This window comes from Heptranchias perlo, chromosome 22, assembly GCF_035084215.1.
Source record: "Heptranchias perlo isolate sHepPer1 chromosome 22, sHepPer1.hap1, whole genome shotgun sequence".
NCBI lineage: Eukaryota > Metazoa > Chordata > Chondrichthyes > Hexanchiformes > Hexanchidae > Heptranchias > Heptranchias perlo.
Genome location: NC_090346.1, coordinates 39,852,481 through 39,924,569, shown reverse-complemented (window position 1 = coordinate 39,924,569; position 72,089 = coordinate 39,852,481). Strand labels below are relative to the sequence as shown.

Below are 72,089 nucleotides of genomic sequence, written 5' to 3'. Positions count from 1 at the left end.
CTCTGCACTCCTCCAATTCTGGCCTCTTACGCATCCCCGCTTTTCTTTGCTCCACCATTGGCGGCCATGCCTAGGCCCTAAGCTGTGGAATTCCCTCCATAAACCTCTCCGCCTCTCTCTCCTCCTTTAAGACACTCCTTAAAACCTACCTCACCTGTCCTAATATCTCCCTATGTGGCTTGGTGTCAAATTTTGTTTGGTAATCGCTCCTGTGAAGCACCTTGGGATGTTTTACTATGTTAAAGGCACTATATCAATGCAAGTTGTTGTTGTTGAGATATCTAAAGTGCTACTGCAAGATATCGATGGTGTGCTCAATAGTAATCAGTGATAGCATAGGCTTCTTTGTATCTGCACTCTTCCTCTGTCCAAGGCTGCTTCAAGGGTGTCATTAGCCAGGGCTGAAGTGACTTATTCTTCCTGTCTCCTTTCACCTTCAAATATGCCTGGCACAGATTATTATTGCAAAATAAAAGCATCATTGGCATGGATAAGTTAGCGCTGACCTGTGTGGTTGGTCATTGACTGGCTGCACCTTATGGAGTAAAACCCTTTTCTGTTCATGTAGGCCATTGTATTGTACCTAGGAGCCCAGAGGGCCACATGGATATAATCATTCAACCCTTATAATTTGGGAGAGTCAGCATTCTGGTGAAATTCAGCAAACATGACATGCTGCTGTTGCTATTCAGTGGGGAAAAGTGAACATGTTGACCTTTTCCCCACTAAAACATCACTCTCCTGCGACATCCTTGGACAGCATACTGGCTGATATAACTGATGTCCACTGAGCTAGCCTGGAAGGACTCCAGAAGCATAAATATTGAGGAACTTGGTCACCTTGACAGTAACTGGCAATATTGACCCTGTGCTCAAGGTTGGTTCCATATCTCCTTGAAGCAGGTGGCACACCTGCATAACTGCTTCCTTGCTAAACTTGAGCCTCTGGAGACAGCACTTATCGGTCCTTGCCAGGTAGATGTGCCAGGCATGTAGATACAATGGGTGTCATATTGGTTGGTGCACTCAAATACACCTCTGGTACCCACCTGACATTTATTGCAGCCTTCCCTACTCCTGCTGGTCCTTATCCACTAAATTAAGTGACGTAGGATTATTAAAACGAATCCAAATAGATGTGAATGGTCTGCATGAGAAACAGATTGACACCACCGTATTTAGTTTCTGATTCCTGACATACAAGAACCTGCTGAGCTCTAACGCCCATTTCATATGGGGATCAGATTAATACATTTACCATTGGAATGTATGAAGGCACCAATTTTGCAGGTTACCCTTTTAAGGTACCTATAATCTCCCAGTATGCATGTCAATTAATGCCAACAGCCTAAGCACACCGTATGCTGAAACGTCCTGCAGCAATTTTAGGACCGGTGCTCCGTGTGCAGGAATTGTGCAGAATTTCAGAACCCCTGAAATTGTTGGCCAGTATTGCACAATTACCACCATCAGATGCTTAATGCTAACAGCATATACCAGGCTATAGTCCCCATGATCAACAGCACAATTCACCTAAGTATTAATTGGCACATCAAGACCTTCATTCCCAGAGTGACACGTATGTGGCAATCTTGGTAGATGATGAAATGCTGCATGTTGATATTGATATGAATAAATGTTGGTGCGGTACTTATTTTCATTGAATGTCTTTAGTGGTTATACACTACTATTGACAAATGCACCATTTATGTCCAGTGGTGGCACTGTACAAATAGACTATCAGATTATAATTAAGAACAATTTGAGATAAAATTATATTTCAGGTTTTTGTTTCAAATTGGTTTTCCTGAAATTGATCTCTTCTGGGCTCAAGCAAAGAAAGAAAATATCAGGAGGTATGTTGAGCTTGTTCAAGATCATATATAATTCATTATTATATGGATTATAGCAGTATTAAAATAGTTGGTGCTAAATAGCAAGATTAATACATTTCTAGCTTCCGATTTACTATTGATTTTGAAGACTTGTGCTGTCTTTTTCCTTTGTCAAGATTATGAATGATTTTTTTCCCCACGCCACGCAGCATGTTAATGAACTGAGTTCTTTAGAGGTTGTTTTTGAAACCTCAAGATTTAAAAAACCTTTAATCCTTACCTCACTTCAGAGCAGCCCTAACTTTTTGCGGTGAGTTTAGTTTGTATCTACCGTGCAAATCCAGCAACTTCATGCTATTCAATGCATTGCAATGGTGAGGCAGACAGTGAGATGTTGTTTTCACGAAGCTAACAGGGGAGTGGCACAATTTGAACAGCAACTTTTGGATATTTGAGTTTAACCGCGCATCTGCCCCTCGCCTGAAGTTGCTGCACCATTTGCGCATAAATAATGGCGAGCATCATTGGCCTCACCGTTATTTTGACAGCAAAATCTGGGCCAATGTCATTGGTGGTCACTTTAATTTCTCGATGGATTTCTTTACACACAAGTTGATCAACAGCCGGAATAGGTTGCCAGCTAAAGTGGCTGAGGGCAGGACACTGGACTCATTTAAGAAACAACTAGACAATGTAATCAGAATTAGGGTTAGTGCTCTGCAAAAATGAGATCAACCTTTTTTACTTAACCTTATTTTAAGATCTTGTGAGGGAACCCAGCCCTTTCTAGCAAAAAGCAACCTTTGCTTCTTTGTTCTGTAAACTGATTACATTGCTACTTTAAAATGCTAATGACCACTTGAATGTAAATAACCCTATTTCTTATTCTGAATGGGATAAAGGAAATCCATGGTTCATATATTTGTTAATTAAATAAAGCTAGTAGTTGAGAATGCGTTTTAGCTTCAATAGGAAATTGTGTAATTATTTTGGTATAGGAAATTGCTTGTGTATTTGAATTGGAATATCGTCAAGCTTTGTTAATAGTATTTATGTACGGTAATCTTGTCAAAGCTTAACTGGAAACCTGACATCAAAGAGAAAGATGGCTTAAAAATCACGTTGTGGTTGCAGTTAGGAAATTCATCTGTGTCTCCACCTGAAAAAGTTGTGTGGGAAAAGTGTTGCCAATTAACCAAATGTTAAAAAAGGAGCTTCTGCAATCCGAATGTGCTTTTATGGATTTAGGCATTTGAAACAAAAAAAACCCCGATATGTTTGCCTAATCACTGTAGAGTCAGTCCCCTGGGACATCAATCCCATATGAGCATTGCGATTGACTTCTACAATTGCTTATTGTACTGTTGAGGACTTACCGAATTCTGCCACTGCTTCATGTTTATTATTTGTAAGTAAATACTCCGCTTTGAGTTTGATATTCTGCCAATTTCGACAGACTGTAGTTAATCCTGTAAGAAGATTACAACAAATAAATGTAATTGTTACAGAACTGTTGAAATTGTAATATTTCAGCTACGGATCGTGGGGTATAAGGTCTGCCTACGGGAAACACTGTGAAACCGCTAAAGAGAAAACTGTACTCTTTTTAAAAAAAAAACAGAAATTGTAAAACTTGAAAGGGAAAATTAATATTTAAAACTTTAGAAATCAATGGTAAATGGAAAGCTGGACACATGTTAATATTGCTTGGTTCCAACTATTTTAATGTTAGTATAACTGAATCAATGTGTTAATCTGACTTTCCCTACTTCACGTCTTTTAATTAACTTGTAAGCCCTAAACCTTTTAGCTGATATTCCTGCTGAACCTTAAGAATGAATCTCTATTGATAATGTGGCTAAGAAACTTTTTTTTTTATTCTTATATTAATGTATTAAATTGTTGTTGTCTCGAAAGGTAGTTTTTGGACAGACAACTCTGAAAATGAAGTTTCAGGGCTACAGTGTTTCAATGTGAATACAATAGGGCCGATTCTGTGATCATGCCAAAAAAATGGCCCATGCTCATGGATGCACATATGCTGGTTATGTAGAAGGTCAGCCATACCAGATTCTGTTGGGTTGGCTCCTTTAAATAATTTGCTTGAGCTCCCTGCATGACTTTTACATGTGCAGGGGCATTGAGTCATCTGGGATGCAGGAACTCTGAATACAGGCTATTCTTAAAGGGCTGCTACACTTGAAGGGGTCCAGCACTGTTTTTTGTGGAGACTGACGGTTGCATAAAAAAGATAGCTGGAGGAGCTGAAAGAACTGGCCCCTGTGTTGAGGAGAGCCTGGAGGTCCTACTGAAGGAGGTGCTGCTCAGGAAAGTGGCCATTTTTGGAGGTCAATCCTCAAGCATGGCAAGGTGGTGGACAGAGTGAATGCAGTATCCAGGTACATAGGTCATAGGAGAAAATGCACACAAATTTTCAGGACTGAGGAGTACAAAGGTAGGCATCCATAAATACTACCTACTGAAAGCAAAGGAATCCCTGTGCTATGCTTGCACCAAGCACTCAGCCTACAGCATGTTGCCACACCAGCTATGCAACCTGAAAAGCACTGGCCCCAAACCTCAAATCTAACACCCCCTCATTATCACATCAGTGAAGGTGCAGCTCTAACTTGGTGGTAGATGGAGGCCGAGGCTTTCTTTCACTCACAGAACTGTTGCATATTTGTTCACCCACTCAATATAGTTATTAAACTATTGTATGCTTTATACTAATATTTTCATCTTTCTCCTCTTCTTTCTACTGTAGGACCATGGAGAGTAAGCAGGGCAGTAGGATTAGTTTTGGATTGCTCTATCAAAGACCGAGCACAGACATTGTGGGCCAAATGCTGTCCATGCTGTAAATTTGCATGGTTCCTCTGCAGCCAAGACTGCAGGCTCACTTTCCAGTCCTTTTGTCTGCATGAGTTCTTTTCTACTCAACTGACAAAGTTGTGCAACACATAGCAGATGCAGTTGACCGTTGAGATTTTCTGAGCTGTTGAGTAGAACTCCATCTGATCTGTCCAGGCATCGAAAGTGCTACTTTAGCGTACCGATCATATGTTCCACAAGTTTGGGTGGATCCCCACTGTATTTTTGTGGATTTGTGAGTGCTGTTAATAGCCAGGGCAGCCTTGATCCTCCAGCAGTCATCCATCCATCCTGCCTGTTCCCTCAAATAGTTGGCTCAAGATGAAAGCATTGTGGCTGCTGCAGGTGCATTTTGCTGACACCCGCATATTCTGTTGTGGTTCTCCAAGACCGCCTGGACATTGATCAAATGAAATCCTTTTTAATTCATATTTTCCTCAAGGTTGTCATTTGCTGCTCTAATAGCTACATGAATACCATCAACGAGGCCCTGCACTTTTGGGAACCCAGACACATGACAGAAGTTCTAGGCCCTCTCCAGTTATTCCCTCATTTCCACTGGAAAGTGACAAATGTGTTGTCCCTGGCAAAGAAAATTTTGGTGACCTACTTGATGCAATGGTGTATGGATATCTGACCAACATGGCAAATATCAGTAGTGAATTCAAATGGGTTAGTAGCATAAAAGCTCAACGCAGGGTTGACTCTGACTACAACAGGGCTCTCCCTGTGCTGGATGCAGTCTGCAGATCTTTCTGCAGTAGATAGCAGATGTCTCCTGCTGAATTATAGACTGTGAAAGCAGGGATTATCTACCATGCCCGAGTAGTTATGCTTGGGTTGTATTATATAAGTCCTGGGCCATCTGCTGGTGGGCACCAGACATGTGAGGTTCTAGTACACCTGCCTTTCCTCTTTCCAAAGGAATTCTTTTTCCTCTAAAGCAAAGATATCGACACGCCCAATGGAATGTCAATACTGAGCACTGTGCTTACAACTATGAAGGGCAACTAATGGCAGCAAGTATGCTGCTGTTGGAGATGTGCAGGAAAACAACAGCAAGCATTGTAAAAAAAAAATGCATTAGCTATAAGGCACAAAGTTTGTCAAGTGAAAAAACAGCAGTCAAAATTCAACACTCTCAAATATGTCAATCTGGCTTGAAGCAATGTAATTCTGGAGCAAAGACGTTACAGGTTTCCTAAGCCCGTGTACAGAACAGCATAGGGAATTTGTCATGGGACCAATTATAATGCATTTGAATATTTTTGCAGGCACTAATGAGGCCAGCATAGTAGTGCAACATCCAAAAACATAAAAATCTTGCCTCTGGAGAATCAGTTTAGTGGCGAGCATGCTAGGATCTACCCACCCAGTTGCACTCCTCCTATGCTGCTAGCAAGAGTCTGCTCCCCAAGCACAACATCAGGGAATTGGTCCTAATATCTGATCTTAGTTTTTATTGAAAGCAAGATTGAAAGTAATAGAATTGTAGTGTCAGACATGATCGTTATGTGATAATGTTGCTGTGTTGGCTAACACATTAACGCACAGTTGTATGTGACCATTAACATGGTAAAGTATCTTGCAAGATACTCCCTGTTTAAAACAGCTACCAATGAAGTAGAAGAACATTCAGCCGCTCTAGCCATTCCGCTGATAGATCTTGCAGCAGCGCATAGACTGAACTTGACCCAAACCTGAGAATAGGAACCTCTCTTAGGAAATTACAGCAGATTTAATGCCTTTCCTGAAGCTGCCAAAAATGCCCTGGGTTCCCTGCTACAAACCAATAGCTTTATATACTAATTATTTAATAAAAGATACACCATATACTTAGAATTGAATAGTACACAGAGGCAGCAAAGAAACTCACAAAGGTATGATCTTTTTAACTGCTTTGGAGGCTATGCTGCTGCCTCCGACTGCAGCTGTCATTTTATGGCTTGTCTCTATACCCATGCTGATTTACTATTAGAAACAGTAGCAGACTGTCCAGCTCACATCAAATGTGGGTTTTCTACTAATAGCTTGCCACTATACATTGATGCCTCTAATCTATTCTTCCATTAATTTATTAGTGAGGACAATGCAATATGCCCTGGAGATCATAATGGTAAACATTTCATTACAATTTCAATCTTCAAAATAATAAAGTCATGACTTATTTCTCTCTGTTGCAAATCAATGCCAGCCCACTCACATGTGCCATCTGACAGCTGGCTCAACAGCTGCATAGCCAGGAGCCTGGCAGCAGACTGCCTGACTGCCCTCTCCTCTGACTGCATTTGAAATTATGCATTCAAAGAATAGTGTTCCAGCCAATTATTGTTTGGGAGAGAATTCCACACCAAGAAGTTTTTCCACCAGTATCCTCCGGGCCTTTTGGATTGATGCAGGATGTTCAGGTGCACTGCACCAGTTCCAACTATCTTCCTGGTATTATCATTGAGGTCAGGCTTAAGTAGTGCCAACACTTGGTGCTGCTCTAATCATAATCTTGACTAGGGAAGAGAAATAACAGTCCTCTACAAGATTCTTACTAGAGTAGTATTGGCTATCAATGACAAAGCTTCGTAATATAAGTTCTGCACCCTATTTTGACCAGGCTCAAGTAGGGAGTAAGGCTTGGTTGCTGACTGGCTCTCAATTGCAAAATTTGTCCAGCCAGTTGCACTTAAAGGAACTAAATTTGCCACTGGCAAGCAACAATGATTGGTAGAAGCAATACGGGTAGAACTGCCTATTTCAGTGAGAAAGCCTTGGATGTCCTGCTCTGGGAGATGCAGCAATGGAGAGTAGCTCTGTTTGGGACAGTGGGACACCCTTGTGAAGGCCATTGCTGATGCTGCCTCGAAGGAGGTGCTTGTGCAGATCAACAGCCTTCCACAAGTCAAGTGGACTTGGGAACAAATGTAGAAGTTTTCTGGCATCTGCAGAAGTGCCAAGGTAAGTGAACTTTACACAAATGCAGCGTTTCCTTCCTGGGAAAAGTACTACCCAGGATTTGGGGTACACTTCCCCTCAGGGATGCAGGGTGAGGACAGCATGGTTGCTTTCCTAGAGCACTTTTGCATTCATATACAAGATGGAGGACACCCTAAGACCTTGCAAGTTTACTTGCAAGTTGTCTTTCAACACAGTACTGTAACCTCAAACACAAGGCTTGAAAAAGTGCTGTCCCCCAGAGGTAGGTGCTGTGGCTTGGAATGTGTTCCTGTAATACCCTTCACTCTGTTCTGCTTATCGGCCAAGTTTGCACATAATCACTGGGAGAGGACCCAGACTGATAGGTTTCTGCAATCATCAAGCTCCGCACAAGGCTCTTGCTCTGTTGCCGAGGGAAACTGTGGCGTGCACTGGGGAAACTGAGTTTATAGACATGGTTCCACCACCCAGCAGATATTCTCCTTGCTTCACATTGTTCCCAAACGTCCCATCCTCCTCCTACCCTCAGCCTATGCTTGCTAAGAAGTTATTTCATAGACCAAGCCTCTTATGTTCTTACCTATGTTTGTAGGCATTTTCTTGAGGATGCATCGTAACTGGCGTCCGTTTCTTTCCCTGTAGGTTCTTTGCAAGATGAAGGCCAAGGAAAGAGTGGCACCCCCATCACTCAGACAGCTCCACAATTTGTGTTAAGAAATCCTCTTGCACTCAACACCAGCCCAGCTATTAACACACCAGAACAGTAGTTAGTGATATCGAGGAAGAGGCACTGGGTGAAGTAATATTCAAAAGTGAGGATCAAGGGGAAGAAGCAGATGAGACTTTGTGTCAGGCTGCCAGTCCGCACAGTGTCTCCATGGCATGGAAAAGACATTGGTATCCTGCTGAGCCGCCTTTCAGATGCAAGTTGAAGAGCACAACGAAATAGGTTCCAGCTTGGTGTCCATCATGAGCATTATTTAGCACTTGTCCAAGACTGTGCAGCAGAGCATATTGGACATCACTGCAGTGTTGTGAGAGGGGGTTGTTGACATGCAGAGCACCCATGGTATAAATGGCTTCTTCAGAGTCATTTGCAGAGATTCCCAAAGCACAGAGGCATCAAGACTTTGATAAAGTCCCACATAAGAGGTTAGTGTGCAAAATTAAAGCACATGGGATTGGGGGTAATATACTGGCATGGATTGAAAATTGGTTAACAGACAGGAAACAGAGAGTAGGAATAAATGTTTTTTTTTTGGGGTGGCAGGCAGTGGCTAGTGGGGTACCACAGGGATCAGTGCTTGGGCCTCAGTTATTCACAATATATATCAATGATTTGGATGAGGGAACCAAATGTAATATTTCCAAGTTTGCTGATGACACAAAACTGTCAGATGACACAAAACTGGGATCGTGAGTTGTGAGGAGGATGCAAAGAGGCTTCAAGGCGATTTAGACAAGTTGAGTGAGTGGGCAAATACATGGCAGATGCAGTATAAAGTGGATAAAAGGAAAAACAGAAAGGCAGAGTATTATTTAAATGGTAATAGATTGGGAAATGTTGATGTACAAAAGGACCTGGGTGTCCTTGTACACCAGTCACTGAAAGCAAACATGCAGGTGCAGCAAGCAGTTAGGAAGGCAAATGGTATGTTGGCCTTCATTGCAAGAGGATTTGAGTACAGGAGCAGGGATGTCTTACTGCAGTTATACAGGGCCTTGGTGAGACCACACCTGGAGTATTGTGTGAAGTTTTGGTCTCCTTACCTAAGAAAGGATATACTTGCCATAGAGAGAGTGCAGCAAAGGTTCACCATACTGATTCCTGGGATGGCAGGACTGTCATATGAGGAGACATTGGGTCGAATCCACCTGTATTCATTCGAGTTTAGAAGAATGAGGGGGGATCTCATTGAAACATATAAAATTCTGACAGGGCTAGACAGACTGGATGCAGGGAGGATGTTTCCTCTGGCTGGGGGGGTTCAGAACGAGGGGTCACAGCCTCAGGATATGGGGTAGGACATTTAGGACTGAGATGAGAAGAAATTTCTTCACTCAGAGGGTGGTGAACCTGTGGAATTCTCTGCCACAGAAGGCTGTGGCGGCCAAGTCACTGAATATATTTAAGAAGGAGCTAGACAGATTTCTAGACACAAAAGGCATCAAGGGGTATGGGGAGAGAGCGGGAATATGGTATTGAGATAGAGGATCAGCCATGATCATATTGAATGGCGGAGCAGGCTTGAAGGGCCAAATGGCCTACTCCTGCTCCTATTTTCTATGTTTAAGTACAGAGCAGCGTTCTCATGTCCACTGTCACTGCTGCCATTGAGATTTTGGGCACTCGATTCCACCAACTGTCTCTACTGGAATGGAACAATTTACAGATTGTTTGGAACTTTGGTGATGGTGGGCTTCACCCAGATTTTTGGTATAAATTCTGTCTTCATCCATGGAACCCCACACTTTGGTTGGTTTCATGTTGCCACTTGCATTTTAAAATTATCTTTCATGTTCCATTGATCTGGCCTTGGTACCTGTTTCAACAAACTGCTTAAAATGGCAGCATCAATTCACAAAATGGCATCTTGGCCAATGAAGCACCATTTTCCACTTGATTTTGTCTTATCAGGGTCTATCTATGTGATTACAGCCATCTGAGAAGCATGACTTTTCATCCCATCTACATGACTGGATTCAAATCCAGGTTATAGGAGTAAAAGGAGTGTTAGTACCTTTCTAGACCCTCTAAAATAGTGAAGTTCCTCCAAAAACTGACATTCAGATAATAAATGCTTTATACAAAGCCAAGCTATAAATCTATTGCTGTTAAATTCATTTTTGAAGCCAGTGCTACACCACAATTTTCTATGTGCCGTTTATAAAACTGCAGTTTAACACCACTAATGCTGAGCACATCTTTAAATAGTCACATTGATGTTCCTCATACAAGCTCTGTTGTGTGCAATCTGCCTTTCATTTACTTTTTTTTTAGGGCTTGACAGTGTAAGCCTACAGTACTTACTACTGATTGAAAATAGCTGACTGCTTCATCAGCCCTTTTTCTTCACTAGAAAGTACATTGGTACTAGGGTAGGCCAGTAAATCACATTCTGTGCATAAGTTTGAGTCCACATGTGCAAAACTCTCCCACACATCCCTCCATATAGGCGTTAGAGGGCAACTGCACACTACATGTTTTGCATCATTGTAATGGTGATGCACTGGTGTGGGTATTATGATTGCAGTGCAGATACTCAACTGTAAATCTTCTTCATGACGTCTGGTATTTTACCTGTAGTATCATTAGGTCTCTCAATGCACTGTTCTTCTTTCGTCCGTTAACATGTAGTCAGCAAACCCTGAGGATTTTACAATTTTTCCAGTTATCTGCATCTCAAATGTCTCTTCAGAAATAATTTTGTCTTTGATGTGCTTGCATTCTAATATTCTCAGAAACAGAATGAATAAAAGAACAGAGATTGTTATTAATGGTTCTGTAATATGACCTATCAATAACTTGATTCCAGGAAAGCAGAACTTTAATGAAGATCAATGCATCATACAAAATGAAAATGAGAATCCTAATCAACTGTTTGTCCAGCAATGTCATTAATACCATTAATATTAATGGAATATTAAATCCAATTTCATTCAAAGCTAGATGATTGCAGAGCTTTTGGATCTGCATGCTTGTCATGCATCAAATAATGTTGCTTTCTCATGAAGGTATTCATGCTCTGACATTCCTTGAGATTTACTTCATGAATTATATAATTTTATTAACCCTTTGCGGAACCACTGTACACAAAAGCACAATGCAAATCTTGTATTTTTTTTTAATTGTGGCGTGTATTAGAGTTGGGAAACCAATCATTTTTAAGGTCAAAAGCAAAATACTGCGGATGCTGGAAATCTGAAATAAAAACAGAAAATGCTGAAGAAGCTCAGTAAGTCAGGCAGCTTCTGTGGAGAAAGAGTGTTAACGTTTCAGGTCGAAGACCTTCTGTCATAACCGTCTAGAACAGAATAGTTCTGATGAAAGGTCTTCGACCTGAAACGTTAACTCTGTTTCTTTTTCCACAGATGCTGCCTGATTTGCTGAGCTTCTCCAGCATTTTCCATTTTTAAGGTCATGCTGAGTCACAATTCAACCCAAACAAAAAATCTCTCTATTGAGGATTGCTTGTGGAATGTCAACTTTGCTAAGTTATAGTAGGGAGATAACATTTTAGTCTTGCAGTCTGCAGAAGCACTGTGTTTATTTACCTCTATCACCCACCCAGAGTCAGCAGTTCCACAGAAAATTAAATGAAACATGGCATAAGATTATTGTCATTCAGTTAAATGCATAATTCCTTATGATCTTAGCCTAATATTCAATATTATTATGATACATGATGAAGAGATTCACGTTGGCACCATATCCAACTTGGAATGGACTAAGGAAGCAACGAAGTAACACTAGTAATAAAGGTTAATTGTATTGCTGGCACTACTGATTCCTTTGTTAATTATACAGGAGCATAAAATAACCGAGTTTGAGAGAAGCAAAAGAGATTGATTCAGTATCAGTGTTGAATGCTCAGATATTATGAATTCATGTGATAATTATGGTTGAGAATTTTTCCATTGAACAATGAGAAGCCTCCAGACCACACAGTACATTCAACATGGATGCTTTGACCACTGGCCTTCAGGCCTTGGGAGACTACAATGACAACTGGCTACTGAGATATCGGGGGGTACCCTCTCTCAAGGTCTGCAGCATTTAACTATAACCATCAGTTACATGAAGCCAGCATCTTATGAAGAGGACTATAGCATCGTTCATGCAGATTTTAGGTGAAAGTCCCATCAATTTTCCTGGCTGCACATTAGCTGCACTCGTTTTGGTTTCCTCCTTCATCTTTCCCAAGACTGTAGAACTACCCTCCTGGACCTCTTGCAGAAGCCAGAATATATTGCAAAATTAGGCAAGATACAGCAGACAGTAATCATTTTTGAAATTTTTTCAAGACTGTGCAGCAGTGTCCCATTTGATCTGTCCTGACAGCAGAACCTGTTTCCACATGAAAATTGTATGTTCCACCAGAATTCGGATGGAGGAATTAACTTAATTGTAATTCTTTATGCCCTCTGTTCAGGGGAAGGGGTTTCCTTGCTGATGTTCCTAGTCAGGCTCTAGAGGTTAGCCCTGGCCCCTGAGCAACCAGCCGTCCAGTCTGCCTGCTCCTCGAAAAAGTGCTAGACTGCTGAAAAATGAAGGCCGAAGTATTGCATGGTCATGTGCATTATCCTGTTCCTGTGGTCCAACACTACCTGTACATTGATGGAAATGAAAGCCTATTCATATATGTCATGCGGTTGTTGTTAGGGAACTTGAGAGTTACATATGTGCCATCTGCTTTCCATAGAGAAATTGATGAAAGTGTTTTTTTTCTGACAAACTAGGAATCTGTCACCCGCTTGATGCAGCGGTGGATCAAAGTCTGATCAATGTAGCTTGAAAGGATCTAGATACATAAAAATTCAATGATGTGGTGACCTTCACTGATTTTGTCTGCAGGTCAGCCCCTTGTAGATGACATCATTTTGTGACAACCGCCCAGTATATATAGTGTATACAGCAAAGGCAGGTCCCTTTACCAAATGGGTATGCCCAGGTTTAAACAGGGATGTGTCCCATTGGGCATCAGAAGTAAAGGTGGAACCATACCTGCCTTTCTTTTCTCTGCCTTTTCCTCCTCCTCCAAATCCATAACAGCCATTGGAAGACCGAAAGGAATGCCCATGCTGAGCAGTGTGGCTGCAGCTAAGGTTTGCAGCTGCCAACAGTAATAATACTATGGCTGCAGATCTGTAGAAAAGAAGTCCTGTAATGCAACAGCAAACAGCAGAAGGAAATAGTGCATAAACAATAATGCAGAAACTGTGGTAAGAAAAGTCAAACAATAAACCAAATTGCAATGTGATACAAATCGGTCAGTCACAGCATTAAGAATCCAGTTTTTCAAGTGAACAGCATAAAGGCTCAGAAGCACTTGCGTCATATGAGTGAGCAGCATTACAGGAGTAAAGAGGCCCGAAAACTCATGGATTTCAGCGAGGGACTGAGTTAAATTAGATTGACTAAAATGAGGCCAGTGCATGGTATTAACATGGCCTCTAAAAAAATTAAAATTTGGGGATTGTGAAATTCATCACACACCAATTTCAGCATTCAGGCATACTTGCCCAATTCTGCAGTGCGCAAATGTGCAATGCATGGGTGCACTTCCTGAGCACACTATCAGGGGATCAGCCCTGTTGTATGAAGATTAGTATACTTAATGTTTTTGTATGCAATTCCTTTGTTTGCTATTTCAATCAAACTGCTAGCCCACTAAAGGTAAACAGGTTGATGACACCATTAAAATAGTGGATAAAGAAATTTCATACAATGGTTCCGATGGTCTCCTGCTGGAGTTACAGTGGGAAACCGACAGAACACCCATGGAATGTCTGGGCTTTTATGCTTTCCACGCGTCATTTACTTCTAAGGCCAACAACAACTGCCAAGTGGTAAAAGTGTGGCTAAATGGACAGCTTTTTCAAAGAGCTGGCATAGGTGCAATGGATTGAACAGCCTACTTCTGTGCTGTTCAATGACTGTCTGGCTGCACATAATCGAGAATTCATGCCCACACTACCCACAATTTCTTATATGACCTGTCTAGTGCGAGGCCCCCCCCCACCATCCCATCAGTAGCATGTAATTGGAAAATAGACTCCAGAGTTAACTCTTACCTGCTGAACTTGGTTTGGTCGAGCATAGGAAATCTGTGGCTTGCCCCATGAAACTTTAGTACAATTTGTTGAATTCTTTCTGTTCCCAACAACCATTAGTATAGATTTCATGAGACATCTGTCCTTGCTACAATTGTCTGTGGTTGCACCTTGTTATGAAATCCTTTTAAAATACAAAAAAATGCATGTACTATACACAAATTTGAAAAATATCACCATTGCTACAATAAGATGTAGCAACAAAGGCAAATCTTTGCCATCTTCATTTCACACATGAAAGGTTAAATCCTCCATACTATTGACGCTAGTCTGAAAGGGCAAGGTTGTATATTCAGGACACAGAAATATTAAAACAAAATTCTGCACACCAACCAAATGAGTAGGCAGTGAGTCTTTCCTGTTGCCTGCCAAAATATTCTGTTCTTGACTGACAGTGGGTGTGTATGAGTCATGTGTGCTAATTCTCCAATATCTCCATTTTCACACACAATTCCAGTCCACGAGGGAGCTCACCAGGATGAAAACAGGTGGGGATTGCGATGGCTGATGTAAACCTGACCCAGACAACTGCACGATATGCGGCGTAAGACATAAGAATAACAAAGGCTGAGAAAGATCTGTGAATGTACAGAAATTACCCTTTATGGCTTTATAAGCTGGGATTCTGTTGATTACTAGAATTTAAAATTCATATGAAGTTTAAAGGGTCTGAAATGTCTGGGAGGTCCACTCCGCTGGGGGAAGTATGGTGAAGCAGAACTCCTGGCCACCTATGGAGCCTGGAGTAGACCTTGTCCAAAATTGCATGGACGACATCATTAACGTCCTTGGAACAGGCCACCAGCACCTGTAAGTGTGCATCAGTAGTGCCCACTCTGATGGATGTCTGAGCAACCGCCATCTCGGTACGACCTAGGAAGGGCCTCCCCAGACACAGAGTAGCCCAACTCTGCAACTCCCAAAAGGAGCTGTTTGGACATCTCTGGAATGCAATCAATCCCCTCTAGGATTGACTACCTGCTTCACCCTGCATTTTGGGGCCTTTACTAGTCCCAGAACAGAATTTATGTCTGCTCTCAGCAGGCAAAGGTTCCATTGGGCCTATCAAAGGGCGGACTGGGCAGAATTTCCACTTGAAAGCCAGGGAACTCCCTCAGGCATGTCCCCTTGAGGTGGAGCAGTGAATTTTTACCCAGTAACAATGTGCGTAATTCTGTCATTATTTTTGTGGATCCAGTTGATTTATTTTCAATGACACCAACAAACTTCTGTCCCTTCAGTAGTTGCTCTTCTCTCAAACCCTATTGTTGCAGACTGGAACACTGGCACAAAGACTGCCACAGAGAGAAAATAAGATTACTAATTCATTGTTATATTTGTTTTAACAGCATTGTAAAGAAAAGGTAAAGAAAATCTAATTTCTGAATTGTTGCAAGGTCGTAAAATGTCATGCTTCTTGCTCAGCAGGTAGTCTTGAACCACACAGACAAGGAAGGTCACAAGTTTGTTCCCCGGTTTGCGTTGAATTTTAGCTGATTTCAACTAGGGTTCCATTATGAAAATGACTGTTAGACTCAGTACCCTATACAAGGAAGAAGATAAATAAGCTAGGATTCCTACACATGATTGTAATAAACTGGATAGCCAGGTAATGGAGGATAGAATACTACAGCCTGGTATTCTGTTACTTCCAAGCCTTTATTCAGAGCTCCACATTACACCCACACCACACCCTAGGTCAGCTCTCTTATAAATGGATACAAGAGCATTCCCAATTGATACGCACCACCTGAATACAATTAACACTAATTGATATAAATCACATGGATACAATTAACAATGATCACCATCCAGTGACATTACTGGGAAGTGTACATGTGTAGTTGTTGATCAAGGACAGGGTCACTATCAGTTGTGATACCCTAAATGGTTGAATAGTCTGCCAACACTCATTGGGATATAAATTTGTCTCGGACGCAAAACAGGCAACAGCAAATCTGCAGCCCGTTTTGCACTCCGTCTTATTTTCTTTTCTACTGAAGTCAATTTATGGCCTGTTGCCTACTTCAGGTATGAGGACTGGTCACTTGAGTGAGGTACCAGAAGACTGCTGGTGTCCTGGAGTTGTTTCAAAAACTGTATGTACTACAGTAGATAGTATTTTTTGAGAAATGCTGACTTTATTTTTGTTGCAGAAACAGTTTACAATGACAGAAAAACAAAATCAAAGTAATTTCTTCTATTGCTACCTTTTGAAAACCCACGTTGTTATCCAGAATTGCGTTGTTTATGGTGACAAGAGTGGAATCATTTTCTTACTGTTGGCTACTATAAATGCCGCATAAATAAAGAATAACTTCGTAATGTCACTGAATAGCAATTCTACACAAAATATCTGTTCCCAGGCTGCCTTTGACTCACAATTTTAAGCAGAAAAGACCGCAGTAACCGAGGGACACAAGTAATTGTATAGGTAGTTTCCTTTGCAACATTTAGAATTACAATCAATTCTGAAGAACTTGGTTCCCTTTTAATTACTTACAATAATGTTAAAACAGTGTTATTAAACAATTCTATGTTATAATTGCACTGTTTCAGTTTTTAAAAACATCAAATAATTAGTTTATAGCAAACACTTAAAATTAAGCAATAGATTGTTCAATAAGCCTGTAAACATAGAACTATAACAAGTTTATAATTGTTTGCCATTAAGTAACATACAAAATCGACAGGCAGGAAAAGAACATAAGAAATAGGAGCAGGAGTAGGCCATACAGCCCCTCGAGCCTGCTCCGCCATTCAATCAGATCATGGCTGATCTTCAACCACAACTCCACTTTCTCGCCTGATCCCTATATCCCTTGATTCTCTTAGAGTCAAAAAAATCTATCGATCTCAAGTCTTGAATATACTGAACAACTGAGCATCCACAGGCCTCTGGGGTAGAGAATTCCAAAGATTCACCACCCTCTGAGTGAAGGAATTCCTCCTCATTACAGTCCTAAATGGCCGACCCCTCAACCTGACACTATGCCCCCCAGTTCTGGACTCTCCATCCAGGGGAAACAGCCTCTCGGCATCCACCCTGTGAAGCCCTCTAAGGATTTCATATGTTTCAATGAAATCCCCTCTCATTCTTCTAAACTCCAGAGAATATAGGCCCATTTTATTCAACCTCTCCTCATAGGAAAATCCTCTCATCCCAAGAATCAATCTAGTAAACCTTTGTTGCACCGCCTCTAAGGCAAGAATATCTTTCCTTAGGTAAGGAGACCAAAAATGTACACAATACTCCAGGTGTGGTCTCATCAAAGCCCTGTACAATTGCAGCAAGACTTCCTTGCTCTTGTACTCCAACCTCCTTGCAATAAAGGCCAACATACCATTTGCCTTTCAAATTGCTTGCTGTACCTGCATATTAATTTTGTGTTTCGTGGACAAGAACACCCAAATCTCTCTGACTACCAACATTTAATAGTTTCTCACCATTTAAAAACATTTACTTTTTCTATTTTTCCTACAAAGTGAATATCCTCACATTTCCCCACATTATACTCCATGTGCCACCTTCTTGCCCACTCAATGAACCTATCTATATCCCTTTGCAGACTCTTTGTATCCTCCTCACAGCTTACATTCCAACCTAGCTTTGTATCATCAGCAAACTTGGATACATTACACTCAGTCCCTTCATCTAAGACATTAATACAGATTGTAAATAGCTGAGGCCCAAGCACTGATCCTTGCGGCACCCCACTAGTTACAGCCTGCCAACCTGAAAATGACCCGTTTATTCCTACTCTCTGTTTTCTGTCCATTAACCAATCCTCTATCCATGCTAATATGTTACCCCCAATCCCATTAGCCCTTATCTTGTGTAACAACCTTTTGTGTGGCACCTTATCGAATGCCTTTTGAAAATGCAAATATAGTACATCCACTGGTTCCGCTTTATCTACCCTGCTAGTTACATCCTCAAAAAACTCTAATAGATTTGTCAAGCATGATTTCCCTTTCATAAAACCATGTTGACTCTGCCTAATCAGATTATGATTTTCTAAGTGCCCTATTACCTCTTCCTTAATAATGGATTCCAGCATTTTTCCGACAACTGATGTCAGGCTAACTGGCCTGTAGTTCCCTGTTTTCTTTCTCCCTCTTTTCTTGAATAGCGGTGTTACATTTCCAATCTACTGGGACCATTCGAGAATCGAGGGAATTCTGGAAGATCACAACCAATGCATTCATTATCTCTGCAGCCACCTCTTTTAGAACCCTAGGATGTAGGCTATCAGGACCATGGGATTTGTTGGCTTTTAGTCCCATTAATTGTTCCAGTACTTTTTCTTTACTAATATTAAATACTTTAAGTTCCTCACTGTCATTAGACCCATGATTCCCCACTATTTCTGGTATGTTTTTTGTGCCTTCTGTGAAGACAGATACAAAATATTTGTTTAACATCTCTGCCATTTCCTTATTCCCCATTATAATTTTTCCTGTCTCAGCCTCTAAGGCACCCACGTTTACTTTCGCTACTCTCTTCCTTTTTACATACTTGTAGAAGCTCTTACAATCCGTTTTTATATTGCTTGCCAGTTTACTCTTATATTCTATTTTCTCCCTCTATCAATTTTTTGGTCATCCTTTGCTGGTTTCTAAAACTCTCCCAATCCTCAGGCTTACTACTGTACTTGGCAACATTATGAGCCTCTTCTTTTAATCTAATACTATCATTAACTTCTTTAGTTAGCCACAAATGGATCACTTTTCCCCTGGAGTTTTTATTTCTCAATGGAATGTATGTTCTTGAGAATTATGAAATATTTCTTTAAATGTTTGCCATACCTACTGTCATACCTTTTAATCTAATTTCCCAATCTACCTTAGCCAATTCGTTCCTCATACCTATGTAATTGGCTTTATTTAAGTTTAAGACTCTAGTTTCAGACTTAAGTACGTCACTCTCAAACACAATGTGAAATTGTAGCATATTGTGATCACACTTCCCCAGAGGATCCCTTACTGTGAGATTACTAATTAACCCTGTCTCATTACACAAGGCAAGATCTAAAATAGCCTGTTCTCTGGTTGGTTCCATGACATATTGTTCTAGGAAACTGTCTCAAATGCATTCCATGAACTCATCCTCCAAACTACTTTTGCTAATTTGATTTGTCCAGTCTATATGAAGATTAAAGTCCCCCACGATTATTGTATTACCTGTGTTACAAGCTTCTATTATTTCTTAATTAATACTCTATCCAACAGAATAGTTACTGTTAGGGGGCCTTTAAACTCTTCCCACCAGTGTTTTCTGCCCCTTGTTATTTCTTATCTCCACCCATACTGATTCTACTTCCTGATCTTCCGAGCCAAGTTCCTTCCTCGCTACTGTCCTTATGTCATCCTTTATTATCAGGGCTACACCCCCTCCTTTTCCATTTTGTCTCCCTCTTCAAAACGTCAAGTACACTGGAATATTTAGTTCCCAACCTTGGTCACCTTGCAACCACGTCTTTGTAATGGCTATTAGATCAAACCCATTTATCTCTATTTATGCCATTAATTCGTCTATCGTGTTACGAATGCTTCGTGCATTCAGATAAAGTGCCTTTAATTTTAACTTTGTACCATTTTTCCCTAATTTGACCTTATTCGCTGATGCACTATTACCGGTAAACTCTCTCTCCCTTCCTGTCACACTCTGCTTATCTTTACCCAAATCGCTACACTGCTGTATTGCCTTGACTTTTCTCTTTAGATTTCTAAATTTCCCCTCACCCGAACCAACCCCCCTCAACTTTTTTAGTTTAAAGCCCTATCTACAGCCCCTGTTCGATTTGCCAGGACACTGGTCTCAGCCCGTCCAAAGGGAAAAGTTCCCTCTTTTCCCAATACTGGTGCCAATGCCCCATGAATTGAAACCTCTGCTTCCCACACCACTCTTTGAGGCACGCATTTAACTCTCTGATCTGTTTGACCCTATACCAATTTGCGCGTGGCTCAGGCAAGAGATTATTACCTTTGAGGTTCTGCTTATCAATTTAAACCTTAGCACCTCAAACTCCCTCAGCAGAACCAGCTGGTCCATCGAGCCTGCCCCACATACCTGCGATGCCTGGAGCATCACAAGTAGACACCCATACACAGCAGCTCTCAAACCCACCTGACCACCATCCATCATGTAATCTCCTGGGAGAGGCAAAAAAACAAGGGGAAAAAAAACCAAGACCAATCAGGGGAAAAAAAATCTGGGAAATTCCTCTCCGACCCACTTAGGTGATCTAAATTAGTCCAGGAGACCACAAAGACCATGCATATAGCCCCTGGTATTTTAACTTTTTTTTATAAGACATGATCTTTTTCCCAATCAGGAACTGGTACAGCGTCCTCTTGAAGGCACGCAGCGGGTTTGCACTCACCACCTGAGCCGGTAGCTTGTTCCATAGGCTTACTATCCTTTAGGAAAAGAACCGTCTAACATCTAATCAAGCCCTACCTTTACGTAGCTTGTACGCATTACCTCTGGTCTTCCCCAACTTATCTAGTTGAAATAGCTTCTCAAGGGGAACTCAATCAAGCCCTTTAACAACTTTGTATACCTTTATCAATTCACCCAAAGTCTACGCATTTCTAAAGGGAATAGACCCAGCCTATTAAGCCAGTCTGAATATCTGAAGTCTTTTAAGCAGGGGAACATCCTCATGGCTCTCCTTTGAACTTTTGCCAAAGCTTCAATATTACCCACCACGTAAGGGGACAAAACTGGATGTAGCATTTCAAATGCAGTCTAACCAGGGTCTTGCACAAGGACAGGATAGTGTATTTTGTTTTACATTGAATAGTTCTGTTTATGTAACCTAATACACTGTTTGCTTTAGTTACGGCTTCTCAGCATTGGTCATAAACCTTTGGAGAATTATGAACAATAACGCCAAGATCGCTTTCTCATTTGATTTTAATTCGGTACAATGTAAGGTGTGAGTACACTTTGCATTGATCCTGCCCAAGTGCATTACACTGCACTTAGCGAAGTTAAAGGCCACCTGCTAGAGTTTGGGCCATTCCGCCAGCACATTTAGATCCGCTTGCAGAAGTTCTTATTCCTGCGCAGCCCTGACATTCGCAAAAATTTTAGTGTTATCTGTGAACTTGCAGACCATTCCCCCAACATGTACGTCTAGGTCATTTGTGAAGATGGTAAAAAGCAACAACCCCAAGACTGATCCCTGTGGGACACCACAAGTAACCGGCCTCCAAGCAGATCCATAGCCATTAACCACAACTTTCTGCCTATGGGAATGTAACCATGAATGACTAGTTTTTAATAAACAGCAATTATGAATTTTATTTAAGTGTGTTTTATTACCTTTGGTTTCTCATGGAAATATCGTCTCTTTGATCTGAATAGTATATTATTCTGAAAAAGACAAATCTCGTGAGGTAATGAATAAATACAATGGAAATGTGTTAGCTTACCCATTCCTTCCAATCTTCATAAAATGATAGCACTTCACTTCGGGTGTCCATTATATAGGTGTATGGAATCAGCTATAAAAATTAACATCATTTTTATATATATATTAATATATATTATATATCAATATAATCGTCACAGGCATAGTATGTATCATACAGGAGGCGTGCAGCATTACATGGCTGCTGTATCTCTCCAAGATGCCAGATTTAATTAAAGCCGCCTCCTCCATTTCCCACACAGATTGTCGTGCTCTCAAACATCAGCTTCTCTGCTGTGGTTGATATTTAGCATATATTTACAGTAGTTGACACCGGAAGCTTGCAAGCTGTACAGCACTAGATGTGAGCGAATTGTTTCTATTCACCCAGTGTGTACCAAAATTTGTCTATAAATTGATTAGAGAAAAATTCATGACAGGTTAAAAATGTATCAGAGATTCAAAATGAAGTGAATTTTATTTTGCAGTAATTTAACAGCACCCAATCTGAGCATTTGCAACAGTTTCACACCATTGTTAATTAATCATAGAATTATAGAATAGTTACAGCACAGAAGGAAGCCATTCAGCCCATCGAGCCTACGCCGGCTCTCTGCAAGAGCAATCCAGCTGGTCAGACTCCCCTGCTCTTTCCCCGTAGCCCTGAGAAATTTTCTTCTTCAGGTACCTATCTAATTCCTTTCTGAAAGCCACAACTGAACCTGCTTCCACTATCCTTTCAGGCAGTGCATTCCAGATCCTGACAACTCGCATGAGGAAAAACTTTTTTACTCAGTCGCCTTTGGTTCTTTTGCCAATCACCTTGAACTTGTATCCTCTGGTCCGCAACCCTTCCGCCAGCAGGAACAGTTTTTCTTTACTTGGTCTAGACCCTTCATGATTTTGAACACCTCTATCAAATCTCCTCTCAATCTTCTCTGCTCCAGGGAGAACAATCCCAGCTTTTCCAGTCTATCCGCATAACCGAGGGACCTCATCCTTGGAACCATACCAGTAACTCTTTTCTGCACCCTCTCTAAGGCCTTCACATCCTTCCTAAAGTGCGGTGTCCAGAATTGGACACAATACTCCAATTGTGGCCGATCCTGTGTTTTATAAAGGTTCATCATAACATCCTTGCTTTTGTACTCTATGCCTCTATTTATAAAGCCCAAGATCCTGAATACTTAACCGTTTTCTCAACCTGCCTCGCCACCTTCAACGATTTGTGCACGTATACCCCAAGGTCTCTCTGTTCCTGCACCCCCTTTAGAGTTATATCCTTTAGTTAATACTGCCTCTCCTCATTCTTCCTACCAAAATGTATCATCTCACACTTCTCAGTCTTAAATTTCATCTGCCCTGTGTCCACCCATTCCACAAGCCTGCCTATGCCCTTTTGAAGTCTATCACAATCCTCCTCACTGTTTACTACACTTCCAAGTTTTGTATCATCTGCAAATTTTGAAATTGTGCCCTGTATTTTTTTTATTCGTTCATGGGATGTGGGTGTCGCTGGCAAGGCCAGCATTTATTGCCCATCCCTAATTGCCCTTGAGAAGGTGGTGGTGAGCCACCTTCTTGAACCGCTGCAGTCCGTGTGGTGAAGGTTCTCCCACAGTGCTGGTAGGTAGGGAGTTCCAGGATTTTGACCCAGCAACGATGAAGGAACGGCGATATATTTCCAAGTCGGGATGGTGTGTGACTAGGAAGGGAATGTGCAGGTGGTGTTGTTCCCATGTGACTGCTGCCCTTGTCCTTCTAGGTGGTAGAGGTCGTGGGTTTGGGAGGTGCTGTCGAAGAAGCCTTGGCAAGTTGCTGCAGTGCATCCTGTCGATGGTACACACTGCAGCCACTGTGCGCCGGTGGTGGAGGGAGTGAATGTTTAGAGTGGTGGATGGGGTGCCAATTAAGCGGGCTGCTTTGTGCTGGATGGTGTCGAGCTTCTTGAGTGTTGTTGGAGCTGCACTCATCCAGGCAAGTGGAGAGTATTCCATCACACTCCTGACTTGTGCCTTGTAGAAGGTGGAAAGGCTTTAGGGAGTCAAGAAGTGAATCACTCGCCACAGAATACCCAGCCTCTGACCTGCTCTCGTAGCCACAATATTTATATGGCTGGTCCAGTTAAGTTTCTGGTCAATGGTGACCCCCAGGATGTTGATGGTGGGGGATTCGGCAATGGTAATGCCGTTGAATGTCAAGGGGAAGTGGTTAGATTCTCTCTTGTTGGAGATGGTCATTGCCTGGCATTTGTCTGGCGCAAATGTTACTTGCCACTTATCAGCCCAAGCCTGGATGTTGTCCAGGTCTTGCTGCATGCGGGCACAGACTGCTTCTTTATCTGAGGGGTTGCGAATGGAACTGAACACTGTGCAATCATCAGCAAACATCCCCATTTCTGACCTTATGATGGAGGGAAGGTCATTGATGAAGCAGCTGAAGATGGGCCTATGACACTGCCCTGAGGAATTCCTGCAGCAATGTCCTGGGGCTGAGATGATTGGCCTCCAACAACCACTACAACCTTCCTTTGTGCTAGGTATGACTCCAGCCACTGGAGAGTTTTCCCCCTGATTCCTATTGACTTAAATTTGACTAGGGCTCCTTGGTACCACACTCGGTCAAATGCTACCTTGATGTCAAGGGCAGTCACTCTCTCCTCACCTCTGGAATTCAGCTCTTTTGTCCATGTTTGGGCCAAGGCTGTAATGAGGTCTGGAGCCGAGTGGTCCTGGCAGAACCCAAACTGAGCATCGGTCAGCAGATTATTGGTGAGTAAGTGCCGCTTGATAGCACTGTCGACGACACCTTCCATCACTTTGCTGATGATTGAGAGTAGACTGGGGCAGTAACTGGCCGGATTAGATTTGTCCTGCTTTTTGTGGACAGGACATACCTGGGCAATTTTCCACATTGTTGGGTAGATGCCAGTGTTGTAGCTGTACTGGAACAGCTTGACTAGAGGCGCGGCTAGTTCTGGAGCATGTCTTCAGCACTACAGCCGGGATGTTGTCGGGGCCCATAACCTTTGTTGTATCCAGTGCACTCAGCCGTTTCTTGATATCATGTGGAGTGAATCAAATTGGCTGAAGACTGGCTTCTGCGATGGTGGGGATATCGGGAGGAGGCCGAGATGGATCATCCACTCGGCACTTCTGGCTGAAGATGGTTGCAAACGCTTCAGCCTTGTCTTTTGCACTCACGTGCTGGACTCTGCCATCATTGAGGATGGGGATGTTTAAAGAGCCTCCTCCTCCCGTTAGTTGTTTAATTGTCCACCACCATTCACGACTGGATGTGGCAGGACTGCAGAGCTTTGATCTGATCCGTTGGTTGTGGAATCGCTTAGCTCTGTCTTTAGCATGTTGCTTCCGCTGTTAGCATGCATGCAGCCCTGTGTTGTAGCTTCACCAGGCTGGCACCTTATTTTTAGGTATGCCTGGTGCCGCTCCTGGCATTCTCTTCTTCTACACTCCTCATTGAACCAGGGTTGATCCCCTGGCTTGTTGGTAATGGTAGTGAGGAATATGCCGGGCCACGAGGTTACAGATTGTGCTGGAATACAAATCTGCTGCTGCTGATGGCCCACAGTGCCTCATGGATGCCCAGTTTTGAGCTGCTAGATCTGTTCTGAATCTATGCCATTTAGCACGGTGGTAGCGCCACACAACACGTTGGATGGTGTCCTCAGTGTGAAGACGGGACTTCGTCTCCACAAGGACTGTGCGGTGGTCACTCCTACCAATACTGTCATGGACAGATGCATTTGCGACAGGTAGATTGGTGAGGACGAGGTCAAGTAGGTTTTTACTTCGTGTTTGTTCGCTCACCACCTGCCACAGGCCCAGTCTGGCAGCTATGTCCTTCAGGACTCGGCCAGCTCGGTCAGTGGTAGTGCTACTGAGCCACTCTTGATAATGGACTTTGAAGTCACCACCCAGAGTACATTCTGTGCCCTTGCTACCCTCAGTGCTTCCTCCAAGTGGTGTTTAACATGGAGGAGGACTGATTCATCAGCTGAGGGAGGGCGGTCGATGGTAATCAGCAGGAGGTTTCCTTGCCTATGTTTGACCTGATGCCATGAGATTTCATGGGGTCCAGAGTCAATGTTGAGGACACCAAGGGCTACTCCCTCCTGACTGTATATCACTGTACCGCCATCTCTGGTGGGTCTGTCCTGCCGGTGGGTTAGGACATACCCAGGGATGGTGCTGGGAGAGTCTGGGACGTTGGCTGAAAGGTATGATTTTGTGAGTATGGCTATGTTAAGCTGTTGCTTGACTAGTCTGTGGGACAGCTCTCCCAATTTTGGCACAAGTCCCCAGATGTTAGTAAGGAGGACTTTGCAGGGTCAACTGGGCTTGGTTTGCCTTTGTCGTGTCCGGTGCCTCGTGGTCCGATGCCGGGTGGTCCGTCCGGTTTTATTCTTATTACGACTTTTCGTAGCGAGATTTTGCAACTGAGTGGCTTGCTAGGCCATTTCAGAAGGCGATTAAGAATCAACCACATTGCTGTGGGTCTGGAGTCACAAATAGGCCAGATCGGGTAAGGACAGCAGGTTTCATTCCCTAAAGGACAATAGTGAACCAGATGGGTTTTTACAACAATCCGGTAGTTTCATGGCCACCATTATTGATACTAGTTTTTAATTCCAGATTTTTTTATTTAATTAATTGAATTTAAATTCCCTATATGGACTTGGTGACGTATCTATTTTAAGTGCAGCCAGCCTTTCTAGTACCTCCTCTTTATCAATTTTTATCCCATACTGTATCTCAACTACCTCCTCTTTTACTGTGGCGTTGGCTGTATCTTTTTCCTTGATAAAGACAGATCAAAGTACTCATTTAGTACCTCTGTTATGCCCTCTGCCTCCAAGCGTATATCCTCTTATTGGTCCCTAAATCAGCCCCACCCCTCCTCAAACTACCCGTTTACTATTTATATGCCTGTAGAAGACTTTTGGATTCCCTTTTATGTTAGCTGCCAGTCTATTCTCATACTCTCTCCTTGCCCCCCTTATTTCCTTTTTTACTTCCCCTCTGAACTTTCTATACTCAGCCTGGTTCTCACTTGTACTAACAACCCGTCATCTATCATACACCCATTTTTTCTGCTTCATCTTGCTCTTTATCACTTTCGTCACTTTTAGCTTTGGTTGTCTTATCTTTCCCCCTCGTGGGAATGTATCTAGACTGCACCCGAACCTTCTTTAAAGACCACCCATTATTCAGTTACAGTTTTGCCTGCCAATCTTTGAATCCAATTTACTCGGGCCAGATCAGTTCTCAGCCCACTGGAATTGGCCCTCCTCCAATTTTTACTCTAGATTGCTCTGTGTCCTCCTCCATAGTATCATAAGGTTTAGATTAGTTATGATCACTGTTCCCTAAATGTTCTCCCATTGACACTTGCTCCACTTGACCGACCTCATTCCCCAGAATCAGATCCAGCAATGCCTCCTTCCTCGTTTGGCCAGAAACATACTGATCAAGAAGGTTCTCCTGAACACACTTCATAAATTCTTCCCCTTCTTTGCCATTTACACTATTACTATCCCAATCTATATTAGGGTAGTCGAAGTCCCCCATTATCATTATTCTATGGTTCTTGCACCTCTCTGTAATTTCCCTGCAATTTGTTCCTCTATATCCTTCCCACTAGTTGGTGGCCTATAGAATACAACCAGTAGCGTAATGGCACCTCTATCGTTCCTTAACTCTAACCAAACTGATTCTGTCCTTGATCCCTCAAGGGCATCCTCTCTCTCCAGCACTGTAATATTCTCTTTAATCAATTCTGCCACCACCCCCCTCCTTTCTTTTCTTCCCTATCTTTCCTGAACATCTTGTATCCAGGGATATTTAGTACCCTTTTTTGAGCCAGAACTCCATTATTGCCACAACATCATATTCCCATGTGGCGATTTGCACCTGCAGCTCACCAACCTTATTTACCAAGCTTCATGTGTTTACAAACATGCACTGTAAGCCTATCTTAGACCTTCTCTTATTCTCCCTTAGTCTGACCCCAGTTAATACTGTACTATTTCTTACTCTAGTGCTATCTGTCTCTCCCAATCCTTTGTGTACTATGTTTCTCCTTTCTAATGCTGCATCCTCATGCTCATCCCCCTGCCAAATTAGTTTAAACCCTCCTCCACAGCACTAGTGAACTTCCCCGCAAGGACATTGGTCCCAGTTCTGTTGAGGTGCAGCCTGTCCGGCTTGTACAGGTCCCACCTCCCCCAGAACTGGTCCCAATGCCCCAGGAATCTAAAGCCCTCCCTCCTGCACCATCTCTCCAGCCACGCATTCATCTGCTCTATTCTCCTATTTCTATACGCACTAGCACGTGGCACTGGGAGTAATCCTTAGATTATTACCCTTGAGGGCCTGTTCTTTAATCTTTTTCCTAGCTCCCTAAAATCTGCCTGCAGGACCTCATCCCTCTTTCTACCTATGTCATTGGTACCGATGTGGACCACGACCTCTGGCTATTCACCCTTCTCCTTCAGAATGTTCTGCAGCCACTCAGTGACATCCTTGACCCTGGCACCAGGGAGGCAACATATCATCCTGGAGTCACGTCTGCGGCCGCAGAAGCGCCAGTCTGTTTCCCTATTGAATCCCCTATCACTATTGCTTTCCTGACCTTTCTCCTCCCCCCCTCTACAGTTGAACCATCCGTGGTGCCATGGACTTGGCTCTGGCTGTACTCCCCAGAGGAACCACTCTCCCTCACCGGTATTCTGGTTAGAGAGCGAGATGCATTCAGCAGCCTCCTGCACTACCTGCCTGGTCCTCCTCGTCTGCCTGGCGGTCACCCAGTCCCTCTCTGCCTGCACTCTCTTAAGCTGCGGGGTGACCAACTCTTGAAATGTGCTATCCACGAAACTCTCAGCCACGCGGATGCACTGGAGTGATGCCAGCTGTTGTTCAGCTCCGAAACCTGGAATTCGAGCTCCTCCAGCTGACGACACTTCCTGCGTATCTAGTTATCCAGGAGCCGGGAGGCGTCCTGGAGTTCCCACATGGCATGGGCCGTGCATTCGACGGATCTGAGCTGTCCTGCTATGCTTCTATTAATTAGATTACTAAGTAAACTTAGCAGAAATAAACTAAAGACTAAAAAAAACTCACCAGCTACTCACCAATCAGTTCTATCCCTTGTGCTGACATCACTTCAGGTTTTTCTCCTCACTCCCTGGGCCTTGCTTTTTACCTGCTCCGATGCTCCGCCCCCAGTCTCTCGCAGGTCCGCGCTCGCTCTGGACTCCGGGCTCCCGATTGAGGCCTAGTCCCTGGACCTTGCTTTTTACCTGCTCCGATGCTTCACCCGCTATTAATAGCACATATGGTATCATAATAGGTATAGCACAGGAGGCGGCCATTCGGCTCATTGTGACTGCGCTAGCTCTTTGAAAGAACTATCCATTTAGTCCTATTCTCCTGCTCTTTCCCCATAACCCTGTAAATTTTTCCTTTCAAGTATTTATCCAATTCCCTTTTGAAAGTTACTATTGAATCTGCTTCTGCCACCCTTTCAGACAGTGCATTCCAGATCATTACAACTCGATTCGAAAAAATGTTTTCTCATGTTGCCTCTGGCTCTTTTGCCGATCACCTTAAATATATGTGTCCTCTGGTTACTGACCCTTCTGCCACTGGAAACAGTTTCTCCTTATTTACTCTGTCAAAACCGTTCATGATTTTTAACACCTCTATCAAATCTCCCCTTAACCTTCTCTGTTCTAAAGGAGAACAACCCCAGCTTCTCCAGTCTCTCCACATAACTGAAGTCCCTCATCCCTGGCACCATTCTAGGTAAATCTCTTCTGTACCCTCTCTAAGGCCTTGACATCCTTCCTAAAGCGTGGTGCCCCAAATTGAACACAATACTCTTGCTGAGGCCTAACCAGTATTTTATAAAGGTTTAGCATAACTTTTTTGCTTTTGTACTCTATGCCTCTATTAATAAAGCCCAGGATCCCAAATGCCTTTTTAAACAGCCTTCTCAACTTGTCCTGCCACCTTCAAAGATTTGTGTACTTGCACCCCCAAGTGTCTCTGTTCCTGCACCCTCTTTAAAATTGTTCCATTTAGTTTATTCTTGCTACCAAAATGCATCATTCCACAGTTCTGAGTTAAAATTTCACCTGCCATGTGTCTGCCCATTTCACCAGTCTGTCTATGTCCTCCTCAAATCTGTTACTATCCTCCATATTGTTTACTACATTTCTGGGTTTTATGTCATCTGCAAACTTTGAAATTATACTCTCTATACCCAAGTCCAGGTCAATAATATATATCAAAAAGAGCAGAGGTCCTAATACTGACCCCTGGGGAACACCATGGTATACTTCCCTCCAGTGTGAAAAACAATTGTCCACCACTACTCCCTGTCCCCTAGCCAATTCTGTATCCACGCTGCCACTGTCCCTTTAATCCCATGGGCTTTAATTTTGCTAACAAGTCTATTATGTGGTACTTTGTCAAATGCCTTTTGAAAGTCCATATACATATCAACCACACTACCCATGTAAGGAATTTAGGGTCTTTCCCAGAGATTCATGGATCTGGATGATAGTTCAGGCAAGGAAAGCGACCTGACGCGGTAGTTTTGTGAATCAAAGTGCTTCTTTTATTTAGTAATTTAAAAAGAGCACATAGCAAGCATGAAGCAACTTAATTAATACAAGTATTACTCTACCCGATAATACAAGTGGGAGTTTGCAACGTTCCTTACTTAATAATTTAAAAGTGCACAAGCAGGCATGAAGCAAAGTGAGCAAGTAACAGATACAACCTTATGCATTGAAGCAGTCGTCTAGATCCAAAATTAGGGAGTTGATTACTGTGGTAACAGTTGTGTCAAAGTCCTTCTCATTAAGGTTTGTCTTTTCACCAAAGTTTAGAGACAAAGTGGTTTGGTCAAAGTCTCATTGGAGGAACTCATGCTACAGTCGTTAACTCTTGAAGCTTCTCCGATGTTGTCTGTCTGTTTTGACTGCTATGCTGTCTTATCTTTATATGCTTCTGAGCAAATAGGTGTGAACCAAGTTACGAGAAGGCCCAATTTGTCCATAGCATTAAGATGGATAGCTGGTTGGACCATATGAACCTCTTATATCACACCTCTACGCGAAGCCAGGTGTCCTATCAGTTCTTTGTCCATCGCAGTTGTTGATATCAAAAACCTTCTGGAAGCTTCTCCTTATCCGTTATTATTGAAAGTCGCAGCCTGTCTACAGTTTCTGTACTATATTGCTCCTGCAGTGTTAAACTGATGTTCAACTATCCAATTTAAATAGTTTGCACTTTGCTGTTTTGCAATTGTGCATTTACACTGTAATGTCCCGAGCACGTTAACCCTGGCTTTCAAATGTACTGTAAATGTACTATCCAAGTGAATGTCCAAATCACTAAAGGGACTGGTTAATCCTATATGTTGAATCATCCAGTAGCTCAGAAGAGTAAAATGGGGTTTGACCCAATGTCCAAAATCCTTAAACCCTCATCAACCCTCTCCCTTACTTCATCAAAGAACTCAATCAAGTTAGTCAAACACAATTTTCCTTTAACAAATCTGTGCTGACTTTCATTTATTAGCCCATACTTTTCCAAATGCCAATTAAATTGGTCCCGGATTATTGTCTCTAAATGTTTCTCCACCACCGACGTTATGCTGACTAGCATGTAATTGCTGGCTTTATCCCTCTCCCTTTTTTGAACAGGGGTTAACATTTGCAATTCTTCAGTCCTCCAACACCATCCCCATTTCTAAGGAGGATTGGAAGATTGTGGCCAGAGCCTCCACAATTTCCACCCTTACTTCACTCAGTAAGCTAGGATGCATCCCAACTGGACCGGGTGACCTTTTTATGTTACACAATGAAGCACTCATGACCTAGTTCTATATTTGCGCTCACAGTCTTACTGAAATATTTCTAATTAAGCCTCCGGCTGATGGTAAGGTTTACTATTATTGTCATTGAGTGCAATTTGTTTGTATCACTGTGCCGCACCACTGACTACAGGCATTGATTTTAGTTATTCCATCAGTGCAAACTGATGCTTCAGCACATCAAACATCCCCATGATGCCTTTTTGCCACATTTGGCCTATGCAGCCAAAAAATCCAGCAGTTTCCTGCCATCGGGATGGGGGGTTGCTCAGGTCCACCCCAGCCAAGCCATGTCCCCTTCAGCTGCAAGAGGGCCAAACTCAATGATTTGAAAACAAAAATCTACCCTTTTTGGAGGGTCCAGGCCACTCCCTTTGCCTACCCCCTTCTCTCCCTAGTGGGGCCCAATTACACCATCTGGAGGGGGTATGTATTATCATACTTGGCATAACAGCCTCCAATCCTACACCATGCCCTGACTAAGCTGGGGAAATGGGAACTCCAGTGTAAGGATTCCCCACCCCTGGCTCTGCCCACTGACATCACTGGATTTTTAAAGGGCAGGTGGGGGCAGGGCAATAGGAATGATTGCCCGGCGGAATTGGTAGAGAACTCATCCCATTTTCCGGTCATCCCTTATTAGCATGCAGTAGGCAAGCTTTTTCTTTATTATTCATTCTCGGAATGTGGAAATGCTGGCAAGGCTAGTATTTATTGCCCATTAATAGATGCTCTTGAAAAGGTAGTGGTGGGCCGCCTTCTTGAACCGCTGCAATCTGTGTTGAAGTTGTTCCCACAATACTCTTAGTTACGGAGTTCCACGATTTTGACTCAGCGACAATGAAGGAATGGCAAGATATGTTCAAGTCGGGATGGTGTGTTATTTGGAGGCGATGATGTTCACATGCACCTGCTGCCCTTGTCCTTCTAGGTGTTAGAGATCGCAGGTTTGGGAGGTGGGTGTTGAGGAAAGCTTACCCTGCAGCCATGGTACACTGATGGTGGAGGGAGTGGATGCTTAAGCCAGTGGATGGGGGTTCCAATCAAGTAGACTGCTTTGTCCTGGATAGTGTTGAGCTTGAGTGTTGGTGCAGCTGCATCCAACCAGGCAATTGGAGAATATTCTATTACATTCCTGACTTGTGGCATGTAGATGGTAACGATGCTTTGGGAAGTCAGAAGGTGCGCCACTCACCACAGAATACCCAACCTCTGACCTACTCTAGTAGCCGCAGCATTTATGTGGCTGGTCCCATTCAGGTTCTGGTCAATGATGATCCTTAGGATGTTAATGATGGGAGACTCGGTGATGGTAATGCCATTGAATGTCATGGGGAAGTGGTTATGCTCTCTCTTGTTGGAGATGGTCATTACCTGGCACTTGTGTGGTGCATATGTTACTTGCCACTTATCAGCCCCAGTCTGGATGTTGTCCAGGTCTTGTTGCACACAGGCACGGACTGCTTCATTATCAGGAATTGCGAATATTGCTGCCAATATGAAACATGCTTCCGATAGGCAGCTTGCTGATTTGGTTGGCAGGAAATCCAGCACTGCTGCAGACTCTAAAGGGCCTGCAGCAGAAGGCATGGCATGTGTATGCATTTACACCAAGACCTGGCTGCAGTGTAGAAATGTAATGATCTCACCAGGAATGCAAAGGTAAGACTCCCCTTCACATCTTTCTGCACAGCCCAGCAGGACCCTACCTTCACCTTTACATAATCAATCATTTCCTTCTCTACTTCCTACAAGTAAGCAGGGAAGATCACTTCACCTCTTTTGTTCATAGACCTCCATGCAAAGTGGTGTGACTTGCAAAAGATAAGGGTTCCATGGTGCATGATGACTAGAGGCAAAATGTAGTCCATTCACATTTTATCCAAAGACAGAAAGAAGTGTTCAAAGCCTAAAATATAACAGAAGTTCAGTAAACTGACATTTACCCCAGTTCAACAAAATAAAAAGCAGAAAGTTGGCTATATCTGTACTATAAACTTACTCCATATGACGAATGACATGGGGCATTCATTCAGTGAGGTAGCCTCATGGGCATGAGCTTCATTTTGGTGTGCCTTATGCTAAGTGCCTATGTTTCCAGCAGAGCCTGTAACTCTTTCTCATTCTGGGTGCTGGTAATAGCACAATGAGAGGATGATTGGCACCCAAGCAAAATCCTAGGATGACTCTCTACTGCTTAATCACACTGTAGTATAATTAAGCAGCAGAGAGCTATTTTGAGACTGAACTCTGGCACTAACCATCTTTCTATCAGGTCTGCACCAAGAGGATACTCCATGGATACAATCCTAGAAAATTTATACGCTACATAGTCAAAATTATGTTAAAAAGATTTAGAGCCAAAAGCATTCTTCACAAACTCTCTAACAGACAAGGACTCAGACTGTTAATCATGCCATTTTACTGACGTGTGGGGATATACTCAGTGATGCCCACGTTGCACATATATTTTTAAAACATATTGGGCTGTACTTCCCTCTGAGGTTCTGGGAAGATGGGACTTCTGCATACCCCTCCAACTCTGCCCCAACCCCAACTAATTTCCCTGGGATGTGGTCGTCTGATATGCACAGTGGGCTCCTACCAAAATTGCCACCGCCAAGAGGGAGCCCTCCAGTGCCTGATTGCAAAATCCCAGCAATGAATAGGCTGTCAGGCAATTAAAGGGGTAGAAGAGCCCCAAAGACTGGAAAATCGGTATTACCAAGACTTACACCAGAAAGTGAGTGAGGGCCAGACTGGAAGGAGAGGAGGCTGCTACAAGGTCCTCTCCTTCTGTTGGGCACCTCAGGGCCGTTATTGCCAGTCCCTGGGCCCACCGCAACCTTCCCACGGAGGTCCTAGGAGGCAGCAACCAGGAAAACCCGCTGGGTACCTGGGGCCTCGTGTCCCACCGCCATTTGCAGGGAAAGTGTCCCAATAGGGCAGGGGAAGATAAATCTAGGCCCAGGTGGGTCAGCAGTAGAACTCAATGCCAGATTTTGCCACTCCATTTCAGACTGGATAGTGGAGGAGAATCTAGCCCATATTGTCTCAAACATGCTTCCTCACTTCACATAGACCCTCATACAACACAGTCCCTCAAACACATACACCAGTGAATTACCCCAAGGCTTCAATAATTTAATCTGTGTCAGCATATAAATACAGCTGCTGTTGTATCTGCCACAATACATCCTGATTCCATTTCCATAATGACACTTACTACAAGGACAGGCTCAATAACACAAATCATACCCAGCAGGAGGTTTACTTTTTACAGAAATCACAAGAAGTAGTTAGTTAATTATCCTAATGATTTAACAACTGCTTTATTAAACCCGTGTTAATTATTTATAAAAGGATGGTGTTAATATCATTAAACAACTATTAATTTTTTGTGGTTAGGATATTACATCTTTGTTGAACATTAAGTTATAGCAGGCATTAGAATGAAACATTACCAGAAATTCTGATACTGCATCACAAGGGAAAAAAATACTAAAATGCATCTTAATTTTTCAAGATAATATCCCTCTTCTTTAAACACAATGTTGTAAAAAAAGGAACACTTTCTCACAGGATGCAATATAATAAATGAGCACAACAAAATAGTATTTCACTGTAATTTGTTTTTCAAATTTAATACACACACCAATTAAAAATAATACTTTCTTACATACTGAGGATTTGTTATTAAATCATTGCCAATATTACTAAAGATGCATTTGTGGAAATAGGAGTTTGTCAGCAGGCAATAAGTTAGACTAGTTTCATTTCCTGTGAACCTTGCTAATGGGTAGTCAGGAGCGTGTCGTGATAGTTAGCTGCTCTGCCCCGCCTCAGCTCATCTGCTGCTGAAACCCCCATTTATGCCTTTGTTACCTCTAGGCTTGGCTATTCCAATGCTCTCCTGGCCAGCCTCCCATCTTCCACTCTCCATAAACTTGAGCTCATCTAAAATTCTCATCCTTGTTTTCAAATCCCTGTAACCTCCCCCAGCCCTACTACCCTGCAAGGTTTCTGCACTCCTCCAATTCTTGCCTATTGCGCAATTTTAATCACTCCACAATTGGCAGCTATGCCTTCAGCTGCCTGGGCCCTCTCTGGAATTCCCTCCCTAAACCTCTCCACCTGTCTACTTCTCTCTCCTGCTTTAAGATGCTCCTTAAAACCCATCTCTTTGACCAAGCATTTGGTCAGCTGTCCTGATATCTCCTTGTGCGGCTCGGTGACAAATTTTGTTTGATAATCGCTACTGTGAAGCGCCTTGGAAGGTTTTGCTACGTTAAAAGGTGCTATAAAAATGCAATTTGTTGTTGTTGTTTAATCTGGCCTGTCCCTTTAAGGCCACTGCTCAAGTACTCTCTGTGGTAAATAGTCTAAATAGGTATGTCCTGAGATCAATCTGAGGCTAATTGCTGAGGGATGTTTCTGTAGATTGGCAGCTGCTAATAAACTCCAGTTCCAGTAGCTGGGAAGACACTAAATTATCAAGATCAGAGAAATGAATGAAGCAGGAAATTAGTGGTGTTTTCCTATAACTATAATGAACAATTTTAAAGATTTTGTGGTGTCAAATATGGAATGTAATGGACATAGGCTAAACACAAGACTATAATCGTAAAATGATCAATAGAATGTCATACATGAAGAAATTCTTTGCAGCTGGCACACCAATTTAAGCATGTTGTTTAATTGTAGAGGTTAATAAGCAACTCACTTGATTATATAACGTTTCTTCCAAGTTGTCATTCTTGTCTGTCACAGCCTGATGGAAGATTTGCATAAACTGTCAAGGTTGATATCATCAGTGTGGAGGGTTTGAATTGATTAATGCAAAATCTTTAGATCTCATTAATGTAAAATTCACCTGCATCAAAGCTGAAACAGTAAGGAAGGCAGGGAAAATTTAGGGATTAGGGAATGGGAAACAGAGGCGTTCTTACAATTCTTTTTCCACCAGTGAGTCTTTGAAATAGAAAGTGTATTTCTATATAAATGTTCCTATTTGTTGTTAATTCATTCATAGACACTTCAGCCCCTTCCCCCAAAAGAGGGTCAAGAATGGACTACAACCGAGAGGAAAAGGGTATAATTCCCCCCCCGCCCCGCCCCCTCCATCCCCAATGACAAGTATTATTGTCCACACATAAAATTTATGGCCCTCCCGTCCCACTGAGTAATAGTTGTGGCCTGTAGAACCCCCTGCTGAGTAGGGGAAATTGTTCCCAACCACTTCCCCCCACTTAACAAGGAAATCTTCCTTCACTCTACTGTCCCTCCAAAGAGCATCAAAATACGTCCTGTGGAACTGTATTCCCCTACCACGAATCAACCAAACATCATCCAACCCTCCTCCTCCTCTTCCTCCCTACTTTTCCTCCTGTCCACTACCCCCTAGTCCCTCTACCCCATCCACATTAATCCTGCCTGACCAGAATGGTGCGCTTGGTAGTGACTCCCCGGGGTAGAAATTAGTCTTGGGGCGGTAGCGCAAAGTAGTCGGTACCGCATGGGCCGCCTGTTATACGCCCTGCCCGATATTGAGATCCATTGAAATCAATGGAACTAAATATTAGTTGGGCATATAACGAACGGCAGATGCAATCCTGCTCACTTTGCACGACTGCTGAAGATGAGTTTCAACCACCCCACGTGTGCAACGTCACGATGGATTAATTAATACTAATAATAGCCGCCAATTTACAGTTTTCATAGAAAATGGACAGAATTGTGGAATTCAATCCTAGAAATACTGGTAAAGTTGCCAGAACATTGTGATAAAAATTCAATTTGACTTGTTCAGTGGGTCTGATAATACATTGTGCATTACATGGCATAACAACCCATTGAAAGGTAACAGCGCATTATTTCAACACTGAAAGAGGTTTGTTACTGGTATGAAGCATTTTTTTGTTTATAATGCTTCAAATATCTTTGTCGCACTCAAAAAAAAGTATGTACAAAAAAAACTGCAAGAATACAAACTGCTGGAGCCAGAGACCTCAATTGTTATGGGGGGGACGGAAAGGGTGCGGGCGAGGTGGGGAACGTGAAATAAAACTTCCAGGACTCCCACCCGGCAACCGACCAGATTCACTACCTGGCCGCCGGATGGGAGTGGGAATTCAGCCGCAGGCGGGTCCCTGGGGGAAAACAGTCTCGGTCCATCAATGAGCTGGGGATTCCCTTGACAATGGCCTAAGAATCAGGCGGGTTGGGGATTCCCTTCTTCGCGATGCGCAATCGGGGGAATGCCAAAGACTGAGGATTCAACTTAGATCGGGGGTGCCGGGGTTGGGGAGGCCCAAGGACTCCTAGCGGGGCCTCGGGGGAGCACTACTGCTGCTCCTCCTCCTAGCCAACAAGGAGTTCAAAGAGAGGGAAAGTTTGAAGACTCACTCAGGGCTCTTCGGGCCAGTCGGCTTCTCCCGCCGTGTTTCTGCAGACAGCGCGGAACCTGCCCTGCGTGGACCTTAAAATTATGTTGCGGCACCAATTAAATCATCGGCAGCGGCCTGCGTGGCCGAAAAACAGGCGCAATGCCATTCAATTTCTCGGCCCCTGTTTCAATTCTGGCTCAAGAATTCATTGGCTCGGTGCTTTTACGGTCTTATTAATTTTACCTGGAAGGAGAATTTAAAATAAATGTGATGCAAATTGAATGCCTGGATTAATTCCAAGCTTTAATGAAAAATAAGTAGGTTTAGTAACTTTTTTTATTCCCTGAATTGATTCGGTTGTTTAAATAATTGTTTATCTCTTTGGTTCAAATGATTGTGGTTAGCACAATTAAACTTAAAAAGATTATTAAAATAGTCGAAACATATATATAATACATTGTAACCATCCTTCACATTTCAGTGCAAAATAAATGATTTGAAATGTTACTGATAAATTTTAAATTAGTGTCTATTTTCAAAGTTTAATTGGTTGGCTATGCTCTCAAACTGGGAACATTATCACCTGGAATGTGTAGATTTTCACTTACCAATTTTATGCAAAGCGCTTTGAAATGTAAAGTACTTTCAGCCTATAATATGCAAACAATACTGGGTAGGCAGGAATTAATTGTAGAGGATAAAATAGGTCCAAAGATGATGAAAGTACAGATATGTAGCAGCACATAGTATTGAAGGGCATCACACACCTCTGTGGCTTTTCCACCAACTATCTATTATTTAGAGTTGAGATAATATTGTTATGATTTATTAATATCTTTTCAACTCAGATATATTGGTGCACACTCATGTTTGTAGTTAATAGTATAGTGGTTCCTTACCCTTTTAACACTACGTGCATGTACACTGGCAAAGAGTGGTATAATTATTTACTGGGTGCACAAAGGGAATATTACAGCTCATATACATTATAAGGGGGTTGATCTATGATAATAGAATAAATTTCTCCAAAACTGAGACTGACCACATAACTAGCAAAATCAGAAATGGGTTATGATTTCTCACAGGTGCAGATATTTACCATGTCACAGGTGACCATGACATATGTTGTCTCCAATATGCTATAATATATTTAAATCTATATTATATCTGTTCCTATGAATTTTAGCTGGACCCAAGTACTGGGATTTTTTTTAATTTTTAAGTTTCATTTTGTTATTTTAGCTTGATGGCCTGTTGCCAAAGCAAGTCTACTACTCTGCTTGGAAGCTTTACAAATAATAGCACAGGAATTCTCTCTGATCTGTGTGACATTTGATGGGTTGTTGACATAAAGGGGGCAATCTCTGTCTTGCTACCGCCCCATTTACACTTAGAAATGGGGTGGTAACAAGACAAAAATTGCATGGAGAACAGAACTGCTGACTGTCTGTCTATCTCTTCCGATTTTCGGGCGGGCCTCAATTTAGGCGGACAGAGATCGGGAAGAACCTAGTACATTTATGCAAAATGGGGTCAAATGATCTTATCAGGACCCTAAAGTCATTCTGTCTCTATACACGTTACTTCCGACAGTTCTTCTTCCCACAAACTATGGGTGATAGAAGTCAGCCACTTCCAGCAGTATTTAAAGGGATCCTCAGCTGCTCTCAGGTAAAATGTTGGTACATTTTGGGAGACTTTTTGCTTGTATTACATTGAAATGGTTTAGGTAGCCAAAACCCACAAAGTGTTGTAGAACATTTTATGGTGCTTCTGGTATCGCACTTTTTTCTTCATAGGGATCCTTCTGGCAATTTCACTCTGGCTAGAGGATGAAGAAGAGGAGCGGCAACAGGAGGAAAGAGCAAACACAGCTGCAAGGAGAGCAAATAGAAGGAGGAATGCTTACAAGAATCTTTACCCTCCCAACAGAGTTTAGACAACATAACTGCAGTTCCCAGAAAAGCAATGCATACGGGAGGCTGTGCTTCTCTAGGAAGATTGTCAGTGTAGTGTCACCTCCTGCAATAAGACCTGCAACCAAATGCCACAGCTAGCACAGCATTGCCTGCTGCAGTCAAGGTCACTGCAGCCCTCAACTTCTTTGCCTCTGGCTCCTTCCAGTCTGCCATTGGGGATATAAATAACATCAGTCAGTCTGCAGTCCATGCTTGCATTGAGCAGGTGATTGACACCATGTTTGCCAGAGTAAACACTTTCATCACTTTCCCCATGGACATCCGGAAGCAACATAATACTCTGGGGTTCATGCAGATTGTCCCAAGTCCAGAGCCTCACTGACTGCACCCACATTACCCTGGTGGGTCCTTCAAACAACTCCTCTGCCTTCATAAATCACAAGGACTTCCACTCCATTAATGTGCAACTGATGTGTGATCACCAGTAGCACATCTTACAGGTCTGTGCTCGCTTTCTTGGCAGCTGGTTGACACTTTTATATTGCACCAGTCCTCCACTCCCCACTTCAAACATCTACTTCCTCCATCACTGGCGCACCGTGGCTGCAGTGTGTACTACCTATATGATGCACTACAGCAACTCACCAAGGCTTCTTCAACAGCACCTCCCAAACCCATGACCTTCACCACCTAAAGGGATAAAGGCAGCAGGTGCATGGGAACACCACCACCTCCAGGTTCCCCTCCAAGTCATACACCATCCAGACTTGGACATATATCGGCGTTCCTTCATCGTCGGTGGGTCAAAATCCTGGAACTCCCTACCTAACAGCATTGTGGGAGTACCTTCCCCATATGGACTGCAGCGGTTCAAGAAGGCTCACCACCACCTTCTGAAGGGCAATTAGGGATGGGCAATAAATGTTGGCCTTGCCAGCGGCTCCCATAACCCGAGAATGAAATTATTTTTAAAACTCTTTGCCCCTGCACCTCTTCATTCTGGCGAGATAGAACTCCATGCTAGATGTAGAATCATCAAAATATTCACTTTTAGGACTCTGAAAAAAACTTAAGAATTCAAAGGCTTTTATTATTTTGATTTCAGAAAAAAAGTATTGGTGAAAATCAAATAAGGTAATACTCTTTAGTAATAACAAGAATCTTATGTTCATACAAAATGTGCAGATTTTTTTTAAAACTTGGGATTATTAGTTTTTGCAAATAATATTAGTTATGGTAGTTTTCTGAATGTTTGCAGTCTTGGAAACCAAAAGATTCTTTGGCTATTACCATTCTAAAGAATAAATAGTATATTAATTTTGAAACAATGCATGGTAATGTTGTTGATGCAGTGCTAATAATACTTCCATTGATGATAGGAATCTGTCGGCATACATGCTTTGCAGTTTCAGACTAAACACCTATTTGTAAGCATGTAAAGTTATCTATGATTTCCTCTGCAGCTTATCTTACATTATTTGTTATGGATTGATTTTTTGATAGCATTTAATAAAAAAACTTATGCTCTAATAAAATCTACTGCAGCATATGATGTATCAAATTCGTCTTGAAGTTGTAGTTTACACAACAAAAGAAACATACATATATATAAATTTATATTTGTCTATTACTGTTTATATCTACATGGAGTATAAGTTGAATGAGTGGCAGCTTCATTTACTAATAGCAGGGAGACCCTCTATTCTCTAAAATAGCTACAGACCCCTGACACCAAACTGCATGTGGTGGGAACGCCAGTCTCCATCTCCTTGCAGATACAAGCCATTGGCTGCGCTATTTCCGATCTATTGCTATGCTTGTTGTGACATATTCTAATCATTTTTTCTGCAAATTTTGGCATAAATTCGCCACTGGAGGATCAGGGTGCACAAGGGTCTAACTTACGGTGTTTGCCGCCAATTTTGCCGTTCTAGGAAATTCTAGGCCATTATATCCTCATGATTTCTGTTATAGAAAATACAGGAACTATGGATGCAGGGTTCAGCAAGTTAGTTCTTATTGCTTTATCACCTCTGTAGATGTAAGCCAATATAGTTGAATCAGCTTGTAATAGATTCGGATGCGACACCAAATGGTAATCAGTGTCTCATTTATTAACAGTTTAATCAAACACGTAAAAGTATAAAATATTAGACAACAAAGATCAAAACAATAGTACCCCGTTTGATCTCTGGGCAGAGTTCATAATTAAGTTGATGACGTGGTCGTTTAAGATTTTCCGACAGTGAGGTAGTCTTCTGATAGTCAGGTGTTCTTCTGACAGATGTGTCACCTTCACACAGCTAGGTGTTCTTCAGACCTCGTTGGTTCTCTCTGATTCCTTTGCCCTGTGCTCAAAAGACATTGGGTTTTTATGTCCCATCCCCTGGAAGGAATCTCATCATATATGGAGTTATTATTCATAAGACACTTATAGATTAACAAAGTTGTTTTTCCAAAATATTCAAGATGGTCAGGTTGTTTTAACATTACTCATCTAACCACAAGACCCTTTGCAAGGTTGTTTTTCAAAGTGGCCAGTTTGTTTGACTGCACTCATCTAGCTATCTCATCATTGTCCTGGTATTATCACTATCTTTGGATTATTGTTCAGCTTTTTGGGTCATTGTTCCTCTTTTACCACATAGCTGCCTTGCCTCACAATGAGAGTAACAAGGGTCAGTCACTAGTCAAAGGTTAACAGTTTACAATTCAGCAAAATAAGCTGTAAATTCAGCAAAATACACAGCACAGCCTGCAGAGCATGATGGTTAGTAGCATTAAGAAAAAGTGTCAATTTTTCCCCATTTCCAATATTCTTACAAGCTGCTTGCTTTAAATTCGCATTTTAAGATAGAGGCATACCATGCTGTACAGCAGTGATTTTCATCATATAACCCTCAAGTTACAAGAACCTCTTCCACGAGCTATCTAAATGCCCCATCACCTGAGAAAATGAAGCAGAGCCCGTACAAGATTTGTGGGGTTGGTAACCTTCCTGTGAGTGTAGAACTTTTTTTTTCTCTTACCTGTTCTTTAGCTCAACTTACCATCTGTAGTTGTAGGTGAGCAACCCACTGTCAGACCTCTCTTTCTGCAACTTTGTACCAGTTGCAAAGAGATGCAAAACAGCAACACAGAGATGACACACCCATTGGTTTTGATTCCGTTCAATCCTGTGAGAAAAGGCCTGGCTTCCAATCAGAGGTTCACTATGACCTAGCTGTGATCAGCAACTCAGGCACAAGAGATTGTTGGAGACAATTCATGGCTCACCACTCCAGGGCACAACGTGCCAGGTCATCTATGGCAGATCAAATCTTTATAAATTCAAAGTCTTGAAAATACTGATTGCCATCAAATCATAAATGTAGTAATAGTGAACAAGTAGTTATTTAGTGATAAGAACCATTTAAACCATTTTTCTATGTCAGGATTTTCTCTGTAGCTAATAATATGTGCTGTCCTGGCAGTTAAGAATAATACAGGTCATGATACATCTCATCTTTTATCATACACTTTTTTTAAAATGCAATTTTATCAGTAATACCCACAAGCAAACCAGTTGGTATGAGCTATAATTCAAAAAGCTATAACGCCACACTCAATCATATGTTCTGAAACAATAGAGGACAGCTGGAGTGAAAATGAAGAGGTAAATCATTATATAATATGAAAGAAGATGAATTCTTCTTTAATTCAGGATCCAAAATTCCATATTCTACAAAGCTCAACATCATGTCCCAATATCCTGAGAGCTACAGTGTTGCAACCTAACTCTTTTGAAGTTGGACATCACTGGACATTAACCCCCAATATCAAAAAAGTAGGAACATAGGAACAGGAATAGACCATTCAGTCCCTCGAGCATGTTCCGCCATTCAACGAGATCATGGCTGATCAGAACCCTAGCTCCATTTACCTGCCTTGGCTCCATATCCCTTAATACCTTTGGCTAGCAAAAATCTATGGATCTCAGATTTAAAATTATTAATTGAGCTAGCATCTACTGCTTTTTGTAGCCATGATGTGGAGATGCCGGTGATGGACTGGGGTGGACAAATGTACGGAGTCGTACAACACCAGGTTATAGTCCAACAGCTTCATTTGAAATCACAAGCTTTCGGAGCTTTGCTCCTTCGTCAGATGAGTGAAGGGTTCCATAAAGGCACCGCATATATAGTCAGAGAACAATGCCTGGACAGAGTTCCACATTTCCACCACCCTTTGCGTGAAGAAGTGTTTCCTAACTTCTCTCTTGAATGGCCTGGCTATGATTTTAAGGTTATGTCCCCTTGTCCTGAACTCCCCCACCAGCGGAAAAAAGTTTCTCTCTACCTACTCTATCAATTCCTTTCAAAATCCTAAAAACCACAATAAAATCACCCCTTAACCACCTATATTCCAAGGAATAAAAGTATAGTTTATCAAATCTCCTCATAATTTAACACTTGAAGCTCTGGTAACATTCTTGTGAATCAGCGTTGCACTCAAGGCCAATATATCCTTTCTAAGATGCGGTGCCCAGAACTATACACAGTACTCCAGATGTGGTCTAACCAGGGCTTTGTATAGCTGTAGCAAAACTACCTCCCCTTTATATTCTAGCCCTCTAGATATAAAGGCTAACATTCCATTAGCCTTTTTCATTATTTTTTGTACCTGACCACTACATTTTAGTGGTCTGTGTACATGGACCCCTAAGTCTCTTTGGATCTCCACTGTTCCTAGCTTTTCACCATTTAAGGAAACCTTTTTTGGTCCAAAATGGATGACCTCACACTTAACCATGTTGAAATCCATCTGCCACAATTTTGCCCATTTACTTAATTGATCAATGTCTCTTTAGTAATTTTATGCTCCCATCTACACTACTTACTATGCCACTTATCTTTGCACCATCAGCAAACTTCGGTATATGGTTCTCTACAATGTTACCTAAGTCATTAATAAATATAGTGAATAGTAGTGGCCCCAGCACAATTCTTTGTAGGACACCACTAGTCACTTCCTTCCAATTCAAGTACATATCCATTATCCCTACTCTCTGTCTTCTAACGCCTAACCAATCTCCTAACCAGGTCAATAGTTTGCCTTCAATTCCATGAGCTTTAATTTTAACTAACAATCTCTTATGTGAAACCTTATCGAATGCCTTCTGGAAGTCCATATAAACCACATCCATAGACATTCCTGTCTGCTACTTCAGTTACTTCGTCAAAACATTCAATTAGGCTCGTTAGACATGACTTACCCTTTACAAATCCATGTTGGCTCTCTTTAATCAGCTCAAATTTCTCTAAGTGCTCAGTCACTCTGTCCTTAATTATTGATTCCAATAACATCCCCACAATAGACTAACAGGTCTATAATTTCCTGGTTTCTCTCTCTCACCTTTCTTAAATAATGGAGTTATATTTGCAGTTCTTCAATCTAAAAGGGACAATTCCTGAATCGAGAGCACTTTGGAAGATTATGGCTAAAACATCTGCAATTTCCTCACCTACTTCTTTTAAAACCCTGGGGTGGAAACCATCAGGTCGTGGGGATGTGTCAGTCTTTTGTGCCATTATTTTTTCTAATACTGTTTCCTTGCTTACTTTAACTTTAGTGAGTTCCAGTCCTTGACTCATTATTCATTTCCCTGGAATGTCAGGTATATTTTCCATTTCCTCTACTGTGAAAACTGACACAAAGTAATTGTTCAACAAGTCTGCCATTTCCTCATTTTCATTTGCAATATTACCCGCATCTGTTTTTAAAGGGCTCACATTACCCATGACTACCCTTTTTCTTCTAATACAATTGTAAAAACTTTTTGTGTTAATCTTGATATCCTTCGCAAGTTTCTTTTTGTATTCCTTTTTGCAGCTGACTTTCTTATGGTCTTCCTTTGCTGTTCTTTGTATCTCTCCCAGTCCCCTGGATCTACACTATTCTTTGCACTTTTGTATGCTCTTTCCTTTAGTTTTGTTATCTCTCGCCTCTTTTGTCAATTATGGCTGTTTTATTTGGTAAGTAGCCACAATAATAAATTAAAACTTCATATAATTATTAACTGTCACCCATCTAGTGTCTCTGTGAAATCTATAATGCATGCTAGACTCTAAATTCCACTTGAGAATGGGAAAATATTATATGCTTCTATGAGTCATATGATAGATTTATTTTATTTCTCAGTGATTAAATTACAACAGCCTGTCAGGTTTTAAGCAGTGAAATTTTAGCTTGACATTTAATGAATGATTAATGATACTTCTATTTTATTGACATAGTAAATATTATAAATAATTATAGATAGAGAATGATTCCTTCCTTTGAGTGTCATCCTCATGCCTGAGTTTTGACTACTATAGTAACAGTCGTGTTTGGAACAGAAGATGATGATTGGTCCATCTAGCCTACCCTTCCAAACCTCTCCTTAGTTTCAAAATCATGGTAAGGAAACTAACAGCCATGTTTCTCCTCCCCTAACAGAAATTCATCCAGATTTTTAAAAAACTGCGCCATGGTTTTCTGTTCTTCCATGCCCGCAGGTATCCTATTCCATAACTATCAATCTCTTACTAAAAAAAGTCTAAATTTTATATTTTCTTTTGACATCCTTAGCTTTAAATTATGTCCCTAGTCCTCAAATCTTATACCTGACAGAAGGGCTTTCCTGGATCCAAATTCCTCATACCTGTGAAAACCTTAAAGACCTCTTATCAAGTCCACCCTCATTTTCCTAAGCTCAGAAAATAAAGTCCAAGGTTGGACACCTTTCCTCATAACTCAGCCCTCGTAGCTGTCCTCTGAACTCCCCCAATCTTTCCTGTAATGTAGAGACGACACTGAACAGAGTATTCTTAGATTCACTAAGACCAGATATAACGTCAACACCACATCCTTATACATATGAATCTCACCCTTTAGCTGTACATCTCAAAATTTTATTTGCTTCTTTACTGCCTGCAAATACCAAAGCAAGGGTTTTGATAACCTATCCACAAGATACCCAGATCTCTTTGTCATGTCCACGATATTCCACCGATTCAGACTGTTGTGCTCCTGCTGATTGATTGGCATTTCTGCCATGTTCATTATGTTGTGACTATGGGCAGGATCTTAAAAGGGAAGAACGGGTGGGTTGGGGGCGGCAATCAAAATCGATGCTTTTGGGAGCGGGCAGACATCCCAGCTGGAACCTATCCATTTTTGAATAAGACTCAGGCAAATCTGTGTGCGGCGCACAACAGGAAGTCCCGCCCCCACTTAAATCCAGCAAGCCGATAATTAAAGGGGCAATGTACCTGAGGTACTTAAGCTATTTTATATTTTGTGTATTGAACACTTAAAATGATTTTAACGTTACCTGGGCGGCTTTCCCACAGCTTCCGATTCATGCCTGGTGAAAGCAGGTGGGAAGGGCCAGATCAATGAAAAATATACTAAATAAAATAAAATTACATTTTCCATTGTAAAAAAAAGTTAATAAACATACCTTAATCATAATACGTTAGAATTTCACATTGAGTTCAAAAGTAACGTATTTAAGTCAGAAACTAGAGTCTTAAACTTAAATAAAGCCAATTACATAGGTATGAGGGCCGAGTTGTCAAAGGTTAGATTAGGAAATTAAATTAAAGGGTTTGACAATTGAAAAGCAATGGCAAAAATTTAAAGAAATATTTCAATATTCTCAACAAATATACATTTCATTGAGAAATAAAAACTCCATGGGAAAAGTGATCCACCTGTGGCTAACTAAAAAAGTTAAGGAGATTTTTAGATTGAAAGAAGAGGCCTATGATGTTGCCAAGAAGAGTAATAAGCCTGGGGATTGGGAGAGTTTTAGAAACCAACAAAGGTTGACCAAAAAGTTGATAAAAAGGGAGAAAATAGAATATGAAAGTAAACTAGCAAGAAATATAAAAACAGATTGTAAGAGCTTCTACAAGTATGTAAAAAGGAAGAGAGTAGCAAAAGTAAATGCTGGTTCCTTAAAGGCTGGGATAGGTGAAATTATAATGGGGAAATCAGGAAATGGCAGATGTGTTTAACAAATATTTTGTTTCTGTCTTCACAGTCGAAGACACAAAAAGCATACCAAAAATAGTGGGGAACCAAGGGGTAAATGAGAGTGAGGAACTTAAACAATTAATATCTCTAGAGAAAAAGTACTGGACATATTAATGGGACTAAAAGCCGACAAATCCCCTGGACCTGATGGCCTACATCTGAGGGTTCTAAAAGAGGTGGCTGCAGAGATGGTGGATGCATTGGTTATGATCTTCCAAAATTGACTAGATTCTGAAACGGTCCCAGTGGACTGGAAGGTAGCAAATGTTACTCCGCTATTCAAGAAGGGAGAGAGAAAACAGGGAACTACAGGCCAGTTAGCCTGACATCAGTCGTTGGGAAAATGCTGGAATCCACTATTAAGGAAGTGGTAACAGGGCACTTAGAACATCATAATATGGTTAGGCAGAATCAGCATGGTTTTATGCAAGGGAAATCGTGTTTACAAACTTTATTAGTTTTTTTGAGGATGTAACTAGCAGGGTAGATGAAGCGGAACCAATGGATGTCATAGATTTGGATTTTCAAAAGGCATTCAATAAGGTGCCACAAAAAAGGTTGTTACGTAAGATAAAGGCTCATGGGGGTAACATATTAGCATAGATAGAGGATTGGTTAATGGACAGAAAACAGAGATTAGGGATAAGAGTCATTTTCAGATTGGCAAGCTGTAACTAGTGGGGTGCCGCAAGGATCAGTGCTTGGACCTCAGCTATTTACAATCTATATTAATGACTTCGATGAAGGTTCCAAGTTTGCTGACAATACAAAGCCAGGTGGGAAAGTAACCTGTGAGGAGGACACAAAGAGTTTGCAAAGGGATATAGATAGGTTAAGTGAGTGGGCAAGAAGATGGCAGATGGAATATAATGTGGGGAAATGTGAGGTTATTCACTTTGGTAGGAAGAATAGAAAAACAGAATATTTTTTAAACGGTGAGAAACTATTAAATGTTGCCGTCCAAAGAGACTTGGGTGTCCTCGGACAAGAAACAAAAAGTTAAAAAATTTTTTTATTCGTTCGTGAGATGTTGGCGTCGCTGGCGAGGCCGGCATTTATTACCCATCCTTAATATCCCTCGAGAAGGTGGTGAGCCGCCTTCTTGAACCGCTGCAGTCCGTGTGGTGACGGTTCTCCCACAGTGCTGTTAGGAAGGGAGTTCCAGGATTTTGACCTAGCAACGATGAAGGAACGGTGATATATTTCCAAGTCGGGATGGTGTGTGACTTGGAGGGGAACGTGCAGGTGGTGTTGTTCCCATGTGCCTGTTGCCCTCGTCCTTCTAGGTGGTAGAGGTCGCAGGTTTGGGAGGTGCTGTCGAAGAAGCCTTGGCGAGTTGCTGCAGTGCATCCTGTCGATGGTACACACTGCAGCCACTGTGCGCCGGTGGTGAAGGGAGTGAATGTTTAGGGTGGTGATGGGGTGCCAATCAAGCGGGCTGCTTTGTCCTGGATGGTGTCGAGCTTCTTGAGTGTTGTTGGAGCTGCACTCATCCAGGCAAGTGGAGAGTATTCCATCACACTCCTGACTTGTGCCTTGTAGATGGTGGAAAGGCTTTGGGGAGTCAGGAGGTGAGTCACTCGCCGCAGAATACCCAGCCTCTGACCTGCTCTTTTAGCCACAGTATTTATATGGCTGCTCCAGTTAAGTTTCTGGTCAATGGTGACCCCCCAGGATGTTGATGGTGGGGATTCGGCGATGGTAATGCCATTGAATGTCAAGGGGAGGTGGTTAGACCCTCTCTTGTTGGAGATGGTCAATGCCTGGCACTTGTCTGGCACGAATGTTACTTGCCACTTATCAGCCCAAGCCTGGATGTTGTCCAGGTCTTGCTGCATGCGGACTTGGAATGCTCCATTATCTGAGGGGTTGTGAATGGAACTGAACACTGTGCAATCATCAGCGAACATCCCCATTTCTGACGTTATGATGGAGGGAAGGTCATTGATGAAGCAGCTGAAGATGGTTGGGCCTAGGTCACTGCCCTGAGGAACTCCTGCAGCAATGCCCTGGGGCTGCGATGATTGGCCTCCAACAACCACTACCATCTTCCTTTGTGCTATGTATGACTCCAGCCACTGGAGAGCTTTCCCCCTGATTCCCATTGATTTCAATTTTACTAGGACTCTTTGGTGCCACACTTGGTCAAATGCTGCCTTGATGTCAAGGACAGTCACTCCCACCTCACCTCTGGAAATCAGCTCTTTTGTCCATTTTTGGACCAAGGCTGTATTGAGGTCTGGAGCCGAGTGGTCCTGGCGGAACCCAAACTGAGCATCGGTGAGCAGGTTATTGGTGAGTAAATGCCGCTTGATAGCACTGTCTACGACACCTTCCATCACTTTGCTGCTGATTGAGAGTAGACTGATGGAGCGGTAATTGGCCGGATTGGATTTGTCCAGCTTTTTGTGGACAGGACATACCTGGGCAAATTTCCACATTGTCGGGTAGATGCCAGTGTTGTAGTTGTACTGGAACAGCTTGGCTAGAGATGCAGCTAGTTCTGGAGCACAAGTCTTCAGCACTATAGCCGGGATGTTGTCGGGGCCCATAGCCTTTGCTGTATCCAGTGCACTCAGCCGTTTCTTGATATCATGTGGAGTGAATCAAATTGGCTGAAGACTGGCTTCTGTGATGGTGGGGATATTGGGAGGAGGCCGAGATGGATCATCTACTCGGCCCTTCTGGCTGAATATGCAGGTATAGCAGGCAATTAGGACAGCAAATGGGATGTTGGCCTTTATTGCAAGATGGTTGGAGTACAAGAGTAAGGAAGTCTTACTACAATTGTACAGGGCTTTAATGAGACCTCACCAGGAGTACCTCAACCTTGACAGTTGGTCATGTTTTTTATTTATATTAGCTTTTTGTTAAACTCACGTTAAATATTATGATTGTCACCACTACTGCCACATCTTGGCCATTTTTGACTGGCTTTTGTAATAGGGCCCTTTCATGAGGTTCATCATGAACGGCGACACTTGATATCACCCATTGGCTCACTTTACAGTGGGTATATGTATAGTTACAGGATTGTTTTGTGGAGGGACGGGTGTGGGGGGGGTGCTGGTGTGGGCGCTGCTCTATCTAGGTGGTGTGAGGACTGGACTCCTAACACTTTCTGATGTTAGGAAAACTGTTCACATATCAGTGACTCCCTGGCCTCACGAGCAGCCAGGTGAGCTGCTGTTCTGCCCATGGGTTCCTCCTGCTCCTCCTCCTCCTCAATGTGGGTGGCAAATGTGGATAGGGCCTCTTCAAGCGGCACCCCTCTCTGTTGTGCCATGTTATGCAGGGCTCAACACACTACTATAAGGCATCCCACTCTGTCTGGTACATATTGAAGCACTCCCCGAGAACGATCAAGGCACCTAAATCACATCTTGAGCAGCCCTATAGCATGCTCAATTGTGGACCTGGTGGTGATGTGGCTGTCATTATATCGACGTGATGCAATTCCTCAGAGTTGTCATGAGCCACATGTGCAGGGGGTATCCCTAGTTCCTGAGGAGCCAGCCCTTAAGGGTGTTCGGTGCATGGAAGAGAGATGGGATGTTGGATTCCCGGAGGACGAAGGAATCATGGCAGCTGCCAGGGAATCTGGCGCACACGTGACTGAATCTTTTGCGGTGGTCACAAATGAGCTGAGTGTTGATGGAGTGATACCCCTTCTTGTTGATGAACAGTCCTGGCTCGTGTGGAGGTGCTCGAATTGCTATATGGGTGCAATTGATTGCATCCTGCACCTGTGGAAAGCCAGCCACAGAGTGGAATCCCACTGCCCTCTCCGTCTGGCTGAGGTCGTCCATGGGGAAGTTGGCGAACTGCGAGACCCTGCGAAACAGGCAGTCGGTGACTTGCCTTATGCACTTGTGTGCAGATGACAGAGACCCCGGCGATGTCCCCAGTGGCACCCTGGAATGACCCAGAGGCGAAGAAGTTGAGGAGAGTGGTGTCTTTGACAGCAACAGGTAAGGAGATGCTGCTCGGCCCAGCCAAGAGCAGCTCAGCATGAAGGAGGCTGCAGATGTCTGCGACTACCTGGCGACTGACTCTTGAGCCTCGGTATGCACTGCTCCTCAGAGGTCCTGGAAGCTGAGCCTCGGTCAGTATACCATGTGGCGAGGGTAGTGCCTCCTGCAACATCGCTCTCTCTGTTGTCCTCTGTGCTCTTGTGCAGGCGCCTGTGGCGCTGCGCTGTGTTGTGGAGCTCCAAGCGGCGGAGGTGGACACGTGCCTGGCGAGGCTGATGATATTACTAGTCCTCTGATTTTTTTTTAAAAAATTTGTTCATGGGATGTGGGCGTCACTGGCAAGGCCAGCATTTATTGCCCATCCCTAATTGCCCTTGAGAAGGTGGTGGTGAGCCACCTTCTTGAACCGCTGCAGTCCGTGTGGTGAAGGTTCTCCCACAGTGCTGTTAGGTAGGGAGTTCCAGGATTTTGACCCAGCAACGATGAAGGAACAGCGATATATTTCCAAGTCGGGATGGTGTGTGACTTGGAGGGGAATGTGCAGGTGGTGTTGTTCCCATGTGCCTGCTGTCCTTGTCCTTCTAGGTGGTACAGGTCGCGAGTTTGGGAGGTGCTGTCGAAGAAGCCTTGGGGAGTTGCTGCAGTGCATCCTGTGGATGGTACACACCGCAGCCACTGTGCGCTGGTCCCTTCACCACCAGCGCACAGTGGCTGCAGCGTGTACCATCCACAGGATGCACTGCAGCAACTCTCCAAGGCTTCTTCGACAGCACCTCCCAAACCCGCGACCTCTACCACCGAGAAGGACAACAGCAGCAGGTACACGGGAACAACAATACCTGTTTAGGGTGGTGGATGGGGTGCCAATCAAGCAGGCTGCTTTGTCTTGGATAGTGTCAAGCTTCTTGAGTGTTGTTGGAGCTGCACTCATCCAGGCAAGTGGAGAGTATTCCATCACACTCCTGACTTGTGCCTTGTAGATGGTGGAAAGGCTTTGGGGAGTCAGGAGGTGAGTCACTTGCCACAGAATACCCAGCCTCTGACCTGCTCTTGTAGCCAAAGTATTTATGTGGCTGGTCCAGTTAAGATTCTGGTCAATGGTGACCCCCAGGGTGTTGATGGTGGAGGATTCAGCGATGGTAATGCCGTTGAATGTTAAGGGGAGGTGGTTAGACTCTCTCTTGTTGGAGATGGTCATTACCTGGCACTTATCTGACGCGAATGTTACTTGCCAATTGTGAGCCCAAGCCTGGATGTTATCCAGATCTTGCTGCATGCAGGCTTGGACTGCTTCATTATCTGAGGGATTGTGAATGGAACTGAACACTGTGCAATCAGCGAACATCCCCAATTCTGACCTTATGATGGAGGGAAGGTCATTGATGAAGCAGCTGAAGATGGTTGGGCCTAGGACACTGCCCTGAGGAACTCCTGCAGCAATGTCCTGGGGCGGAGATGATTGGCCTTCAACAACCACTACCATCTTCCTTTGTGCTAGGTATGACTCCAGCCACTGGAGAGTTTTCTCCCCGATTCCCATTGACTTCAATTTTACTAGTATATAGTTGTGAATGCAGCCATGGTGCCCCCATCCTGACTGTGAGAGTTTGAGGGGGTCTGCAAAGTAGTTAAACATGTTTGAACAGAAGAATTTTGAGTGGAAAGTAAGCATTTTCAGTGAAAACACAAAGATCTTGCAGCCAAAACTTTGTCTGAAAGCAATGAGTGCCCTGCTGCAATAAGTGACCTTTTCTCCCCATCTGTCAAATAAGCATTTGAATGTCTCACTGGCCGCTGGCTTGAACAAGTCTGTTGCAACATGGAGTGTTTTCCACAGCACGGGAAACATGCTGAGGATACTTCAAAATCGCACCCCTGCCTCACAGTGGAGAAAATTAAGTAGTTCAACTACTTAAACTATCTCAACAACTGTGTAAATGATCATCCTGCCGGCTTTAATTGCCGGTGGGACTTCCGCATTCGGGAGGCATGCACACACCCAGACGCATCAGTGGGGAACCCGGAAGTCTGTGGGGTGGAGCCGGGTTCCAAAACTGAACAGAATTTCCCCGATTTTCGGAGCCCCCTGCCCCCACTGCACCCGCAATTTCCTGGGAAAATTGAGCCCGTAGAGTCTTAAAGGTTAGTTACACATACATAACCACATATATTCAGGGTTACATTTGCACATATTTCATTAATGTTCTTAAATTGGTTGGTGTTTTAATGTAATCCTTTCTTTTACTACCCATGAGCCATTCATCCATTGAATCCTATTTTCATTCCTTATCTACCTCTGAACACACCTAAATCTTTAGTTCATTTTCATCACCAACTCTTTAGTCATTCTTTGTTTATAGATATTTCTGTATGTCTCAAACGTTGTACCTGATGATATTTCTGGGATTTAAAAGTTGAACGTAAAAAGGAATCAGAGCTCTTATTTTTCACCAAATCTATCTTCTTGCAATTGAAGTATCTTTGATCACCATTCGCTTTTCTCTATACAATCACAGCACATGAGCATTTTCCAAGTGAATATTATGAGATGTGGACCTAGTTTGAAAATACTTAACTGATTCTGAAACTGTAGTAGTAATTTGGAGTGAACTCCTATTGTGTTCCATTATCAGGACCCTGCTGTTTTTAATTACTACTTTTTTTTGTTTCCAGAGGGTTTCAGTATCATGACATAGTTGAAATTCAAAATCTCTTAAATGTCAGCTGTGATTTCTACAATGTGTATAGAACTCATGTGAAGAGCAGTTCATAACTCCGTAGATAATCAAAAGATTCTGGGAAAATATTGATTTTGGACACAAGGAACTTTCTTCATTCAGAATTCATACAACAAATTATTTGACCAACAAATCCGTACCCACGGGTCGACAAATTGCTTTAGCAAAATTTTTCTAGGTTATTTAAGCTGATATTTATTTTAAAGATAGTTGATCAGTTGTTTAATTAGTCTTTGATATATTATGAAAATTGCAGGTAAGCATATTATTTATTTGTAGTGGTCTCCCAAAAATCCTTATACTGCAATGAAGCCTTTATCTGGCAAAAGACTATTACAGAGCAACTCATTTACCTGTAATAAAGAATATCAGTCATCTTTTAAGCTGCAATAACTATACAAAAGGTGTATAGTGATTTTCTTCATTGTTATTTTTATACGTTACCTTAACTTGTGGGTAATCATTGGAGGCAATTAGATTTCTATCAGCCTGCGGTTGCATGTTGAAAGTTCAATACAATACTTTTCATGTTCCTTTTTAATAAGATTCTAAACTGACTAAATCAGGTGTGCACCCACACATCATCTACTTGTCTGTGTAATAGATTAATAACAATTATATTAATTTAAGTAAATGGATATATAGTGCCATAAATATACAAATCTGGAAAAACTTCCTTTGTAATAAAAATCTTAGTCTGATTGTGCATTGCAGACACAAGAAAATCATTTATTGAAATTAATTCTCATTGGCAGAATACACAAAGAAACGATTGGAAATATCACCTACAAAAGTAGCTAACTGTGTAGGAATTCTACCAGGACTTTCTTGCTGGAAAGCAAATCTTTAATTAGAGATATATGGGCAGGACCAGTTAACACCACCCAACTATAATTAATACTGTAAGTGAATACATCAGAGTTCCTCCAGAGTTAAAGACAAATTCATGAGAAGCAAGTTGATAAGTGTCCTTTTAAGGTATGTTCAATTGTTGCCATTTATACATTTTCCAAATGTCACTGTTTACATTCAAAATGTAGATGCACTTCATTTTCCAGTTTGTACCTGATAAAAGGAAAGTCTGTCATTCTGAAATCTAGTGCAATTAAAAAAGAGGAAATTTTCTTCTGCGCATCATAAACAGTCCAAAAATAAATGTATTTTTATAAATGGGTTAATGATTGTTACATGTAGTCATAATAGTGATAGCTGTTAACAGCTATCACTATCTTCAATAGAAATATTTGCAAAGCTAAAATCCTTTTAAAAATACTTTTGCAGCTTGAATCCTGTTGTGTTTAATAGTGACACTACTGGTCAGTCACAGGACTGCAGCAGCAGTGCAAAGATGAGGGAGAATCACAGGCAATGGTTTTAAATTTAAATAAGGCAAACTTTGAAGGGATAACAAATAAATTGACCACAGTAAATTGTGCTGAACTGTTAATGGATAAATCTACAAACAGTGGGAAGTATTCAAAGAAGCATTTGGTACAATACAAAACCAGTACATACCCCTCCAAAAAGGTAAAGGCTCTACTTCTGCATTTAACCATGGTCAACAAATGAGGTAAAAGACAGTATCAAACCTAAAAGAAAAAGCTTATCCAAATGCAAGGAAAAGTGGAAATCCAGTGGTCTAGGGAGCTTTAAGAAGCAGTAAAGGAATATAATGAAAAGTAATGAAAAGGGAAAATGAAAAAAGCTTGGAAAAGATATCAAAGCTAACAGCAAAAGGTTTTATAAATATATTGAGTAGGAAAGGGGAATGTGGTCCCATTAAAGACAGAAGCAGGCAAGACTATAATGGGCATTAAGAAAATGGCAGACTTGTTAAATGAGTACTTTGTATCCATTTTCACAGTGGAGGAAGAGGAAATACCAGCGGTACAAGTGAACCTAAAAAGATAAGCAGAAGAACTCAGTGGATTTAATAAGTTAAAAAAAATGGTAATGGCAAAAATAACAGGACTTGAAACAGATAAATGTCCAGGATCTGATAGTTTTCACCACAGGATATTAAAAGAAATAAGGGAGGGAATTGCAGATGTGTTAGTTAAGCTCTCCAGTTTCAAAGATTGTGCCTATGGAATGGAAAATTGCAAAAGTCCCTTCATTATTTAAGAAGGGAGGAAAGGAGAAACCAGGTAACTACAGACCTGTCAGTTTAACATCAGTTGTGCGGAAGTTACTGGAATCTACCATCAGCAAAAGTGACTGAGCACTTAGACAAGTATAACCTTATCAGATAGAGTCAGCATGGACTTGTGAAGGGTAGGTCATTCACTTTGAATCCACGAAAGTCAAATTGGAATATTTTCTTAATGGTAGACTAGGAGCTATGGTGGAGCAAAATAATTTAGGTGTCAGTGTACGTTAATCACTAAAACTAGTGCACAGGTACAAAACTTAATCAGAACAGCTAATGGAATGTTGACCTTTATCTCAAGGGGGTTGGAATACAAAAGTGAGGAAGCGATGCTTCAGTTGTACAGAGCATTGGTCAGACAGCATCTGGAGTACTGCATTCAGTTTTGGGCACCGGTTCTCGTGAGCATTCACTGAACAAAGATAAAGCATCTCCACAGCTTGACAGCACTTTGTAGAGGCCAAAGATGGACTGAATAGGTCCATAACCTGAGGCCGAAACAGAGAGTGAAAGCTGCAACGGTCAGTAAGTGTGTCTTCAAAGTTAGGGTGTTGAAGTACCAAACCAATATTTACCACTTACAGGAGACTGAGGCAGGTAATTTTTTTTACATGTATTATTTGCAATATAATGACCTGAACAGAACCTTCTGGATCATGCTCACTGAGATAGAAATTTCTCAGTAACCATTTGTTGCAGTTAGGTGAACATTTGTTCAATTCCTAACTACAAGACATGGTTAGTAGTCTGTTGTAGCTCCTTCAGCTGAACCTTTGCCTGTCTTTGCTGCACAACTGTCACATTGAACGTTACCATTTACTTTACATACTGTGTATAGTTAAACAAAGCATTCTCATGTGAATTCTTTGGTCGTTTAGTATAATGAATGAATTTGTTTGTGATGTTCAGATAAGTGATATTCCTCCATACTTTTCTAGTTTGGGGGGCATGTCATTCAAACAATGTTACTGCTGTACACTTCCACTACCACTAGATGTAGCTAGTGTACTTTCTAAATACACCACAATACACTTTATAAATTACATTACAGATGGAAATCTTGAATTACAATAATTTGGGAATTACAATAATTTGGCAATCACAAATTAAGTATTTTAGGTATTAACATGGTTAGATCTGGCTAAATGTCAACAAGCAGCTGAAACAAATTATGATTCCTCAACTGTCTGGACTTCTGACAGATTTTGCAATTCATTCTGTTCCATCTGCTCCACTATGTCTCAACTGTAATAGAATTGGAGTAATTGCATGTTTATGTACATAAACATCTAACTTACTGGAAAGGAGGCAGAGAATAAAGAAAGGCACAAACAAGCAGGGAAAGAGAAAAACCCTGAAGGTAGCAAAAACAATAAAAAACAAATGAAAAGAACGAACAAGAATCTCTCCCCCCACCCCCCGCCCCGCCTTCAGCATTAGATATGGCTGAAGGCCTCTACAAACCTTTACACAAGCTGTTTGAGGTTAATTAAATTAGAGATTGCTGACAAATAGATATGAGATGGAATAGTATAAAACAAGCAGAAGGAATGATAAGCTGGATGATCCTGAAACCAGGACAAGAGTAGATTTATGGGACAAAGGAAGAAACCATGGGCGCAACACGAGCAGCTTTTTGCATTAAAGCAGCTGCTCAAAAATAGGCACAGGATAACATATTATAGTGCATAGCATAGGCAATCTGTAAGAAAGATACAATATTCCCAACCATGAGTTCTCATTTCAAAGTTTAATTTAAAGATTTTTTAAAACTGTAGCTAAAAAGAGCACTTTCATAAAGGAAAAGGAGTATTTATATTTTAACTGACCAGTGTACAGTTTGCAAAGAAAGAAAAAAGTTTTAACACTAAAAAGAAAATATCTACCTTTATAATTGAAAGTTTTGTATTAATAGTTATACGTCTTTCAAAAGCATCCCACCTGAAAATGTGGCCTCAGAAGCATTACACCTCAAAAGTGTCACACCTCTACAAGGCAAAAAATTAGGATTGCCTCAAATCATTCATTTAAGTGAGAGGGGAGAGATACAAAAGGATCCAGAGGGGCAATTTTTTCACTCAAAGGGTGGTGAGTGTCTGGAACGAGCTGCCAGAGGCAGTAGTAGAGGCGGGTACAATTTTGTCTTTTAAAAAGCATTTGGACAGTTACATGGGGAAGATGGGTATCGAGGGATATGGGCCAAGTGCAGGCAATTGGGACTAGCTTAGTGGTATAAACTGGGCGACATGGACATGTTGGGCCGAAGGGCCTGTTTCCATGTTGTAACTTCTATGATTCTATGATTCTAAGTTAACTTACCAATCGCATATTCAACTGAGTATATGTGAACAAAAGTAATGGTACCAATGAAGAATGAGTAACCAGCAGAAAACTGAGCAATCAAATCCCCCATTTTTTATAGCTGACATTTGCAAAACAGCAAGTATCACAAAACTATCAAATCACTCAAATAATTTATTCTCAATTGTTTTGGTCACCACGTTGCTTCTTCACTCAAGTCAAATGTATACAGCTACAAATAATTTATAACACAACATATGAAAAAATACAATTCTGGAAAACAAATCACTAAACTTGTCTACAAAATTGTCCAATGTCTACAAAAAGTTTGTTCTACTGCCCTGCTGTCTGTAGCCTGAGGCTTCTACTGAAAATATAATTTATGTCTGGGTGCTGGGGGCCTGCATAGAGAGAGAGAGAGAGATGAATAATGGGAGTTGTACTTTTCACCCAGCTCCTGTAAACTTCAATACCAAAGTATATAACTAGGCAGAAAAATTTACAAATAGCTATCAATCTACAGTGAATTATAGAAAGAATCATAGAAAATTCACGGCACAGAAGGAGGCCATTTGGCCCATCATGTCTGCGCCGGCCGAAAATGAGCCGCCCAGCCTAATCCCACTTTCCAGCACTTGTTCCGTAGGTTTGATAGTCAGCCTTGTAGGTTTTAAATGAGTTGAGGGTTTCTGCCTCTACCACCCTTTCAGGCAGTGAGTTCCAGACCCCCACCACCCTCTGGGTTAAAAAAAATTTCTCAGCTCCTCTCTAACCCTTCTACCAATCACTTTAAATCTATGCTCCATGGTTATTGACCTCTCTGCTAAGGGAAATAGGTCCTTCCTATCCACTCTATCTAGGCCCCTCATCATTTTGTCCACCTCAATTAAATGACCCCTCAGCCTCCTCTGTTCCAAAGAGAACAATCCTAGCCTATCCAATCTTTCCTCATAGCTAAAATTCGGCAATCCTGGCAACATCCTCGTAAATCTCCTCTGTACCCTCTCTAGTGCAATTATATCCTTCCTGTAATGCGGTGACCAGAACTGTATATAGCACACAAGCTGTGGCCTAACCAGTGGTTTATACAGTTCCAGCATAACCTCCCTGCTCTTATATCCTATGCCTCGGCTAATAAAGGAAAATATTCCATGTCTTCTTAACCACCTTATCTAGCTTATCTACTTGTCCTGCTACCTTCAGGGATCTGTGGACATGCACTCCAAGGTCCCTCACTTCCTCTATACCCTTCAGTATCCTCCCATTTATTGTGCACGCCCTTGCCTTGTTTTCCCTCCCCAAATGCATTACCTCACACTTCTCTGGATTGAATTCCATTTGCCACTTTTCTGCCCACCTGACCAGTCCATTCATATCTTCCCGCAGTCTACAGCTTTTCTCCTCACAATCAACCACACGGCCAATTGTTGTATCATCTGCAAACTTCTTGATCATTCCCCCTACATTCAAGTCCAAATCATGAATATAGATCACAAAAAAAAAGGGACCTAGTAGTGAGCCCTGCAGAACCCCACTGGAAACAGCCTTCCAGTCACAAAAACACCCGTCGACCATTACCCTTTGCTTCCTGCCACTGAGCCAATTTTGGATCCAACTTGCCACTCTCCTTTGGATCCCATGGGCTTTTACTTTTTTGACCAGTCTTCCATGGGGGACCTTGTCAAAAGCCTTGCTAAAATCCATGTACACTATATCAAATGCACTACCTTCATCAACCCTCCTTATTACCTCCTCAAAAAATTCAATCAAGTTAGTTAGACATGACCTTCCCTTAACAAATCCATGCTGACTGTCCTTGATTACTCCGTGCCTTTCTAAGTGATGGTTTATCCTGTCCCTCAGAATTGATTCCAATAATTTGCCCACCATAGAGGTTAGATTGACTTACCTGTAATTACTCGGTCCATCCCTCGCTCCCTTTTTAAACAGCGGTACAACATCAAGTCCTCCAATCCTCCGGCACCACGCCAGTATCCAGTGAGGATTGGAAAATGATGGTCAGAGCCTCTGCTATTTCCTCCCTTGCTTCTTCTAACAGCCTGGAATACATTTCATCTGGCCCTGGTGATTTATCTACTTTCAAAGATGCTAATCCCCTTAATACTTCCTCTCTCACTAAGTTTATCCCATCCAATATTTCACACTCCTCCTTCTTAACTACAATGTTTACGTCGTCCCTCTCTTTTGTGAAGACAGATGCAAAGTATTCATTAAGAACCACACCAACATCTTCCGCCTCCTACCTTTTTGGTCTCTAATAGGCCCTACTCTTTCCTTAGTTATCCTCTTGCTCTTAATGTATTTATAAAACATCTTTGGGTTTTCCTTGATTTTACTTGCCAATATTTTTATGCCCTCTCTTTACTTTCCTAATTTCCTTTTTAATTTCTCCCCTGCACTTTTTGTACTCCTCTAGGCTTTCTGTAATATTTTGATTTCTCGGTGTCTGGAATAAGCTTTCCTTTACTGCCTTATCTTACCCTGTATGCTCCTCGACATCCAGGGGGCTCTAGATTTGGCAGCCCCACCCTTTCTCTTTGTGGGAACATGTTTACTCTGCACCCCTTGAATGCCTCATGCTGCTGTGACATTGATTTACCTTCAAGTAGCTGTTTCCAGTCCACTTTTGCTAAATCACTTCTTAGCTTGAGAACTTTAACTCCTGTTCAGTCTTTGTCCTTTCTCATAACTATGCTAAAATTAACTGAATTATGATCCCTACCACCAAAATGCTCTCCTACTGATACTTCTTCCACCTGCCCAGCCTCATTTCCTAAAATTTAAATCCAAAACTGCCCCCTCTTTTGTTGGGCTTGCTACATACTGGCTAAAAAAGTTCTCCTGAATGCAATTTAAGAATTTTGCACCCTCTATACCCTTCACACTGTTTGTATCCTAGTTAATACTAGGGTAGTTGAAATCCCCTATTACTGCCCTACTGTTTTTGCACATCTCAGAAATTTGCCTACATATTTGCTCTTCTATCTCCCTCTGACTGTTTAGGGGACCATAGTACACTCCCAGGAGTGTGACTGCCCCTTTTTTGTTCCTTAGCTCAACCCATATGGCCTCATTTGATGATCCTTCTAACATATCATCCCTCCTCACAGCTGTAATTGTTTCTTTAACCAAAATTGCCCCCCCGCCTCCTTTTTTTATCCCCTGCTCTATCTTGTCTGAAAACTCTAACCAGGAACGTTGAGCTGCCGTTCCTGCCTCTCTTTGAGCCAGGTTTCTGTAATAGCTAAGATATCATACTGCCACGTGTCTGTGCCTTCAGCTCATCTGCCTTATTCACTATACTCCTTGCATTGAGGCATATACCTTTAAGCACTGCGAAACTCCCTTGCTGTTTATTTTCTAACCTTTGTTTCCTCTGCCTTCCTAAGTCACTTACTAATTTTTTGCCTTCTATCTCCAGTTCTGATTCTATCCCATCTGAATCTATACTCAGGTTCCCATCCTCCTGCCAAGCTAGTCTAAACCCTACCCAACAGCACTAGCAAACTTCCCCACAAGGATATTGGTCAAGGCTCTGTTGAGTTGCAACCCATCCGGCTTGTACAGGTCCCACCTCCCCCAGAACCGGTCCCAATGCCCCAGGAATCTAAAGCCCTCCCTCCTGCACCATCTCTCCAGCCACGCACTCATCTGCTCTATCCTCCTATTTCTATACTTACTAGCACATGGCACCAGGAGTAGTCCAGAGATTACTAACTTTGAGGTCCTGCTTCTTACTCTCTTTCCTAACTCCTTAAAATCTTCCTGCAGGACCTCATCCCTCTTTCTGATACATAAGGGGAGAAAAATATATTTTATAATTCTATAATTACAAAAAACAAGGAAGGTTTTGTGAAGAGAAAAGGAGAGAACAAACGGACAAATAAATAAGGTACTTGCATCTTTAACAAATTCTGAAAATCTATTATGGGAGGTGGAGCAAGAAACATTTTATTGTAAATAACTAGGAATAAGAGGGGCCAGAACAGGAAGAACAAAGAATGTGTAAATTCAATGTTCCTGCACTCCTAGCAGTGAACTAAATATGGGCCAGAGAATTGGGGCTATTGTGTTGTAGCCCCATTTCTGATCCATGATTCATTTGAGCATTGTAAACAATTTTACAACACCAAGTTATAGTCCAGCAATTTTATTTTAAATTCACAAGCTTTCGGAGGCTTCCTCCTTCGTCAGGTGAACATCGTTCACCTGACGAAGGAGGAAGCCTCCGAAAGCTTGTGAATTTAAAATAAAATTGCTGGACTATAACTTGGTGTTGTAAAATTGTTTACAATTGTCAACCCCAGTCCATCACCGGCATCTCCACATCATTTGAGCATGGCAAAGCTAGGAGTGCAGAACTGCTGAACTTACCCAACATATACATCATAAGCAAGTTTTGTAAATTGATAAGTAAATAGTATTTAAGTGGTAAGTAAACAATATGTCTGTGAGGTCTATATCTAAGTATCAGCAAGATGTGTAGTATTTTTTCCATGTGTCTCCTATGCGATATGTTGTTTCCGTTTATTTGCTTCATTACAACGATAAAACATTGCCACATTCAGGTAACCATTAGAAACCTCATTACCCATGAACAATGCCATTGGAGAGCTACCAGTTGTCTTTAAAAATGAGTTCTTCGTCTTAGAATTAATAAAAGTAACAAAAAAGTGCATCTGCAAACCAAGAAAACCTATAGTTTAAGTTTGTGAAATAATATTTTCTGATATTAAAAAGTGGTAATATTAAAGCAAATCCTTTGAGATTAAACATTATTTTTAAAGGGTTATTTTAAGCAGTTTATACCCAAAACAGATCTAACTGAATAAAATCTGGAACATTTTTTCTCAAAAATCAATCCCCATCACTTACACAGGAAAAAGCAGCTTGCATTTGAGCCCATTTCTTTATTAGAAGCAAAAACGGTTATAAATTCTGTGCCAAGTAATAAATCTCCAGAACAGGAAAGCACGACAGCAGAGTTCTAGTGAGAAATGTTTGATAAAATGGGATCATAAAATGACTTCAGATTTTTAATTATGCTTCAGAAATAGTACATTTGCTAACTATAACTTCTTACCCGAATATCATTTACTAGCTGAAGTCCTGGCCTAGATGTTCCTCTGTTGCAGGATTTTTATATATGGGAGCTGGCTGTAGAGGGGAGCTCATTAATGAGCAAAAGCACTTAATGGAGTCTTTTGGGAATGTTCAGTGCACCATTCTTAGCATATCAGAAACTCTGCTGACATGCTGCGCTGACATCCTTGCAGCTATGTGTGAAGGCTCCACAAGTACGTATTTTACCATAAGCTAATAAAAATTTCACGGGCATCAGAAAGTGGGGAGACCCCAAGTACAGAGATGCAAAGTGCAGATGCAATTTCTCTTATGAACATTGTGACTGTGGCCATTGAGACCTGGGGTTCCAATTTACGGGAAGCTCTCACTTCTAGGCCAGGCAGGCTAGAGAATCAAATTGAGATTATCTTGGTGTCAACCTTCCCAATTCTCAGTGATGGCTACTGCAATCCCTGCTCTTCTGGTTGGAATTCCTAGCAGCCAGAACATGGCAAGAAGAGGCAGAGAAGAGGCAGCTAACTCCAAGGATGATGGCACATCTGTCCAAACCAGCTAGCCCCCTCAAATACTCAAAATGCCAGGTAGTCGGCAGGTGCAGCTAGCAAGCACACAATCCAAATGCTGGCAGCAGTTGCAGAGTCATCTTATGACCCAGAATGCAGAGGTACGTGGCCACAAGAATCCTATGAGGTCCCGTTGATGAGCAGCAGGTTGTCACCACACTTACTCATTCCACTGTGGTAGCACCCAGAAGGAGCCCTAAAATAGCTAACAGAAGACACACATCATTCACTATCATCAAGGAGAAGCATTGGGGAAACAAACATTATTAAAACACACTGAATACTAGCAGCAAAATAAAGTAGTTCTAAGTGCTCTTTTGAGAAGGGACTTTTTAAGATGAAGGTGTTCATAAGGCCACTACTTCATAAGCACTCCTGTTCCTCCAGGCCCCACAAAGATAAGTTTTAAACTTAACTTACAGGGCCTCCGCTGGGTGTCCACCAGGTTTTACTCAGTGGGGAGTCCGCAGCGGGCACCCCACACATTAGGCAGTTATAATAGCATTGAGGTCCTATCAACTTGCATATATTTATGAGGCTCCTGCCAGAGTCAGGCAGGCCACTCGGCCGCCCAAGAAAACAGCGGTGTTAAAATATCCATAGGGTGGGAAACAAGCAGTAAGTTTACAGCTTGGATTTTAACTCTCGTCCACCTGATTTCAATCAGGCAGAGGGAGTTAAAATTTCTCCTAATATTCTATCATCAGAATGGTCCCTGACAATGATCTCAAAGAGAATATTACCAGAATTAGAATTGGCAAATTATATTACCCAAAAGGCATCAGACAAATCCTTCAACCCTTTCACCTTAACTTCTCTTCAATGAACCATCTGGGGTTCACCTTCCAAACTAAGTCTAGAGAAGTGCTGGATAGCTCAAACTGTTTTATGTTAACCAGTCCAACACCCTATTAGGACACGTAACCTACAGAGTGAATGAATTAATCCCTTCTTGCCAAATCATCAAAGAGGAAGACAGACCATGAAACCACAAACTAACATTTCTTTATTAATAAACATTATTTAGCAGTATTTAAGCATTAAACACTAAAGTATGCAAACTATATAGGTAGACATTGTTAATAATTAAGGTTACAAAGGTAGCACAAGTCTGTCACAGTAATTCAAGACCAGCGGTAATCAATTATAAATTGATATTAAGTTCAATGTCCAGGATTGACATAAAATCAGCAAAATTAGTTTATGTTACATCCTTATACAGCTGACAAGTTAACAGCTTTAGATAGCAACTTCATTGTGTTTATTAAGTCTAATTCGTTCAATTTATTACTGATAAAATCACTGCTAAGAGATTATACGACCTCATCCTCCTAAATTGGTGTAGTAGAGTTGGATGCCTTGCCTTCCTCTGGGATGCTCATGTTAGGCTCCTGCGATGTCAGTGCAGTGATCCTCCATCCACAGACGTATCTGTTTCCTCTCATTGTCTGTTTGCTATCATCTTCCATGTTGGTAGATATAGATGGACTAGAGCTAGTTCAAATCTTCCTTTATTCTCAGGGGAACTCCTCAAATGTTCAAGTGACACGTTTAAAGATCTGCCTGCATTTAGCTTATAAAGGTCTGTAAATCTCTATTTCTGTAACCTCTCTCATACTCTAAGTCTATTACTTTCCTCTTGCCTCTCAGTCTGGCCTTCTCTGTGCCTCTCCTATGTCTGGTCTTCCCTTCACTTGCTTGCATTTTTGTCAATAACATATTTTATATCTTTGATTCTCAAATAAATGTCCTCGATTTAATCGTTGACCAATCTGAATGACATATATTCTGTAAGAATTCACCTCTTTAGGTATCAATCATTTTAAACAGGCATTTCAAGGAATTTTAATGACCCAACATTAGCTAGGGAACGAGAAACAAACACAGACGTATCGGGTAGTTGGTTTCCGGCCATAACTTTTCAGCCTTCATTAACAAAGTAACTAAACAACTCCAGATAAAAGTGTTTTTTGTTAGTCTCCCAACATATTATCTCTGAGCTGTGACCTTGACAACTTAGGTCCATCAATTCTGTGAAAATCCTTTGTCTCATTTGAACATCCATGATTCTTAGTTCTTTCTGTTTCCCAGAGTTCAGCCAGGCTGCTAAAATTCCATTTTGAGGTTACTTTTAAAGGCACGTTTTGGGTCATTTTCACTAGTTTAAAAATCCAAAAACATAAGAGGTATGAGCTTCACCCTATAAGCATTTTGCATCTGTTCATATATTTTTCTTGGAGATGAGTATGGTGGCAGTGATATCCTTGATTTCCTAGCAGCCTCCTGTCCAATCTGCTTGCTCATAAATAATGGTGGATTTAGCCTGCCCCACATGAAGGCATTGTGGCTGCTCTCAGGGTACCATACATTCACTTGCATGATTCAATTCTTATAATCCAAGACCACCTGCACATGCAATAAATGGAAGCCTTTCCTATTAATATAAGCCATGGGTTTGTTGGTAGGAGGCCTGGATGACCACACAGAAGTCATCAATCACTTTTGGGAAACTTGCCACCTGGTAAAAGTGCAACACACTCTTATACTGATGGGGTAAGTGAGGAAGTGTTTCGCCTGGCAAACAAGGCTTTGTCACTTGTTTGATGCATTGGTGCACAAAGGACTGACTGAACTGGCAAATGTCTCCGGTACTAGCTTGGAAGGATCTGTTAACACAAATTTAGTGTTGCGTTCACCTTCGCAGCTATGGGCAGAGCTGTTTCTGTGGGTGGAACTTGTCTGAAGGTCATATTCAAATAGATGGCATAGCTTGATGATCGACAACCCCACAAATTGTAAACAGCAAAGGCAGATCTCTTCTGACATACCCAAGTAGGTATGCTTAGGTCAAAACTGTCAGCTCCTGGGATGAGGCTGACTGGGTACCAAGTGCCTCAAATGCAATTATACTTACCTTTCTTCTCTCCACAGAAACTTCTCTATCTGCTCCAAATGTAGGACTGCCATAGCAATGCCCAAAGGAATTCCCATCTTAAACAATGTGCTTCCGGCAAGTGAAATGGCAGCTGTCAGCAAGACTCTTGTGAGAAAAGGACTATAGAAAAACAGCTTCGCAGTTCAAAAAAACTGTGGCAAACACTAGCAAGAAGTAATGCACCCAGGACAATACAGATAGTCGAAAAGCCAAATAAAACAGAACTTTATATGGAATAATAAACATGCACGCTTTTAAGGAGAACAGCAAATCCCAGTTGTGCCTGTTTTATATGAACAAGCAGCACTAATAGAACAAGCAGGTGAAAAAAAAATCAGTGACTTTGACATTGGACAGATTTACATGAGATTGCATGAAATTAAGAGGTCTAATGAGGCTAGCACATGCTCCTTGCGAAGCCTCCAAAAAGTACAGAAGTTTTTGCATTAATTAGGTGCTTGGCGAGTCTGGCACTCATGCCTACTGATCAGATTCAACTAGGTCATGCTCCAAATGCATGGGTGTGTTCAGAAAGTGCCCGATCGCTGAATCTGACCTTATACACTGCTTTACAGAAGTAATTATTAAAGAAAGGTTGGTGGCAGATACAAATCTACAATCCAACCTATGGGCAGACAAAACTTGCTAAACCATAAATGACACTTAATCTTGAGGTTATGGGCCAAAACTTGCTCCGACTGGTGTGGCAAGGCTGTCTGCACATCCTGCAGACAAAGACTACGAAAATACTTACCTCGTGGTCTCCGATGTCCATTTGCTCCCTTTTCAATTTTTTTTTTCAGTTCTGCGCTGTCATTTCAGCGCTGTGATTTCAGCACTGCTTCCTTCGTATCGATAGAGACTGTGGGAATGGAAGCCACGTCCACAGAATCTGTCAAGAAGAGAAGTCACGCCCACAAGGAGGCAAGTACAAATCATTCATTTAAAGTAAACTTCTGTATGTTAGTTTAAATAAAAATTTAACATATCTTATAAAAAGCCAAGCGAATGATTTAATGAAACTTAAAGTTAGAAGTAATTTTTAATGATCAAAAGAGAGTAATTTGACATTCCACATTTTTAAAATTTTAATGACTGCAAAAGAACAAAAAATTAACAGTCACCATGCAGTCACCAGAGCATGGTACATTGGCGAGACCATGCAGACGCTGCGACAACGGATGAACGGACACCGCGCAACAATTGCCAAACAGGAGGGTTCCCTCCCAGTCGGGGAACACTTCAGCAGTCATGGACATTCATCCACCAACCTTTGGGTAAGCGTTCTCCAAGGCGGCCTTCGAGACACACGACAACGCAAAATCGTCGAGCAGAAATTGATAGCCAAGTTCCGCACCCATGAGGACGGCCTCAACCGGGATCTTGGGTTCATGTCACGCTACACGTTACCCCACCAGCGAACAAATGTTATCTGTTTTTAATATAACGGGTCAGTTGCTGTCTTTTCTATGTTTCTACCTCTCTATCTCTGTTTTTTTTTGTTTGTTGGTTTTTTTTTGGTGATTTGTATATTCTGTGAGACCTGGCAGGTAACACCTGTCTGTCTGCACACTGATTGCCTTGGCAACGGGCAGTTGAAAAAACTGTCTGTACTCACCAAGCATTGTTCTGTGAATTATAAATGCGATTTCATTTCGAGGATTTCATTTTCACATCGTTCACCTGACGAAGGAGGAAGCCTCCGAAAGCTTGTGAATTTAAAATAAAATTGCTGGACTATAACTTGGTGTTGTAAAATTGTTTACAATGCTTTTAAAAAGTAGTGTAGGGCTGGTATTTTCCAGCGTACTTTTTGGTGGCGTATCTTTGTTCCAGCTGGGCAGATGGGTAAGTCTGCGAATGTTTAATGATGTCTATGATTTTAGCGTACCTACCATGTCCCTCTAATTTGGAACAGTCAAACCAGCAGCATACCAATGGGATTTCGGGGTTTTACTGCGCATACTTGTACAAATCAATTCGCCAGCGGTCGGAGAGCATGCTCCGAGGTGTTTCAACTTTCTATTGCCGCTCAGCTATTTTTAAATTCATTTTTTAGATGTATATAAAACATATTTTTCTTTGTTACTGTGAAAATACTGCCAGTAATTAAGAAAATTGCTTTAGATACTGTAATGTTGGATTTGTAGATCGCAGCATTTTTCCACTATAAATTTGCCTTCTTTTATCCAAAATTAACACTTGCCTGTTCATTTCTGTTTGGCAACTCCGACTGAACACATTTTAAAATTCATATTTTAAAGGGCATAATTATCTAATCTTCAAATGCAGAATGGCTCTGAAGCTGCAGGCACAAGATAAATAATTTACTATACTTTTATCCAGTAGGTGGCACAAAAATCAATTTCCTGCACTGTGTTGTCTGCTCAATACTGATACAATATCCTGAGGGCTGAATACTGAGACAATGCTGCTAACATTAAGAAAGCTACACAACCCTGATTTATTAAAATCCTGATCAGCTTTTTCTCAAAACGGAAAAAGCCTAAACTCTGGAAATCGGAGATAAAAACAGAAAATCCTATAAACACAGATCCACATTTCTGATGAAAGGTTACATTTTCAAAATGTTATAGCCTGTCTTTTCTCTTTACTGACTGACCTACTATGTATTTCCAGCATTTTCAGTTGATTTTAGACTATGCCCATCTTCCACGGAAACCCTCAACCATTCCTTTGTCAACTTCATTTGACTATTCCATTGCTCTCCTGGCAACCTCCCTTTCTGCACCCTCTCTAAGCTTCAACTCACCCAAAACTCTGCTAGCTGTATCCTATTCTACACCAGGTCCTAATCACCTATCAACCCCTGTCTTCACTGACCTCCTGGTCACTCAATGCCTCCAATTTAAAATTCTCATCCTCATGTTTAAATTCCATCATGGCTTTGGCCACCACCACAGCACCCACCCCCCCCCCAACTCTCTTCATCTGACTCCGGCTTTTTGTGCACCCCCCCCTCCTTAAAACCCACTTCTTTGACCAAGCTTTTGGTCGCCCCTCCTAATGGCTTCTTCTTTGTCTAGGCATCCATTTTTGTCTGATTACACCTCCATGAAGCAACTTGGGATATTTTTTCTACATTAAGGATGCTATACAATGCAAGTTGTTGTTTTTACAATTTCTTATATATGATCAAGTTGAACTAATAAAGATATGGAGGGCCAAATATCTGCAGCCCTTCTAACGCACACCTACCATCTGTTGGATGGCCGCAATTTAGGCAGGATCTGGATACATGAGATCCCCTTTTCCCTGGAGAGTAGGAGGTTAAGGGGTGATCTTATAGAAGTCTATAAAATAATGAGGGGCATAGATAAGGTAGATAGTCAAAATCTTTTCCCAAAGGTAGGGGAGTCTATAACGAGGGGGCATAGATTTAAGGTGAGAGGGGAGAGATACAAAAGGGTCCAGAGGGGGCAATTTTTTCACTCAAAGGGTGGTGAGTGTCTGGAACGAGCTGCCAGAGGCAATAGTAGAGGCGGGTACAATTTTGTCTTTTAAAAAGCATTTGGACAGTTACATGGGTAAGATGGGTATAGAGGGATATGGGCCAAGTGCAGGAAATTGGGACTAGCTTAGTGGTATAAACTGGGCGACATGGACATGTTGGGCCAAAGGGCCTGTTTCCATGTTGTAACTTCTATGATTCTATGGTTCTATCAGGAATTCTACAGGGCTTTAAAAGGGGCCAAGCCTCTGCAAGCTGCTTACAAGATCAGCGGGAAGTAAAGAGCAAGGTCAAGGGTGGAGACTCGAAACACGGGGACGCCTCCACTACTCGCCTTCAAACAGCCACCCAACCTCAAACAGACCATCGTTCGCAGCAAATTACCCAGCTTTCAGGAGAACAGCGTCCACGACACCACACAACCCTGCCACGGTAACCTCTGCAAGACATGCCAGATCGTCGACACAGATACCACCATCACACGAGAGGACACCACCCACCAGGTACATGGTTCATACTCCTGTGACTCGGCCAACATTGTCTACCTCATACGTTGCAGGAAAGGATGCCCCGGAGCATGGTACATTGGCGAGACCATGCAGACACTGCGACAACGGATGAACGGACACCGTGCAACAATTGCCAGACAGGAGGGTCCCCTCCCAGTCGGGGAACACTTCAGCAGTC

At 42.0% G+C, this 72,089-nt stretch overlaps 1 long non-coding RNA gene across 1 annotated transcript; it reads right to left on the bottom strand.

Moving 5' to 3' along the window:
• Positions 1 to 30,561: 30,561 nt before the first annotated feature.
• LOC137340940 (uncharacterized) lies at positions 30,562 to 38,262 on the bottom strand. Its single transcript, XR_010966912.1, has 3 exons — positions 38,204 to 38,262; positions 36,522 to 36,569; positions 30,562 to 33,707 (listed from the first exon to the last, which is right to left on the bottom strand). It is a non-coding gene; the product is annotated as an uncharacterized lncRNA (long non-coding RNA).
• Between the last annotated feature and the right edge of the window lie 33,827 nt (positions 38,263 to 72,089).